Genomic DNA, 72,089 nt, shown 5'->3' on the forward strand with positions numbered 1-72,089 from the left:
GAAGCAAGCTTCTCGGAGTTGGAACATGTATTTTGATAAGGTGATCAAAATGTATGGCTTCGTTAAGAACGGAGAAGAGCCCTGCATCTATAAATGGGCAAATGGTCCAGTTGTGGTATTCTTTATTTTGTACGTGGATGACATTCTCTGAATCGAGAATGACATCCCCGCACTACAAAAAATAAAAGTTTGGTTGTCATCGTAGTTCTCCAAAAAAGATGCTTGGGTTATCCCAGTCCACGTACATAAATACTGTGCTGAAGAGGTTCAGCATGGAGAATTTCAAGAAGGGCTATCTACCGATAGACCATGAAATTTTTCTCTCTAAGAAGGATTGTCCGATAACTCCTGAAGAGAGAGAGTATATAAGTAGAGTCCCATATGCTTCGGTCGTGGGATCTATCATGTATGCCATGACATGTACAAGACCAGATGTGGCATACTCACTAGGAGTAGTGAGTAGATACCAATCTGATCCTGGAGAAAATCACTAAAAAGTAGTTAAAGCTATCCTTAAGTATTTGAAAAATACTAAGGATCAATGGTTGGTTTATGACGAGCCAGATCTGAAACTTGTGGGGTTCATAGACTCCAGCTTTCAATTTGACCATGATGACAGCAGAAGCGTGTTGGGTTATATCTTTACTCTGAATGATGGAGCCATCTGCTGGAAGAGTTTCAAGCAGCATCGGATGCCGTGAAAAAAGCTGTGTGGCTGAGACAATTCATCATCGAGCTCGGAGTAGCACCCTCCCTTGATGGTTCGGTCATATTCTACTACGATAGTACTGGTGCTATTGCTCAAGCAAAGGAACCCAAAGCACACCAGCGGACGAAGCACATTTTGCACTGCTTCCATCTGATCTGAGAGATCGTGGATCGAGGTGACATCGACCTTTAGAAGATCGATGGAAAGGAGAACCTGATCAATCCCTTCACTAAAGCCCTGGTGATAAAGGAGTTCGACAACCACAAGTTGAAGATGGGTATTAGATACTGTACCGAGTAGCTTTAGGACAAGTGGGAGTTGTTAGAAAATATATTCCAAAAGTCAATCGTCAGCCTGTTGACGGTTGAGCAACCTTGTATTGTAATTAATTTATTAATAAATAAAATATATTTTTGATATTTTCATCATAAATTTTTATCTTCTAATGAACTCTGTTGTTGTGATGAAATTCTTAGGACTATTTAGGTTCGATAAAGAGAGGATTTATCGATTAGTCCTTAAAACTGTTCACGATCAAATGATAGGCTGTTAATAAGGATGACAGCTTCTATCGAGCATAGGTCGCTGTAGGCCATATGGGTTGGTTGTCCTCTTAACCAAGGAGTGCGGAGATACTAGTATGGCATACAGGTGAGATGTAAGGATACATCATCATTGAACGTGACCAACTCTAGAGCATTCTGACAGAGTATTCTGCTGTCGAGAATATCTCTGATGGGATATAAGTATAAGTGTTTCTTAGACCTGAGATCGTCTCAGTGACTTGCAAGCAACTCATTGTGCTTTGATACTGGACTAACTGAATTTTTAATTCAGTGACGGAAGGCTTCTAGGCATAGTCAAGTACTTGCGAAGTCAGAATGTGATCAAGATGGGATTGACCACTCCAAGAGTTGGAGAAGAATGAGTCGTTGTATTTCAATTTAGCAAAACCTTGACCAGAATAATCCATCAGATGGATTTGATATTTTGAAATACAATGTGGACAATATGATCAGAGTTGACAGTTGAACTCTGAGGTGTCCTATGAGCATTTTGGTCAAGGAGATGAATTATATGGAAACTTTATCCGCATGGGTTCTAAAGATGTTGTTTTACACATTTGACCTATCCGACCGTCAGGTATCATTGCTAGATGATCACTTCGATTGGTATAAAAATTAGTTTCTGTACTATCAACTTATGTTCGGACCTATGAGGTCACACACATTAGAGTTCATGATCCGATCGGATGGTTGATTAATGATTAAGAATCGTTCTAGGGTTAAACGATCAATACGATTGACATTTAACCTAGTGCAAGTATTGCAAGAGGATCGATAGTAATTTGATTGCTAATTGATTTAATTTGATTAAACTAATAGATTAAGATTAAGTCTAATTGAATATGATTTAATTAGATTTGGTTTGAGCTTAATTGGATCAAGTCCAATTGATTTATTGGATAAGACAAGTGCAAGAAAAAATTAATCCTAGTTCAATTAGGACTTGGGTCAACCTAATTTCTAATTCGATTAAAAAATTAAATCTAATTTAAATCTAATTTAATCTAATTAAATTAGGTTCTTAATTGGGTTAAGACATATTTTAATTGGATTAATTTGATTTTGGTTTGATTTGATTTGAGAAACCAAATTTGAACAAGTCATAGATTGAACCCTAGTAAGATTAGGATTCTACCTTGCGCCACCTTAGCCCCCCACGCCCACTCTCTCTTATTTTGTGCGACAAAACCTTCTCTCCCAGGCCTTCACACACACCCAAAGCTTTCCACTCTTTTTTTCTTACATAGAATGTGGTTGTGGACCAAGTTAAAGTAGGAATTAGTTTGGATTTCAAATTCTATGAGATAGAATTTTAGGAAATCAAAACTCTTTTTTTATGGCACTGATTTTATCCAGATTTTTCTAAGATTTTTATGAATTTTTATGGCATATATTGTGCGCCCTTTGCTGGTGGTCTATGGCAGAAAAAGAAGGAGGGGGCACCCAAGAGTTGGGCACCCCTTGTCTTGCCTTGTTTGGATTTTCCTTGACTAGGTATTTGACCTAGACAAGGATTCTTTATATCTTTTGATTTAAGATAAATTTCTTGAAAAAATTTTCATGGATTATAGAGCATTGAGAGACCTTTGGGGTGTATGAAAATTAGGGAGAAAGAGTTTTGGAGCATGGCGATATACTAGACACAAAACTAAGTATTTGGGTTAGAGCAAAGAAAAGAAGAAGAGGGTCTTCTTCTAGGGTTGCTGAGTTCACCTCTTTTCTTCCTCCATCTATGAGTTTTCTAAGAGTGTCTCATATCTAAAACTCTTTCTCCTACTTCTCATCTTTGGAATAGTCCAAATCAAGAAGAAGGAGGCATCTGATCAACCATCGAAGAAGGATCAGCACAGTACTAGCATATTGTGCTGATTTTTTGGATCAAGATTTCTGATCGTGATTCGTGGGCTCGTGTGGATGACTCCTAGAGGTCAGATACATGTGTGGCTCGCAACATCATTCTCAAGCCTGGTTCAGCAAAGTTAGAACGTCTAACTTGCAAGGTAATAGATCTGATCTATTATATTTTACATACATTAGATGTAGTATAGAAATATGTTGATATGATCAACATGTAGTTCTTGCTCTTTATATTTTAATTTTTAATTTAATATCATATAATAATCATGTAATAAGATCTTAGATCTAGAGATTCTCTGATTTTATAAGATAAATTTTGATTTATTTTAGTCTTTCGTTGTCTGATCTTGAAAAAGTTTCAACATCTAACCCTGAATCCTAGATCTGGTTCTTTCAATAGGTTGGTTGTCCTCATAACCAAGGAGTATGGTAATATTGATTGACATATAGGTGAGATGTAGGAGTGCATCATCACTGAATAAGTAACTCACTTACAGAGCGCTCTGCTCTCATGGGCTGCTCGCAAAGAATATAGGTATATGTGTCCCTCCAATCTGAGATCACCACGATGACTTACAAATAACTCACCGTGCTTTGATATCGGATTATCTGAATTTTTAATTCAATGAGATTTGATGCCAGACTACCTGAGTTTTTTGACATAGTTAAGTACTTGTGGTAGTCAATGTGTGGATCAAGATGGGATTGATCCCTTCGCATTTCAGAAGTTGATGCATCATTGTATTTCAATTAAGTAAGATCTCGATTGGAGCAATCCATATGATAGGTTATAGAATTTGAAAAGAATTGAAATATAATGTGGATGACTAATTCAGGATTGATAGTTAAACCCTAGGTCATCCTGAGCATTCAGGATCAAAGAGGTGAATTATGTGGTAACCATATTTTATGGTTCTTGAGTGTTGCCTTGCAAATTTTTGACCTATCTAAATGTTGAAAATTATTACTAGATGGTAACTTTGATTAGTATAAAAAATAATTTTTTGTACTACTAACTTAGTGTTCGAACCTATAGAGTCACGCATAAAGTCAGACAAAGTCGGAAAGAATTGACCTAAGTCTATATGTTCAATTTGAAAGTATGAGACTTGATTGAATAAATAGATTAGCTTAATTAAAAATTAAGTTAGAGGTCATATGGGATTAAACAAATTGACTATATCTAGCTAGCAATGGATATGAGGTTCAGGTTTAATTCCGAGGATGATATGAGGTTCGGATTTAATTCTGAAGATGATAATGATTTGATCAATGATCCAAAAAAATTATGAGAGATTAAATTCAAGGGCTAATTATTTTTAGATTAGATCGGATTTAATTAGACTTGAATTGGATCAAAAATTCAAGTTAGACTTGGATCAAAATCCTAATTAGATTATGATTGACAGTCTTTTCGATTTTGATTCGAATCAGGTTCAAATTAGACTCAAATTGGATCTTGTTTGGATTAGATCCAAGGAGTCCAAAATACTTGGGTTTCTCTCTCATGGGAGCCGACCAAAGGAGGAAAGGGATTGATTTACTTTTGCCCCATATGGGAGCACACGATGAAGAGTTCATGCATGAAAATAAGTGGGCGCTATCCTTTATCCTTTCTTTATTACGTCTCCTAGTTGGATAAGGAAAGAGATCAAATTCAAATCAAATTTAAATTAAAACTTTGATCAAATTTAGGACATCAATCTATTTAAGGAGTGGACCTCAACCAACCGGTGGTTAAGCAATTTTTTGTGCGACAAAAAGGATACCACATGGTGAGATAAAGAGGAGAGGTGTGACACAAGAAAGGAGGCTCCTTTCTTGATGTGTTTTTTTGAGGCACTAAATATACCTTGGTGTGGGGGTTCACATCCAAGGTGTTCCCTTTCTGTGAGATTAGATCTCAACCATCTCTCACTTCCCTTCTAAAGATTGATATCCAAGAAGATCATCTCTTTTTTCTATGGAGCCTAATGTGTATGTGAAGTAGAGGGTCATACGTTTAGTCCTCGGAAGGCATTGGTTCGAGTTCTTTTAGAAATTTTGATCTCTGTTCTGCTATGAACAAGGTAATTTATAATTGTTATATAATCTTTAGGATAGAAAATTTTTTTAGATACACCCTAGTGATCCGATCAGGTCGGATAAATTTTTTCTTCAATTGGTATCAGAGCTAAATTGATATATGGATGCATAGATTAATTTTTCTAGTACGTATATATATGATATATAATCAAATTTTTATATTAAATATTAAATCTAAATTAGATCTATTATATAAAATTTATAGTCTAGTTTTGATCAAGATTTTAAGAACTAAATTAATGGTTGATTGAAGGTTATTATAAATCTATTATAACAGAATTTTCTTGATACAGATTTTTGCTGAAATAACAATCAAATTAAAATTTATTTTAAATCTATTTTTAATAAAATTTTTATAGTATTATTTTGGGTTAGAAGTTAGACTTAATCAAGATCTGAATTGAATCGATTTTGATAGATTTTCAGATCTAATTTTAAGTAAAATTCTGCATAACATCAAATTAGATCTAACCAAAATTTTATTTCCATATGTTCACGTGTGTATTTGAATTATTTTTATATATGATTTCAGATCTCAATTGAATATTTTATATACTGTATAAAAGTAGATTCAGATATGAAATTTATTTGTAGTATCATATGATAATGTGATCTAATTAGATTAGATGCATAATATATATGATATGATCATGTTCATATATGTGTATGCTTGGATTTTATTTATTGCATGGGTAGATGCAATTAATTTTTAAAAAAATAGATTTTTAATTTTAGTAGCCCAGTACTCAAATTGAGATGATCATCAGATCATTCGGTCATAAGAGGAAGTAGAGATTGAGTCTCTTTCTTGTCCATTCGACAGATTCTTTTATGACATATAGAGGTGTCACTGTGATCAAGTCTCATGAAGAAGGACAGTCAAAAAAATTTTAAAATTATTTTGATCATGAATATATTTAGATTAAATCTAAAATGATTCATAATTCATTATAATTTTAATGAAATAAATTCAAATATGAAAATTATTTTAAGATCTGAATTTCATGTTACATATGATGTAATCGGTAGTGATCTAAATATTGCTATGATACATGTGATGTATGTATGAGATTTACATCAAATTTATGTATGTTTAATTGTTAAATATAGATCCAAAAATTAGATTTTAAGATTTGAATATTTGAAACATATAGTATGCTTCACATGAAATCCTAGTAGGATAATTCTATGAACTGAAATACATATTTCACATACTTAATTTGAAATTAAGTAATCTAGATTTGAGAATTGAAGATCTTAAGACACATCATAAATCGATGGGTAATGAGTTAGTATGAATCAGATCTTCTAACTAAGTTAGATCTAAGGTTAGAAATAAATATGGACTAATTAGAAAAATTTATTAAATCTCATCAAGAGCTAAATGAGATTAGGTCAGAATTTTTCTAGATTAACCTCAATAGTTGTAACTTGATCAAATCCATATTTTTGACCATACCAAATAGATCAGATCATGGCTTAATGGTTTAACTCGAGTCTTTTGGTTAATCGAATCGAAACTAGTCAATCAATTAGTGTCTAAGATAAATTTGACAATATTACTTGGTAATATGATCGGTGGTTTTTAATTGACAGTCTGCTTATTTGATTATTTCGATGGTATTTAAGGCAAATCAAGACAGACCCTTTCATTGATCTTACTTATCTGACTAATTTGATAGATTATATTTTGATTAGGTCACTAATTGATTCGAGCTAACTCATGCCATTAAGATAAATCAGTCCGACTGATTAAAATATCTCTTGACCAAGCTTATTTTTAGTCCAATTCAGTGACTTGATGAAGTCAGTGGGAGGACTTTTGACTGCTGGTCAATCTCTTCTCTCATTCTCAAATCATTAAATTAGTTCGACTGATTTAGGTGCCCGTGGACCAGCTTGTCTTTGGTTCTCTTCATGACTTAGTGAAGTCAGTAGGAAGATTTAGACTCGTCAATCTAATGGATCAATTTGTTTAGTCTTTTTCATGACTTGATGAAGTCAGTGGGAGGATTTAAGATGCATCGATCAATACGTTCTCAAATCATTAATCAAATACTCTAAATTATTAGGTCCATAAAATGAGCTAGTTATAGAAAAAATTAGATCATAGCCTCCCATTAAGTTGGGTGATAAGAGATCCATTAGTTTGATAATCATTGAAGACCCAAAGGTCTGGTGCTTATTTGCTATTAGAATTATCATATAATATGATAACTCAATTGTGTCTCTCTGATGAGTGGTTAGATTGGCCAATCAAAGTCAGGCCTAATCATTTATTAGTTAGATAGGCTAAGCATGGTTATGTTAATGGTTGGACCTAACTAAGACTTTCAATAGAGGCCTTAGTCTACTGAAATAAAATTTGAGGCAAAATTAATTACTAAAAGTTGTTTGGAGAAATAATTAGTTAAGACCTATCCATAACCTATCCATAGATGCACATGGATTGGCCGGCCATACTCGGGCTCATGTGTAGTTTGTGTAGATTTTAATACCTACTAAGGAATTAAGGTAATTTTTTGAATTGAAGGTAGAGGCTATCAATCCGTATAAAATAATGAGAGAAACTTTAGACTAAAGTTCAAATCTTTAGGATTAAATAATTCATATACTAATAAGTCTTTTATTTTTCTTTTAGTGATGGCTAGTAATTTGTTGCTCCGCTCACTGTTGGATAGTGACAAGCTTATAGGATCAAATTTTGATAATTAATATCAAAAGTCAAGAATAATTTTTGAGCATGAAAGGATCCTATATATGATTATGGATCTAGTACCTAAAGTATTAGCTTTCAATGTTGATGGGATGGTTAGAGACACTTATTAGAAGTGGCTTAATGACTATACGACAGTTCATTGTATAATGAGGGCAACTATGAGTGATGAATTTAGTTGTAAATTTACTGGTGCTCAGCCAAATAAAATATTTCAAAAGTTGAACAAGTCCTTTGGCATACTTAAAGATTTATCCTCAACAGGGTATCGATCCTCTAAGAGAGAAAAAATATGTATGGTGCAGTGGTTTCGTGCTAGGACTTTTAAATCTAATAGAACTAACCAGTTTAAGGCAGACCAGAGTCTGGCAAAATGCTTCTTTTGCAAGAAGCTGGAGACTGGAAGAGGAATTGTCCTCTATGTTTAGTTTCTTTTGACTTGAACAGGCTTAGGAAGAAAAATTAGTAAAAGATTACTGGACAAGATATTTATATAATAATACCTTATAATTTCTCAGTCTGTGATGCTACTACCTACCTAGGTATTAGATATCGAATGTTCGATTCATATCTGTAAATCGTTGCAGGGACTTCAGGTTAGTAGAAAATTTGAAAAGAGCGAACGATTCCTAAATATTGAAAATGGAAAAGCTATTCTGATTCTAGTTATAGGAAAAGTTCTGCTTATTCTTAATTCAAATGTCATTATTTTAGATGATTATCATTATTGTCTATCTTTTCTTATGAATGTTATTTTCATATGCCTTTTGGCTAAGGATGGTTATAATTTTTCAATCAAAAAAAAATTTTATGATATTATTATGAATGATGTTACGATTATATGTGGATAATTAAAAGATGGTATTTATATTTTATTATAGTCTGTTAGTGTAATGTATATATCAAATAAATATTCTAGAATAGATAATGTCACAGATGCCTATCTTTGGCATTGTAGGCTCGATCATATAAATAAGAATAGGATAAACAGATCAACTAAAGAGAAAATTTTCAACATCAATGATTATGAATCATTGCTGACCTATTAGTTCTGTCTTCTTAAAAAAGATGATCAAGTCGCCTTTTACTGAAAAGGGTGAATGAGCCAATGATGTTCTAAGTCTAGTATATACTAATGTATATGGATCCATGAACATAAGTGTCAGAGAAGGGTACTACTACTTTATTATATTTATTGATGGCCTATCGAGGTATGGGTACGTCTATCTTGTAAAGTATAAATTTGAATCATTTGAAATGTTTAAATAATTTCATAGTAAAATAAAAAAATAAACTATGAAAAGTATTAGAACTCTTCGATCAGATCGATGAGGTAAATATTTTTCCAATAAATTTTTGACATATCTAGAAGAGAATAGAATTCTCTTGCAATGGGTACCTTTTGGGATAAGAAATCAGATCTTGTTAGATATGATTCGGTCCATGATGGAATTTATGAGTCTGTTGATCTATTTTTAGGATTATACCCTTGAGACTGCTTATTATGTTCGGAACAACGTTCCGAGCAAATCGATCATAAAAACTCCATATGAGATATAGACTGGACATAAACCGATACCTTCTTACCTTAGGGTTTGGGGTTGTTCGATTTATGTAAAATATTAACAGATCGATAAGCTTGAATCTCGATCTGATAAGTGCTTATTTATAAGGTACCCTAAGGAGTTTAAAATATACTATTTTTACCTTACTGAAGAACAAAAGGTATTCGTCAACAATGAGGCATTCTTTTTAGAAAAAAATTTCTTGACAAAGAAATTGATTTCACTAAGATTGAACTTGAGAAAGTTTGACATGTAGAAGAATCAACACAGACAAGTGAAATGTAGAATTAGATTTGATTAGATCAAATCCAGAGCCCATTATTGAGGCATCTTTAAGGAGATCAGATAAAGTACTGCGTCAGTCGGACAGATACTATAATTTTTTTATCTGAGATGGTGATCTTATTGATCTTGATAAGAACAACGAGGATTCGATCATCTACATAGATGCCATGCAGAGACCTAACTCAGAGAAATAGCTTGAAGCCATAAAATTCGAGATGGAGTCTATGGAGATCATTGGTGTATGGATACTAGTTGACCATCCGATGGGATAAAATTCATAGTGTAGATGAATTTTTAAAAGAAAAAGAGGCGCAGATGAGAAGGTGGAGATCTATAAAGTCCATTTAGTTATCAAGGAATATTGTCAATGTTATAGTATTAACTATAATAAGATATTTTCTTCTGTGGCAATACTCTCAGAGTTGGAACATATGTTTTGATAAGATCAGAACGTATGGCTTCGTTAAAAATGAAGAAGAACTCTGCATATATAAGTGAGCTATTAATTTTGTAGTCATCTTTCTTGTACTATATAGATGACATACTCTTGATAGAAAATGACATTCCTACTTTATAAAATATAAAGCTGTAGTTATCATCACAGCTCTCCATGAAGGATTTGGAAGAAGCATCCTACATCCTAGGGATGAAGATCTATAGAGATGGATCTAAGAGGCTGCTTGGATTATCCCAATCCACGTACATAGATGTCATACTAAAATGGTTCAGCATGGAGAATTTTAAGAAAGATCATCTTTCGATAGACCATGAAATTACTCTTTCTAAGAAGGATTATCCGACAACTTCTCAAGAGAGAGTGTATAAGTAGAGTCCTATATGCTTCGATAGTGGGATCTATCATATATATCATGACATGTACAAGATTGAATGTGGTATACTCACTAGAGGTAGTGAGTAGGTATCAGTCTAATCTAACTGAGAACTATTGGAAGGTTGTAGAGATAACCCTTAAGTATTTAAGAAATACTAAAAAGATCAATGGCTAATCTATGGAGATACTGACTTTTCTGGAAGTGAGCGAGCAAGAGCCAGTCAACAAGCCATAGCCAGTGGATTGGTCTCGGTGTGAAATTTGTAGGACATACTTTAGTTTCAGTCAAATCATGATGATGGCCAAAATGTGTCGAGTTATGTGTTTATCCTAAATGAAGGAGCGATATGCAGAAAAAGTTCTAGCCAATTCACTATAGTCGATTCTATTTGCGAGGCAGAGTACATTGCGACATTCGATGCTGCAAAGATAGCAGTTTGGTTGTAGAAAGTTTATTAGCGAGTTTGGAGTGGCATCTTCCATCCGTGGTCCAGTCCTTGTGTATTGACAGCACTGGAGCCATATCTCAAGCTAATGAATAGTAGTTTCACTAGAAAACCAAATACATTCTGCATCACTATCATCTTGTATGAGAGGTCATGGATGGAGGTGACGTCAATTTTCGAAAGATCGATGAAAAAGAAAACTTTGCCAACCCATTTGCAAAAGTCTTCAAAATCAAAGAGTTCATTGAACACAAATAGAAGATGGATATTAGATACTATATCGATTGGCTTTAGTCTAAGTAGGAGTTGTTAGAAAATATATTTTAAAATCAATCGTTAGATGATTGTACTCTTTATAATTTATATATAAATTATAAAATAATAAAAAAAATTTAGCATAATTCATCACAAGGTATATATCTTCATTATTAGAACTCTTGTATTGTGATAAAGTCCTTAGAACTATAAGATAATTGATAAAAGAGAATTTATCGAATAGTTCTTAAACATGTTCGCGATCAAATGATACGTCATTAAGGGACAATGATATTTATCAAGTGTAGATCATTGTGTGTCATATAGGTTGATTATCTTCATCATCAAGAAATATGGAGATACTGATATGGTATACAAATAAGATGTAGGAGTACAACATCATTGAATAAGTGATTCACTTGTGTAGTGCTATGCTGTCAAAGGCTGCTCGCAAAGAATATGGGTATAAATATCCCTCCAATCTAAGATTGTCTTAATGACTTGTAAGCAACTCACTGTACTTTAATGTCAAATTACTTGATTTCTAATTTAGTGATGAAAAGTTTCTGGACATAATCAAATACTTGTGGTAGTCGGTGTGTGGATCAAGATGGGATTGACCTCTCCACATTTCAGGAGTTGATGCATCACTATATTTTAATTAAGTGAGATCTCGATCGGGGCAATCCATGTGATAGGTCATGGGATTTGAAAAAGATTGAAATATAATATGAAAGACTAATCCAGGCTTGATAGTTAAATCCTAGGTCGTTCTGAGTATTCAAAGTCAAAGAGATGAATCATGCGATAACTATATTTTATGATTCTTGAGTGTTGCCTTGCAAACATTAGACCTATCCGGATATCGAAAATTATTGCTAGATCATAACTTCAATTAGTACAAAAAATAATTTTTTGTGCTACCAGCTTAGTGTTCGAACCTATGGAGTCATGCACAAAATTAGATAAAGTAGGAAAGAATTGACCTAAATCTATATGTTCAATTTGAAAGTACAAGACTTGATTGAATAAATATATTAGCTTAATTAAAAATTAAATTAGAGGTCATACGGGATTGTACAAGTTGATTATGTCTAGCTAGCACGGGACATGAGGTTCAGATTTAATTTTGTAGATGATAATAATCTGATCAATGATCCAAAAAATTTATGAGAGATTGAATTCAAAAACTAATTAATTTTAGATTAGATCTAATTTAATTAGGTTTGAATTAAGTTAAAAATTTAAGTTAGACTTGGATCAAAATTCTAATTAGATTAAAATTGATAGCCTCTTTGAGTTTGGTTCAAATTAGATTTGAATCATGTTCGAATTGGACTTAGATTGGACCCTATTTGGATTAGATCCAAAGAGTCCAAGATACCTAAATTTCTCTCTCATAGGAGCTGACCAAAGGAGGAAAGGGATTGATTTATTTCCATCCATATGGGAGTGGATGGTGAAGAGTTCATGTGTGAAAATAAGTGGGCACTATGTTTTATCCTTTCTTTATTACATCTCCTAGTTGGATAAGGAAAGAGACCAAATTTAAATCAGATTTGAATTAGGACTTTGATAAGATTTAGGACATTAATTTTTTTAAGGAGTGGACCTCAACCAACCGATGGTTAAGCAATTTTTTATGCGACAAAAAGGATACCACATGGTGAGATAGAGAGGAGAGGTGTGACACAAGAAAGGAGGGTCCCTTCTTGACATGTTTTTTTGAGGCACTAAATATACCTTGATGTGGGGGTTCACATCTAAGATGTTTCCTTCCTATGAGATTAGATCTTAGCCACCTCTTGCTTTCCTTCTAAAGATTGATACTCAAGAAGATCATCCCTCTTCCATGCAGAGTCTGGCGTACATGCGAAGTAGAGGATCTGTACGTTTAGACCTTACGAGGTATTGGAGTTAAGTTCACCTAGAAATTTTGATCCCTATTCCACTGTGAACAAGATAATCCATAATTGTTATATAATTCTTAGGATAGAAAAATATTTTTGATGTATCTTGACAATCCGATCAGATTGGATGAATTTTTTCTTCATGGGGTTCACTATAATCTTAAATATGTATAAGATACAGTATATAATGAATCAAAAATGCTTAACTTCATTAATAAATAATGTCAAATATATGAGTTTAGAAGATAAAATATAGAAAAATATCCAATCATATCATATATGTGACTAGCTTGTAAGATATTATTCTTTCAAGATATCCATAGCATTACTCCGTTATTCTCCAGTATGGGTTATGGCCTCCATGCCTGCATCGCTAACAAGAAGTTTGGTAATAGGTTTGCTTCCCCAAAGCATTGCCCTCTTGTTTTCGATTATCCAGAGTGTGCCCACTACGAGGGCCGGCCAGGTTTATAAGGGATTTATTTTTTTAAACACAGATGTTGCTTTTTTTATTTTTCACATTTTTTGAGAAAATTTTGATTTCTATTATCACTCAAATAGCAATGAAAATGTGTTTTTGTTCAGTAAGGAAGTCCTATATTTTGTGAAAATTTAAGATCACAAACTATTTTGAATAAAAGTTTTTATTAATTTATGATAAGAAATTTCAATAATAATGTATTCATCGATATATTTTTCATAATAAAAATGTGGCAATAATGAGACTTATGCATTTGAGAAGAGACAAGGGAAGAGAAAGCTAATTCTAAAACCAAACATGAAGTTTCATTAAATGTAAACATAAAAAATAACTCAAATATGAACCATACTTGGATGGTTCAAGTGTCTCTGTAGCTTGTGCAATTGAGGACTTTACCCAAATGATGCAAATATAATTTTTTTACTAAATGATGCAGGTTCGAACTTATTTACTAAACTAATATAAAAGCTAAAAGTACCATTTAGAATGGCATTTTCTTACTGAGAAAATGTCATTCCAAATGGCGCTTTATGCCCAATCAGCCCACCCCTCCGTAGTCTACATAAAATCTAAAAAATGAACCCAAAAAAAAATTGAAAGTACCATTTTGAATGGCGCTTCTGAAAGTGCCATTTCGAATGGCGCTTTTAGGTGTGCGCCACACCCCACGTGCCATGCCCCTTTTTGCCTAGCTAGATCAAATTTTGACTTCTAAAAAATTTAAAATTTCCTCCAAATGATCTGAAATCTTCCCTTATTCTTAAGGACAGGATGATAAGAGGTGGAAAAATATAATAAGTTTCAAAGATATTTGGAGATGCTTGGTGAATATAGGATAAAATAATCACAAAAATTTAGTAGATATTTTTTTTGTTGGAGTATGTTCTCTCAACTAGACCTGTCAACGGATTGGGTTTGAGTTAGAATCTGGATATCCAGACCCGAACCCGATCTTAGTTACTGGTACTAGATCTAGATCCAAATACCTGATAGGTCTGGCCTTGAAGTACCGGACCCAGACCCTAATGGATCTCGGATATTTAGACCTGATTTTGAGATCTGAAACTCCTCATCATAGGCGGTCCGAATGGCGGCAGAGATGATGCGAGGCAGAGGGAGGGCGTGTGGAACGGCAGAGCCACGAAAGGCAATAGCGGAGGGGGAGAGGTGGCCCGGATGGCCGTGGAGATTATGTGAGGCACAGATCTCGCAGGGGAAAGATGGCTCGGATCTCTTTCATCTACAGCCCTGGTGCTGGGGTCCGAACGCCGACGAGCATGGGTGTTCACGATGAAGGGGGTCTTGGCCTCACGGTGGAAATCAAGCATAGGGACGAAGATGGCATGGTCGTAGCCCTGACGGTAGTGGTCGGAGGATGGGGGCTCGAAGGTGGAGAGGATGCCGAAAGTGGGGGGTGGAGATGCAGATCTCAGGGAAACCGACCTCAGCCAAGGTAGTGGAGAGGGAGCACATGGCAGTGACGAGGAGGGTGATGAGGTTGAGATTGGCAATGGCCATGACCTTGTTGTCGACGATGAGGAGGGGCGAGTTTGGGTAGATCAGAAGCGAGGAGCTGGAGGAGGGAGTCGAGGGCTGATGTTGGTGTCGGGGACCTACCACCGGCAAGCAGATCGTGACAGAGAGGGAGAGGCACTATCAGGGTCCTTGAGGAGACTGAGAGAGAGGGAGAGAGAAAAACTGAGAGATAGAGAGAGGGTATTGGATGGGATATTAAATATTTTTAATATATATATTATATTATATTATCGAGTCTCGGGTCTATCAGATCTGGGTATTAAATATCTAGACCTTATCCGTTTACAGTATGATTTATCAGATCTGGATTCAGATCCGAGTAAATGGGTCCAATGCTAGTACCAGATCCAGACCCGTTGGATAAATACCCACGGGTCTCGGACCTGGATCCAGCTCGTTGATAGCTCTACTCTCAACTGATACCTTAACGTGATATATTTCTCATATACATATTATTTCAAGGGATGCAATTGAATTACTCGACATATTATTATTATTTGTATTTTGACTTATATGGCCCTTTAAATGTGACATTTCCTTCCCCTACCTTTCGAGACACCTGAAGACCTGCATCCATATCTAAAAATTCTATAGCATCTTAACACTTAAAATTAACAAGCAAAATATCTCAATTGACCGTAAGTACCTTCTATAGTATTGTAAGTACTATCTTAATTGGCTTACTCCGATGGTGGCGATAATGGTAATAATGACGGTGATGTTAGTGGTGCCTTGGATGGTTGCGGTGGTGATGGCGTCTTGGACGATCATTATGTCAGTTGGAACTCGGAACCTAAATTGGGACCATTTTTATGGATAGATAGTCTTAAAAAAGTGAATGATAGTCTTGAAAGATCAGTCGAGTCGACTTGAAGTCAGTCCAAGTCGACTCCTGAAGTCTTGACAGCTTGCTTTAGCTTAAATTCACAACACAATACTTAAATTAACTCACAGCTAGTGTACATATCTGTTTAAAATTTTTAAACCCAATTCATCCCCCTCCTCTTGGGTTGTTTAGTTGGACAACATATTTTTTTTTGTTGGAGTATGTCCCATCAACCGACATTTTAATGTGATATATTTTTCCCATACATTAGAAAAATGGAGCTAACTTGTCTAAGCTTATTTCTTACTATTTCAAAAAATATAATTAAATTACTTGATATATTATTATTATTATTTATATTTTAATTTATATGGTCCTTTTAGTGTGGCATTTTTTCCCCCAACCTTCCTAGGCATATCTGAAGACTTGTATCCATGTCTACAAACCATAACATCTGAACATTTGAAATTAAACAAACAAAATATTTACACTAATCTCTGATAGAAATAATAATTAATAATATAAGATAGAATAAAAATATCAAGTCTATAAAAAGAAATTTTATAGTTCTACAAGTTCAAAAAATACTAAGTCCCACAAGGACGTCGTAGTGCACGTAATTGCTTGGACCTTCTCAGGAAAGTCCTCAACAGTTTCTCCTACTCCTGTGTCACCTATGATGGCCCCTCTCTTATATTAGTAAACGTCTTATGATTATGTATATAAGGAATAACAGATACGGTCAGAGCATCTATAAGCTGAGTGACCCCCTCAACCCTCTCATCTGGATCCAAGGATTGGCCTTTAACAAAAGGATCATACTGATAGGAGACTGAAATAGTCTCCAACTACTCAGACCACTCAAATGAAGACTTATGATGCCAACTGAGACTCGGTGCTATCATCTAAGGCACGTAGGAAGATGAAGGCCCTGGCATCTATGGTCAGAAGGTGGTGGCATATGATGCCAACCTAGGATAGCGACGACGATCATGACCCTGCTCCTTACAAATGCTACAATAATTCTTACTTCTTATTTACCTATCATCCATTTCATTTCGAAGTCTTGTTGACTTCAGCCTGCCTTTCTACTTAGATCTCAAATGATGATGATCAAAATACATATGAACATATGTGTGCACCCCCAATAGTCCTCATGTGATAATAGATAAAACTCGCCACTCCAAGCATTTATGTATGCCGCAACTATCTATGCTTCATCCACAAATCCATTAAAATGCACAATAATTTCTCGACACACAATTAAAATATGTGAGCAAGGATATCTATAGATGCTCCACTTTCTACAAGAATATTTTTTTTTACTTAAAGTCACAATATGAAAATTACCTCCACCTCTTAATCCTGCCCTTGCTTTCTTCGTAAGCACTTCATATATGCCTCTTTGGAGCTTGAATGCTGTTACTCTGTGCTAATTAGCTTTAACTTGATCTTCAGCAATCTTAATTACAATATTAGAAGTAAAAAAATTATTTAAATTCTTCTGCACATATCTTAAGGTTTGGGCACATCTTGTATTAAAGTATTTCACAAGACGGTAAAATATCATTTGAACATAAGCTGTAATTGATATATTTCTAGCTCTTTATAAGATACTGTTAAAAATCTCTGACAAGTTTGTAGTTAAAATACCATAGTGCATCTCAGCATCATGCGCCAATATCCACTTCTCTTTTTCCAACTCAGACAGCCAATTCCAAGCCTCTACATTCATTATCCTGATCCTGCCCATGATAAATTCGAGCTTGCAAACTTGATGAGTGCTCCCTGCTTGTTATATTACTCTTTTAAGCTGTGTATTTTTAAATTAAGTGTTGAAATTACTGCAGACATATCTTAATAATACCGATGATAGGCAAGTGGTGGACTCTATCTAATAGGCTCATCTGCAATGGCATTTGATATATCTGGATGTCTGTCTGAAATTAGACATATTCTATTTCTACCTTGTGTGACATGTGTTCTGAGCCTTAAAAAAAATCAACTCCAACTAATAGTCATTTTCTCATCCACAATTGCATATGCTAAGAAAAAATATGATTCTCTGCATCAATTACTATTGCAATTAGCATCTTATTTTTAAACTTTCTATACAAGTGCCATCGATGCTGATCACAGGACGACAGTGCTTAAAACCCTGGATGGATGGTTAGAAAGTTCAAAAAATATAATTTAAAATTCGCATATTGAAATTTTCAATTGAGAAGAAATCCCATGAAATAATAGTGTCGGGGTTTGCATTTTGGAGTGCAGTCATATAATAGGATAATTTTGCATAAGATGGCTCCCATTCTCCATAAATATCAATCAATACCTTCTATTTTTTACACCATGCTTTTTTGTATGATATTGTATATTGAAACTGCTCATTAACGGTTGTCACAATAGCTTCAACATTAATATTTAGATCTTTTTCAACAATATCTTAGACTAGTGCACCAATCATCCTTTCACTTACATATTTATAATCTCAACTCAATCTCTTAAACAAATAAGTGTGAGAACCCTCATATCTTGTGATTTAAAAATATTCATGCTTTTTCAACGATGCAGTACGAAGCCTCCATTTACATTCTTATTCATTATCTGATGATCACGTCGTATAAACCATAACTTTGAATGTGATTGAATAACATTGTATGTCTGATGCTTCCAAATGTGATAAAGATCGACAGCTCTTTTTAGCTCATTTTTACTCTTAAATATCTGACCTATATAAAATTTAATCATCGAGGAGTTTCCAAACTGATAGTCAGAGTTCAATCTTCGACCAGCACTAACACCACCACATGATCTAAATTTAAGTTGCTAAAAAATTATGGAGGTTGATGCAAATGAGGTTCAGATTCTCCTACGGGCTGATCATCTTCATCACCATCTTTATCTTTATTTTTATTTTTATTATTGTTATTATCCTCATCAAGCTATTCTTCTTCAGCCTCATTCTCATCTGACTCAAAATTTCGACTATCAAAATTTATTCTAGTGCTGACCCAATCATTGTCCCTTATTTGAGTGTTGTATCCCGCAGCCACCATAGAAGATGTCACCATAGGAGAAGTCATCATGGGACTTTGAATAATTGGACAAATAGAGCCAACAGCATTAGAATGCTATTCTGCAAACATGGCCTCAACACTAACAGTTCGCACCATAAGACTTGAGAAATGGGAAGAAAGTCTAGGAGTATTATCTTCTTGGGTTAAAAGCTCATTAAAGTATCCAAACGTCAGTACCATCATTTGAGTAGTATTTTTATTAGTGGGTACATTTTTCTTTGCAATGTATGATTCAATATATCAGCATTCTAAAAATTTCAAAAGAAATATCAATATTTTTTGGACATCTTCATCGTTATCAATTAGAACTAAGATATACTTACTCTACATTAACTGTTTCGACATATTAGGAGATCTCCATCTCAATTTGATTTTATATTTTTTTCTATTGATAGGAATACTACTGTATAAATGGTCTAATAATTTTTGACGTGATAATGATGAAGATAACCTAACCATCTGGCTCGCAGGCTAAACCCGATTGTACTGCACGCCGACTATACTGCATGCCATCTTCACTATATTCTATTATGCCATCATAATATAATAGTAGACGAACTTGAGTACTAACCATTTTCTCAAAAAATTTTATGATAATATTAAAATTAAAATATTTAGTATTAATAATTATTTTAATAAAAAAATCTAGATTATCTTTGATTAATGTTGAGAAAATCATCAGCATTTAATGAGCAATTTTTTTATTTATTATGAGAAAGTACTTAATATTTAAAATGACTTATACGATAAATGCATCCTATCATCAACTAATAGGTATAGAAGGTCTTATCCCCTTAGTTCTCCTCACACGGCTGAAAATGTGTGAGGAGAACTAAAGAAAAATACTGTCCGAAATTTCTTTCGATCCCTATTATACATTATTTGATTATTGTAATTATCTATAAAATTAATTGTAATTCTTAAACTGTCCAAATTGGACAGTCAATTGACCAATATACATAATTCTCCTATTTGTATAAAAAAAATAAATGTGCGGACGTCTTAGAATATGTATATTAATCAAAAGATGGATTTATGATTATATGCAATGCAAAATTTTTAAAAACAAACGGGTGAGTAGAAAATTACTTTGATAATTTATTTATAAATTAATATTATTTAGATAAAATTACCTTCATTCTATATAATCCATCTATTGTTGAAGGCATAAATTTATAATTTATATAAAAAATTAAAATCATAAAAATTTTCATGATATCTTTGATGGCACTGGAGGAGGGGGTGGGACAGCGTGCTAGGGACCACCGAGAGAAGGAGGGAGGGGGGCAGGGAGGGACGCCAAGAACCACCGAGAGGAGGAGGGAGGGGGGGCGGAGAGGGACGCCAAGGACCACCGAGTAGAGGGAGGGGCATCTGGGACTACCGAGAGGAGGAGGGAGGGGGCGGGGAGGGGCATCGGAGACTGTCGAGAGGAGGGAGGGGCAGTGGTATGCTTGAGAGGAGGGAGGGGGGGGGGGGGGGCGGGCCGAGAGGAAGAGGGGGGTTCTTGCACTAGGGACTGAGAGGGAGAGAGAGGGGGGTTCTCACGTCAGGGATCGAGAGAGAGAGGGAGAGGGAGAGGGGGTTGGATGGGAAGAGGGCTTGGGGGGTCAGATGGGAAGAGGGGCAAGGGGGGTCGGGGATAGGATGGGAAGAGTGGGGGGTGTTGAGGGAAAGAAAGAAGCTCGTAAGGAGTGGGCGGGCGTCGGATTAGAAGCCAATAGGGAGCGGGGTGGGAAGTAGATGGCGTCGGATGAGAAGAAGAAGATAGATGGAATTTATTAAGAGTTTATTTAAAAATGTTATTTTAAATAATATTACCTATCATATATCTGAAAAAAAAAAATGATCAAACAAAAAATATTATTTAGACGATGTTTTAACCTTTTGCATCGTTCAAAGGTCCGACAACTTGATAAAAATATTTTAAATGTATATTGATACGGTAAAGTATTCTTGTGCAACCCATAAAGATGACCGTTCGGTGATGGGCGTGGCTGGAGACAAGGGGCGCGGCCAACGATATCTGACATTGATGGATGGGACGTGTCCGCGATGAGACCTGACACTCATATTTCTCATCTGAAAAGAGCTGCCTATCGCCTGTCTTTCTGCCAGAAAAAGGAAAAAGGCTGCTTATCCCTCGAGTTTTCAAGCTCCACCACGATGGCTCCTTCCCTTCCTATCTTCCCTCTCGTCTCCGCTTCAGCCCAGCATCTTTCTTTTGATTTTACTTCATCTCAACCGTCGGCCAATCAAATCGCATCATCATCGGAGGGAAAGATGCCAATCATCGGAGGGATAAGCAGCGGGTGGATGACACGCCACGCCCACCTCCTCCCTACTGTCCTCGCCGCCACCTCCCGCCGGTCTCTGCCGTCGCCTTCCTCTCTCTCATCACCGGCGTCGGCCTTCCCCTCCAATCTCCCTCCTGTGCTTTCCTTCCCACAGATCTCTCCGAAAAAGAGAGACGCCGACCTCCTTCTTGCTCTCCTCGCCGCCACCTCCCACCGGTCTCCGCGGTCGCCTTCCTCCCCATCGTCACTGGCGTCGGCCTTTCCCTCCGATCTCCCTCAGGTGCTTCTCTTCCTAGAGATCTCCGAAAAACGGAAAGAAATGAAAAGAAAACAAAAGGAAAAGGAAAAAAATCGATCAATCTATGCGGGAAAAGGTATTGCCTTTTAATTTTTCCACCTTTCCTTTGTTTTCATTGATTTTTGGTACGATTTGTGTTTCCTCTGCTTTTTCTGTTCTCCCGAATCTCAATCGGGAAGTTTAGACGACGGCTTGGGGTTTTTCCTGAGCTGAACCCAGAAAGTGGGATTGTTCCTCTTTCTAAGAATTTATCCAATTAGACAAGGGTAGAGGTAGAGAATATAACTTGTCTTTCTTTCATGCGAATCACATGCATTCTCGTCGTTCGGAGAAATGCCGAACTCTAATATTTGTTATGTGTCAAAGCTCCCCTCCACTTACCGCGAACCAAACGAGTCCTTAGGGTCGGTGGCTTGCTGGCTGCTCCGTCGAGCTGCCCCTGTTACGATGCCCTCGGTGGCCGTTGGATCTTTCACTGCTGATTTTGAGATCTGTGCAGATGGATGGATGATGGAGGTTGGAGTGGGTCGACTTCTGTGCGGCGGTGATCCAACGGTGGATTTGCGCGGAGGAAGGTGAATCCTTCTTTCACACGGAAGATACAACCCGAACCCTCTCTGTGTTTGTTTGTGGAGGCAATGATGATGAAAGCTATTCAGACCCTTCAGTGTTTTTTCCTTCTTTTTGGTAACCATTGCTTGGCAGCTTGGATGGTCTGCTCGTCTACAGAACCGCCGCTGCAATGATTCGTCTAAGAAATAGTGCTCTACTTGTTTGTTCCCAACCTTTTCATCTTCTAAGATAAGTATCCTGTGTGCGTTGCGGGAGAGACCCGCCGATCGAGCGGTCTTCCATTGAGGCGCGCTCAACATGACATGGTGAGGTCACATCAGGTGTGGATCCAAGACCACCAATTCGGCCAGCCGCGTGGGTAAAGCCTGCGAAGTGGGAGATATTCGTTCCTCGAGAAAAAACCTGAACATGATTTAACAGCCTGAAGAGCTAGGCCTAACCAACTCACAAATTCCGACTGACTAGCAGACCCAACCTCCATACAAAAGAGGCTCAACCTCCATACAAAAGACATACGAAGGGAAGGGGATCCTAAGGTAAGCAAACATGAGCACTCGAGAGAAGGGCAGGTCCGAAAGGGAGGAGGAAGGAGAACTCTCTCGTCTCTCTCTCTTACTCTCTTTTCTCTTTTCCATTCCCAAAGCTCCGGCTAACTTTAGCATCGGAGGGTCCCCGTCGGAGCACCCCCAGCAAGTGTGGACTTCCTTTCCAAGATCACAGATCTCGGGTGGCGTCCAGCTCCAGGCACATCAGCACGTCTCCGGAGCCTTGCTGCAACACTGTGTATTTCTCTATTCTGTTTTTTTCGAAAGTTTGTTATGTTTATGATTTTTCTATGATAGAGTCATGCAAATATGAAGTGACTTTCCTTAGAGACTTTTTTACTTTTTTTTTTTTTTTACACGGTTTTGTTACATTGATATCTAGCTATTCTTTTTTGTTCTTAAAAAAAAAAAGGTTCGATTTCACAGCCATGACGCCATCCAAAACCCTTTTTTCAGTCTACAGGTCTTTTCTCTGTGAAAGTTAAGATCAAAAGATGGTCGAAAGGCAATGTTATTTTGGAAATGATGCCATAGCAAATCTCAACAGGAATCCCAGGTAACTTATTTTAGACATTACGTTTGAATGCATTCATATCTTTGTCTTGTTCTCTCTTTTCTCGAGGCAATGATGATGAAACCTTGGAGTTGAATAGCGTGAGAAAGGCTTTGTTCATGCATCCACATGACAGTTTAGAAGGTGAAACTTAGCCTAGTGCAAGTATCACACCATGGATTTGGTATCATATTCATATTATCATGAGAATAGAACTCCATAAATGGAAAATTTTGGAGCCAAAGAATAATCTTTTTGATCAGAAATAGCCCAAACCCCACAAAATATCATGCCTCTACCAAGATTAAGCTCTCAAAACCTTAAGGGACCAATTCACACAGCCACAACTCGCACACAATTCCATGTGCTCGAGAAAAAACCCCAATCAGAACCTAAGAAACCCCTCAAATATCCCTCAGATGCTCTCCTTCCTTGCAGATCTCCGACAAAGAGAATGAAATGAAAAGAAAAGAAGCGAAAAGAAAAAAGCATGATCAGACTGTGGGAAAAGGTCTTACCTTTCAATTTTTCCATCTATCCTTTGTTTTTGTTGATTTTTCAATTGGTTTCCCCTGGTTTGCAGCAATGCTCGTTTACAATGGTGGTGGCCAGCTTGGATGGCTGCTGCTTTGCAGGCAACCACTGCTAGTCATTCATTGAGACAAGTGATGTGAGTGCAATATTTGACAGACAAAAAGTGAATCTGAGCCTCATCTTCTCCCCTTCTTTCATTTTTCGGAACTAAGCCCTTGTTCACTTTTCCACTCCTTTTCTAATGTTCACTGTTTTCAAATTTTTCAATGTTCAAAATATTTATCTGAAATGATTTGTAGTTTACTGGTTTCTGTTTCTTCTTTTTTTTTTGATGTCGAAGTTGGATCCTGACTCGACCCGACCCGTTTGCAGCCCCTATGTCATTTGTTGAGGTATGAAAGCTCCAGAGAGAAATAATTCTGGGTTGGTGACTTGGTGCTCCCTGGTGTTGTCCCCTCTTTGTTATAAGCTGAACTAAAATTCTATAGAGTGCCCTCTACGGTGATGGTTGTCTACCAGTTCATGAACTGGAGATCATTCGAACTCGGCTCTTAAACATACCTCTCTATGTGTATGTCTTGCTCTATCTTTTCTCTGGAGGCAGTGATGATGAAGCTCTTTTAGATTCCTCCCTTATTTTTCTTTTGTGACTATTGTGGGGTTGCTTGTATGGTCTGCCACTCCACAGACAACCTCTACAGCCATTTGTGGACAAAGAATGCAGAAGTGGGATGATGGATCAAGGGTAAATATGAGCCTCTCCTACTTCCCCCTATCCTTTTTATGTTCTGAGATCAGCACCCTATTTATTATTTTCGTGTTTTGAAATCATGCAAATCGGGAGTGATCTGTTGAAGTTCTTTTCCTTGAGGAATTTATAATGTTTTTGTAGGGTTTTGTAACAATGATATTTGTCTTCTTTATTTTTCTCAGAATTGTCACTACATTCCAATTGGCATCAAATCCTTTTTTTGAGTATACAAGTCTTTTACTTGCTAACAATTTAAGATAACAAAATGGTTGAAGAGAACCTTAGAAATCATGCCATAACAAATGTCGATGGGAAAGTAGTCTCTAAGGTACTATTCATGAAAGATACGATGTGGCAACAGGTGAAGTGAATATTTTAAAACAACATATAGAAAAGATAAAACTGGAAAAGAAACTTTAGCCTAATCTTATACACACACACACACACACACACACACATATACACACACACACATATATATATATATATATATATATATATATATATATATGTATATATATTGTTGGTGCAAAAATCCGCCTGCGCCGGAGAAGCTGGAGTCGAGGGAGTCGCGGTCGCCGTCGGGACCTGTAAAGGAAGTCTAAACCGGAGGTGGGGTTTCTCCGGCAAGACCCTCCGACGCTCAAGTCAGTTCTCTGCCTCAACAAGAATGGAGTGCTCGAATGAAAAATTTAGCAGAGTTTTTAGGTAAAAGCCTAGAGTTTATGGAATAACGTATCTGGGATCCCCCTTTTTATAAACGGAGGGCTCAACAGACTGATAGCGACGTTCATAACCGTCTCGTAGTGTGCCGCCCACCGTCAGGAGGAATTTATCCCGAGTAGTGGAGTAGACCCGTGGCCCTCACTGCAGCGCGCCACGTGGAGTCTGCTGCAGGGAGTGGAGCGGCGTCCGTTGTCGCGACTTGCCAGCGGATGGAAGAATCGCGCAGTATCCGTTACAGAAGGTGGAGCAGGATCGTGGGCATCATAGCGGTCTGTCCGGGGATAATGGAGCCGCGCGGGATCCGTCGCAGGAAGTGGAGCAGAGTCGTGGCCGTCATAGCGGTCTGTCAGGGGATGATGGAGCTGCGCGGAATCCGTCGTAGGAAGTGGAGCAGGATCGTGGTGGTTGCTGTGTTGCGCCAGAAAGTGCGGATTCGTCGGCTGAAGTTCGGCAGCGGTCGGAGCTGGTGATGGAGCCTGGCTCCCGTAGGAGCCCGGGCGGAGCCCTCCTTGTGATTGAAGTCGTGGGCGGAGCCCGGCTCCCGTAGGAGTCCGGGCGGAGTCCTCCTGCGATTAAAGTCAGGTGTGAAGTCCGGCTCCCGTAGGAGTCCGGACGGAGCTTACCGGTAGTTGAAGTTGGCGACGGAGCCCGACTCCCGCAGGAGTCCGGGCGGAGTCCTCCTTGAGGTCGGAGTCGTGGGCGGAGCCCGGCTCCCGTGGGAGTCCGGGCGGAGTCCCTCTTGCGGTTGAAGTTGTGGGCGGAGCCCGGCTCCCGTAGGAGTCCGGGCGGAGTCCCCTGCAATTAAAGTCAGGTGCGAAGTCCGACTCCCGTAGGAGTCCGGACGGAGCTTACCGACAGTTGAAATTGGCGACGGAGCCCGGCTTCCCAAGGAGTCCGGGCGGAGTCCTCCTTGAGGTCGGAGTCGTGGGCGGAGCCCGGCTTCCGTGGGAGTCCGGGCGGAGTCCTCCTTGAGGTCGGAGTCGTGGGCGGAGTCCGGCTCCCGTGGGAGTCCGGGCGGAGTCCCCATTGCGGTTGAAGTTGTGGGCAGAGCCCGACTCCCGTAGGAGTCTGGGCGGAGTCCCCCTTGCGGTTGAAGTTGTGGGCGGAGCCCGGCTCCCATAGGAGTTCGGGCGGAGTCCCCTGCAATTAAAGTCAGGTGCGAAGTCCGGCTCCCGTAGGAGTCCGGACGGGGCTTACCGGCAGTTGAAGTTGGCGACGGAGCCCGGCTCCCGTAGGAGTTCGGGCGGAGTCCTTGAGGTCGGAGTCGTGGGCGGAGCCCGACTCCCGTAGGAGTCCGGGCGGAGTCCTCTCGGAGTTGAAGTCGTGGGCGGAGCCCGGCTCCCGTGGGAGTCCGGGAGGAGTCCTCCTTGAGGTCGGAGTCGTGGGCGGAGCCCGGCTCCCGTGGGAGTCCGGGCGGAGTCCCCCTTGCGGTTGAAGTTGTGGGCGGAGCCCGGCTCCCGTAGGAGTCCAGGCGGAGTCCCCTGCAATTAAAGTCAGGTGCGAAGTCCGGCTCCCGTAGGAGTCCGGACGGAGCTTACCGGCAGTTGAAGTTGGCGACGGAGCCCGGCTTTTAGGAGTCCAGGCGGAGTCCTTGAGGTCGGAGTCATGGGCGGAGCCCGGCTCCCGTGGGAGTTCGGGCGGAGTCTTTGAGGTCGGAGTCGTGGGCGGAGCCCGGCTCCCGTGGGAGTTCGGGCGGAGTCCCCCTTGCGGTTGAAGTTGTGGGCGGAGCCCGGCTCCCGTAGGAGTCCGGGCGGAGTCCCCTGCAATTAAAGTCAGGTGCGAAGTCCGGCTCCCGTAGGAGTCCGGACGGGGCTTACCGGCAGTTGAAGTTGGTGACGGAGCCCGGCTCCCGTAGGAGTCCGGACGGAGTCCTCTTTGAGGTCGGAGTCGTGGGCGGAGTCCGGCTCCCGTTGGAGTCCGGGCGGAGTCCTCCTTGAGGTCGGAGTCGTGGGCGGAGCCCGGCTCCCGTGGGAGTCCGGGCGGAGTCCCCCTTGCGGTTGAAGTTGTGGGCGGAGCCCGGCTCCCGTAGGAGTCCGGGCGGAGTCCCCTGCAATTAAAGTCAGGTGCGAAGTCCGGCTCCCGTAGGAGTCCGGACGGGGCTTACCGGCAGTTGAAGTTGGCGACGGAGCCCGGCTCCCGTAGGAGTCCGGACGGAGTCCTCCTTGAGGTCGGAGTCGTGGGCGGAGCCCGGCTCTCGTAGGAGTCCGGACGGAGTCCTCCTTGAGGTCGGAGTCGTGGGCGGAGCCCGGCTCTCGTGGGAGTCCGGGCGGAGTCCCCCTTGCGGTTGAAGTTGTGGGCGGAGCCCGGCTCCCGTAGGAGTCCGGGCGGAGTCCTCTCGGAGTTGATCCTGCTGAGAACTCCGGCTGCGGGTATTTTATACCCAATATCAGTCCCCCTACTTCCGAGTTTGAATTTCGAATGAAGTACAGAGAGACTGGCATAGCCGAAGTTGTCCCTTCGAATCCTGCGCACGACCGCCCCCAGATATTTTGGCATTAAATGTGCGCGTGCTGGAGTCTTTTCGAATCGGGGCGATACGAAGGGACTCTTCGAAATTCCTGCCGGTACACTCGCCCAGGTACGGCGCCATAATGGCTTTGCCAATCCGTCAGCCGCTTTTAGCCGCCCGCCGGGGGAGTGGGACACGTGTCGGGCGCGGGCTGGCCTGGGGGATCGCGATCATTATGGCGCCGGATCCCAGGGTCTATTTAAACCCGTCCTTCCACCTTTAGGGGCCCTATTCCGTTCCAGAGTTCTAACAGTGTCTGCTTTCCCTTCGAGAGCCCTGTTTCAGTTGGTATCTTCTCGAGCCATAGGCGCCCTTCAAATCGTCTCTGTCTTCGTCCCTCTGGTCCCTCAGAGCGATCTAGGTTAGTTCCAGCACCTTCATCTTTCTTCCCGCCGCTTAGGGACCTCTTTTTTGCCATTATTTTTTGTATTCCTCCGAGTTAGTTTCCTGTGACCTCTCGCCCCTCATCCTGTCCGTCTTCTTTGGGATCTTTAGAGCCCTCATTCGAAGCTACTCGAAATGTCGTCCGGCTCTTCCGCTCCCTGCAGTTTCGGGAGTTCTTCCACCTCAAACCCCCAGGTCCCTTGCTCTGTAGACGAACCTGCGTCTGGGGCTGGGCTCCGTCCGGTTTTTGCACCGGGCGCCATTCCATGTTCCCTGACTCCGGAGGAACTCCTTCTGATAAGGATTCAGTATGGAGTTCCTCCGGAGTACGACCTGGAGTTGCCTAGCCCTTCTGATCGGGCTAGCACTCTTCCACCCGGTCGTTTTTGCCTGTATCAGGAGGCGTTTCGTGTCGGACTCCGGCTTCCGCTTCCATCCTTTGTTGTCGCCCTCTTCCGCTTCTTAGACATCTCCTTGGCTTCTGTGGCCCCGAATTCTTTTAGGTTTTTGATAGGATTTCTCTCCCTTTGCCACGTAGTCGAGGTCCAATCGTCCCTCCCTGTTTAGGCACTTCTATACTTTCAAGCGCCATCCTTTGGCGAAGGACTGGTGGTACTTCTCCCCCCAGTTCGGCAACAAGGGGTTGCTGAAAGGTGCCCCTTCTTCAATCCACAATTGGAAGGGGAAATACCTCTTCGTCCACTGCCCGACCCTGAGGCTGGGCCTGCCCCCTTGGGGCTCTCTGAGGGATTCTGTCCGTCGGGCCCCCAGCCTGGGGGAGGATGACCTCCAGGCTGCCCGGAAGCTTCTTGCCTATTCCGCTCCTTCCCTTTCCAATCTTCTGAGGGAGCAATTTCTGTTCAACATCGGCCTGAGCCCCCAGGATCCTACGAGTATTTCATCTTTTCCTTTATTTTCTTTTTTCCTGTCTTTCTTCTTTTTCTTTCTTTTTTTTACCTCTTCTTCTTTCTCTCTCTTTTTCTCCTCTCTTTCTTCTTTTCTTCTCTTTCTCTCTTTTTTTTTCGATTTCTGACTCTTGATTGATTGGTTTGCTTCTTTTTCTTCTTTTTTTTTTTATTTTAAGGAATGGACGTCGAAGCAGCGCGGATGCTTGCCAGGGGCCTCAGAGCCCATAAAAGAAAGGGTGTCGCGACCTCCGGATCGGCGAAGAGGGCCAGGGCGGAGGAGTCGAGCTTGGCCGCACCCGTCCAAGCGGCTCCAGCGATTGACATTCCCTCGGATGCCGAGGCAACGGCTCCCCGGACCTCCTCGAGGAGTCCGCCTACTGGGGCCCCCGTTTCGGGGGTCCGCTCCACGGAGGCGCCCGTAGCTGAGAGGGGGAAGAGAAGGAAGTCGGTGGCCCGCAGGGTGAGTAGCCGTCGAACTGCTGCTGACGAGTCCCTCTGCTCCGAAGAGGGGTCGGAGAATCCCTTTAATGACAGGGACTTGATCAGGCGGTTGATCGACGGCTGCATTCTGCCCGACGTCATCGAGAGGATCGACCGCACCGATCCTGAGCAGCGGGCCTGGGACTCTTTGGGGTCCTTCCTTGAGGTAAGCAAATCTTCATTTACCTGGCTATTCGGCCCTTGTTCTGATCCCCTAGCCGTCCTTGCAGATTGAGCACCAGCTCCTCGCCAATATCGAGGTGTTAAACCGTGCGAGGAGGGACATCGTCCAGGTGGAGGAGCGCTGCCGGGTCGAGGTTGCTCGCCTCCAAGAAAAGACGGCCGAAGTAGTCGCCCTCCAAGAGGCCCTGGAAAGAGAGAAACAAGCCCGGGAGGAGGAGAGGCAGACCTTGGAGGAGTCGGCGAGAAAGGCGGAGGCCGAGGTCGCCAACTTGGCCGAGCAGATTCCGGTCCTGGTCTCGGAGGCCAGAGTCCTTGCGGTAGAGGAATTCAAGACCTCCGCGGAGATGAGGGACCTGAACGTCCAATTCGGTCAGGAGGCGTTCATCAAGGGGTTCGAGCTCTGCCAAGAGAAGGTGGCCAGAAAATTTCTGGAGCTCGACCTCAGCTTCCTAGGCGAGGAGTCCGAAGACGAGGTCGGTCCCTCGCCAGCCACCACTGCTATCGCAGCCCCCTTGCCGGGGACGCCGAGTTCTCCAACCCCCGCCCCTGAGGTCTGAGACCTCCGACCTTGTATTTTTATTTCATCGCAATTTTTTTTCCCCTTTTTTTTTTTGTCTTCAAGAATTATCCAATTAATAAAGTTGAATTTTTAGTCACGGATGGCTTCTCCTCCCTCCCCTTCTTCTCTCTGCTTTTCTTCCTGCGATGAGTCGTGCTTTGACGCTTTTACCTTCCGATGGCAATGTCCTGCAGAAGCACTTCTCCTGCCCCCGGGGATCCCGCTGAAGTCGACGATCCAGCGGCTGAAGAAGGAAGTCCTTCACTTGACAAAGAAGTCAAAGAAGATGGAAGGCGAGCTTCGCAGATTGAGAGAAGGTCATTCTGAAGCCACCGCGGAAGCCACCCACTTTCGGAATCTCCACGTGAAGGGGATCATGGAGTATAGCCGTAAGAAGGCGGATTTCGCGAAGGAGCTCGCGGAATGCAAGAAGAGCGCCAGCGACCGAATTTGGACTCAGGCCACCAAGATTAGCGCCCTCAAGGTGGAACTGTCGGCCGCGATGGGGAAGATCGGCCAGCTGGGAGGAAGTTCGTCCCGGCTCTTGGCTCGGGCCGACGGCGACCAGGAGTGGTCGAAGGTCTCCGACCTTCAGCGGCAGCTTCAGGACGTCGAGGTGAGCCACGACATACATCGGGCCAGCTGGCGCAGGCAGGTGGAGGAATATAAAGGGAGACTCAGGGCGGCGACCGACGAAGTCGCCCGTCTCCAGAGGCTGTTGGCTAACAGGGCTCAGCTTACTTCCGTCCGGAATTTTGATGAGCTCCAGTCCCTAAGAGGAACCGTTGAAGGGATTTCTGTCGTCCTCGGGGAAAAGACAGCCGAGCTGCCACAACTGAAGATCCAACTGGCATACGAGCAGCGGGCCGTCGCGGAGGCGAAATCCGAGGTCTTGAGGAAGAGGCGTCGAGAGGCGGAGGCCGAGAGCTAGCGATTTCGTCGGGCGCTCCAGGACGTGCTGCAGAGAAGGGGGGAGCTAGAAGAAGAAATTGAGAATCTAAGGCAGTCCTGGATGAGGGGTGGAGCAGATTACTCTAGGTCGGAGGGAACAGAGCCTCCGTAGAGCTCTTTTCGTCCTTCTGTCTTTTCATGTATATACTTCCTTTTTTGTTGTTTTGCTTTTCTTTCTTTGGCCTTTCGGACTTTGTAGTGTGTATTTCGGAAATGGAATGAAAAGGGTGTTTTGTGTTACCTCGTCCGCGCGTTGTATTAAATTGTCGTCCGTCGAACTTTTCTTGTCGTTCGATTTGTCTGATGTTGACGTCGTTGGGAGACGCCCAGTCGTCGATGCGTTAGCTTGCCTCCCTCGTCGTACATGGCCGCAAGCCCGAGCTTGGCGGTTCGGACTCCGCATTACTTCGGGGACGTCGCTGTCTTCTTGACCTGTGTCGGGAGTCTTCTTAGAGGCCGGGGGTGTTTGGTAGGAACTCCCCGTCTTTGTTGAGACGAGGTTCTTTAGGTCTTTGGTGCGGTTCATCCTTCATCTGTTTCCGTCGTAGTTCGTCACCCTTCCTTTTCAATTTTCCTCTTCTCAGAGTGAGGGCCCTCCCCTCACTTTTTGCGGGGTTGCATAGGAGCGTGGAGGTGCCGCTGAGGGGCTTTTTCCCTTCATCCGATCTTGTTGGGCGGTCGGATTTCGTCACCATCAGGACGAGGTTCTCCTCCCGTTCCCGCGGGGGCACGTAAGGGCCATTGCCAGGGCGGGCGGAGTCTTCCTTGCTGCAGAAGTCGTGGGTGGAGCCCGGCTTCCGTGGGAGTCCGGGCCTTCGACCTTGCTCAAGTCAGGGCGAGGTTCTCCTCCCGTTCCCGACATGGCCGTGGGGGCGCGTTAGGGCGCTGTAAGGCCTCTCTCCCCATCCGGTCTAAAAGAACCGGGCCTTTGACTTTGCTTATGTCAGGACGAGGTCCTCCTCCTGTTCCTGACATGGCTGTGGGGGCGCATTAGGGCGCTGTAAGGCCTCTCCCCCCATTCGGTCTAAAAGAACTGGGCCTTTGACTTTGCTTATGTCAGGACGAGGTCCTCCTCCTGTTCCTGACATGGCTGTGGGGGCATATTAGGGCGCTGTAAGGCCTCTTCCTCCATCCGGTCTAAAAGAACCGGGCCTTTGACTTTGCTCATGTCAGGACGAGGTCCTCCTATTCCTGACATGGCTGTGGGGGCACATTAGGGCGCTGTAAGGCCTCTCCCCCCATCCGGTCTAAAAGAACCGGGCCTTTGACTTTACTCATGTCAGGACGAGGTCCTCCTCCTGTTCCTGACATGGCTGTGGGGGCACATTAGGGCACTGTAAGGCCTCTCCCCCCATCCGGTCTAAATGAACCGGGCCTTTGACTTTGCTCATGTCAGGACGAAGGCGCTGTAAGGCCTCTCCCCCAATCTGATCTCGCGATAATCGGACTTTCATTTTAGGTATGTTAGGACGAGGTTCTCCCCCCGTTTCTAACATAACTTTGTTTTAGGCGTTTGAAGGGGTTATATCCAGTCGTGACAAATCCATGCCAAATGGGAAGAGCACGTCAAGTAGAAAGGAATTTAGATTCAAGGTGAAATCGTAAGTGATACATTTATAGGTTTTTCGAGTTCTACGGTTGCGAGGGGTCTGCTCCTCCTTGAGGCCCTCCGGTGATGGAGTCGATGGTCCCGATGGGAGGCCGGTCTCCGGGTTGCTCCTCCCTTCTTGGTGGTTCAGGTTGCGGAAGGGCCCTTGGCCGATCTCCTCTACTCTCAGGCCTGCGTCGGATGAACCTGTCGAGTCGACCTCGTCGGATGAGCTCCTCGATCTCATCCCGGAGCTGGATGCATTTTTCCGTGTCGTGGCCGTGGTCGCGGTGGTAGAGACAGAACTTGTTGGGGTTGCGCTTCCCGGGGTGCGTGCGCATCCTCTCCGGTCTAGGGAGCTGCTCCCTGACCTCCATCAATACCTGGGCTTTCGAGACGTTGAGGGGGGCGTAGCTGCGGAATCTCCCCGGTGGGGAACCCCGCGATCCGGACTTCTCTGCCTGCGCACCTGGGGTGGAGTATGGGCACGCTTGTGCCCAGGAGGGGATCGAGAACGCGGCCGGGCTTCTCTTGGCCTTTTTTCGATTGCGGGCTTACTCGAGTCTCCCGCCTGCCGCTCCCTCGCTGTCTCTTCATCCTTCATTTTGAAGGCTTCTTCCGCTCGGGCGTATCCTTCAGCCCGAGCCAACAAATCAGCAAAATCCCTGGGGTACTTCTTCTCCAGAGAGAATAAAAGGTCATTCTTCTGAAGGCCACCCTTCAGAGCGGCCATTGCGACTGATTGGTCCAAGTTTCGGACCTCCAGCGCCGCGACGTTGAAACGGTTGATGTAGGCCCGAATGGACTCCCCTTCCCTCTGCTTGATATTGATGAGGGACTCCGAACCCTTCCGGGGGCGCCGGCTGCTGACAAAATGGGCCACAAATTGGTGGCTCATTTGATCGAAGGAAAAGATGGTATCCGGTTTCAAAGCTGAGTACCAGTTCCTCGCCGCTCCCTTCAAGGTGGATGGGAAGGCCCGGCATAGAATGGCGTCGGGAGCACCGTGAAGCAGCATCATCGTCCGGAAGGCCTCCAGATGATCAACCGGGTCCGAAGTCCCGTCGTAGCTTTCGAACTGGGGGAGCTTGAAGTTTGGCGGGATCGGTTCCTGCATGATCATTTGAGAGAAGAGAGGGTCAGTACAAATATCCTCACCATAAGTGGGGGGAGCATGGCGGAGTTCTTCGATCCGCCGGTTCATCTCCTGGAGCCTCCGGTCCAAGAAATCCTCCCGACTTCGAGTCTCGAGGGTCCTCTGGTAGAATGGGGGCAGGGATCTTCCAGGGGTGGAGTCGTGGTCCGATTGAGGGCTCTCCACCCTCGGGTTCGTTTTCCCAGGAAGGATGGGGCGGCTGGCCCAGGTGGCCCGCCTTGCCGCCGGATTCTGGTGTTCCGGGGACACCCTTTCTAGGCATACTGATGTCTGCGGCTGCTGCTGCTGCATAGCCTGCACAGCTTCTGTGAGGCCTCTGACCTGCTGTGCCAGCAGGTCAAACTGCTCCGCGCCGACCGCCGCCGCCGGAGGAGGTTGAGAAACAGGAGGGGAGGTCGGAGCCTGAGATCTGGCCGCGGAGGCCGTAGACCGTCGCGTGGACGCCTTGCGGGGAGGCATCAAGTAAGGATCCCGTGGGGGAAACAAGGAGTGGGTGCCGGAGGAGACGATCGGAGGCGGCTCCGTTGAGCGCTCCTTTAAGAACAAGGGTACTGCGAAGACACAAGGCCCCTTCCTCTAGCGTCAATCTTGTTGGTGCAAAAATCCGCCTGCGCCGGAGAAGCTGGAGTCGAGGGAGTCGCGGTCGCCGCTGGGACTTGCAAAGGAAGTCTAAACCGGAGGTAGGGTTGCTCCGGCAAGACCCTTCGACGCTCAAGTCAGTTCTCTGCCTCAACAAGAATGGAGTGCTCGAACGAAAAATTTAGCAGAGTTTTTAGGTAAAAACCTAGAGCTTATGGAATAACGTATCTGGGATCCCCCTTTTTATAGGCGGAGGGCTCAACAGACTGATAGCGACGTTCATAACCGTCTCGTAGTGGGCCGCCCACCGTCAGGAGGAATTTGTTGCGAGGAGTAGTGGAGTGGGCTCAACAGACTGATAGCGACGTTCATAACCGTCTTGTAGTGGGCCGCCCACCGTCAGGAGGAATTTGTTGCGAGGAGTAGTGGAGTAGACCCGTGGCCCTCACTGCAGCGCGCCACGTGGAGTCTGCTGCAGGGAGTGGAGCGGCGTCCGTTGTCGCGACTTGCCAGCGGATGGAAGAATCGCGCAGTATTCGTTACAGAAGGTGGAGCAGGATCGTGGGCATCATAGCGGTCTGCCCGGGGATAATGGAGCCACGCGGGATTCGTTGCAGGAAGTGGAGCAGAGTCGTGGCCGTCATAGCGGTCTGTCAGGGGATGATGGAGCTGCGTGGAATCCGTCGCAAGAAGTGGAGCAGGATCGTGGTGGTTGCTGTGTTGCGCCAGAAAGTGCGGATTCGTCGGCTGAAGTTCGACAGCGGTCGGAGCTGGTGACGGAGCCTGGCTCCCGTAGGAGCCCGAGCGGAGCCCTCCTTGTGATTGAAGTCGTGGGCGGAGCCCGGCTCCCGTAGGAGTCCGGGCGGAGTCCTCCTGCGATTAAAGTCAGGTGCGAAGTCCGGCTCCCGTAGGAGTCCGGACGGAGCTTACCGGCAGTTGAAGTTGGCGACGGAGCCCGGCTCCCGCAGGAGTCCGGGCGGAGTCCTCCTTGAGGTCGGAGTCGTGGGCGGAGCCCGGCTCCCGTGGGAGTCCGGGCAGAGTCCCCCTTGCGGTTGAAGTTGTGGGCGGAGTCCCCTGTAATTAAAGTCAGGTGCGAAGTCCGGCTCCCGTAGGAGTCCGGACGGAGCTTACCGGCAGTTGAAGTTGGCGACGGAGCCCGGCTCCCGTAGGAGTCCGGGCGGAGTCCTCCTTGAGGTCGAAGTCGTGGGCGGAGCCCGGCTCCCGTGGGAGTCCGGGCGGAGTCCTCCTTGAGGTCGGAGTCGTGGGCGGAGCTCGGCTCCCGTGGGAGTCCGGGCGGAGTCCCCCTTGCAGTTGAAGTTGTGGGCGGAGCCCGACTCCCGTAGGAGTCCGGGCGGAGTCCCCTGCAATTAAAGTCAGGTGCGAAGTCCGGCTCCCGTAGGAGTCCGGACGGAGCTTACCGGCAGTTGAAGTTGGCGACGGTGCCCGGCTCCCGTAGAAGTCCGGGCGGAGTCCTCCTTGAGGTCGGAGTCGTGGGCGGAGCCCGGCTCCCGTGGGAGTCCGGGCGGAGCCCGGCTCCCGTGGGAGTCCGGGCGGAGCCCGGCTCCCGTGGGAGTCCGGGCGGAGCCCGGCTCCCGTGGGAGTCCGGGCGGAGTCCTCCTTGAGGTTGGAGTCGTGGGTGGAGCCCGGCTCCCTTGGGAGTCCGGGCGGAGTCCCCCTTGCGGTTGAAGTTGTGGGCGGAGCCCGGCTCCCGTAGGAGTCCGGGCGGAGTCTTCTCGGAGTTGATCCTGCTGAAAACTCCGGCTGTGGGTATTTTATACCCAACATATATTAAACGGAGGCCTTTGCGTTGGCAGGGCCTCCATTGGACACGTGTGGTTCTGGGAAAAGGAAGAGGGAGCCACATGGAAAAAAAGCCATCGTCTAAGCTTTCTTGTTCGGCTGCTTCGTCTACTTCAAGCCTCCCACCTGATTGAGGGCCAAGGCGGTAGTGGGGCCGATGCCATTCGTCATGGTGCATGGCAAGGGATTCTTCCAAGAGACAAATGCGAGGGCAGACTTAAACGAGCGGTTCAATGAGGCAACGTCGAGTGATGCGTGGCTAGTGATGGAGGTGGCGCTTCTGCGGCGGTAATGGGAGGTGCTTCGTGGTGTGCGGTTGGTGGTGGACGTGGGTGGGGGATGGGCATGCTGGCAAAGGCGATCGCCAAGGCGTTGCCTGAGGTGATCGGAGGAGTATAGAAAAAGGGAGAAGCCAAAGAGGAGGTGATCGGATCGAGGCATTGGTGTAGCGAACGAGATCGAGCAAGCATTGGCCATGGTGGAGTACAAGAGGAGGGAGAAGCCGAAGAGGTGGTGATCGGATCGAGTTATTGGTCCGATAAAGGAGATCGAGCAAGCATCGGCCATGGCGAAGTACAGAAGGAGGGAAAGCCAAAGAGGAGATCGAGGCATTGGTCTGACAAAGGAGATCGAGCAAGCATCGGCCATGATGTAGGAATTGGGAGAAGAGAGTAAGTGTGGATATTTATACATAAAAGACACTCTGGAGCAGTCAAATTGAAGGAAAATTTTTTCGTTTAATGCATGAAGATTGGTGTTGAGTCATCCGGGTTTGATGGGAATGGATGGCTGGATGCTGATGGTCATGGGAAAGCACCAACCTAGTAGCTTCATTTATTATAATCTTTTTATAGGCGAACAAAATAATATCTGCGAGGAGAGCCGAGATGGGAACCGGGTCAAAGGAATCATTGATGATTATTAGTTGTTCGGGCATATTCCCTCTTCCCGATGGCACGATCAGCAAGCGCCAACTCTCTCTCAGTGGAACCAACGACATGCTCTTGCTCCTTACATCCTCTCACCCCTCTCTCTCTCAAACACATTCTTAGAAAAGGAGCAATAGCGGGGAAAAAGGATAATGGAATGAACATAGATATCTTGAGCTAGAGGAAGAAGGAAAAACACCATCATTCATTAGAAGGTATGTAGCCTCCACCTCCATCCATAGTTACGAAGGTACCTCTTGAGCTGGAGGTCTCTACAAATGAAAAGAGAAACAGGAGGAGATCACCGACGTGTTATGTGATTCTTCCACACACAGCTTAGATATATACACATATCCCATGCATCACATGGGGTTATAGGCTAGTTAAGCTGAATTTTGCAAACCCTAAACTTAATTGTGCAAACCCTAAACTTAATTGTTATGGTGCTGGTGCATCCTTCTTCTGTATTCAGTTCAACAAGTAGTCTGGAAATGGATAGCCAGGATTCTTAAGAAGCTCTTTGGGAAGAGGCCGTGTGCTCATTATAACATTATAAGATCAGTGCTTGAGATACTAGTATTTTGTTCCTATTCGGGCTCTGAACCTAATGCTTATTTGGGGATTTACTTTTATTTAATCATGATGTTGCTTTTTTTCTTTATCTTTCAAGAATTTTTTATTTCTGCTACCACTCAAATAGCAAAAAAAATATTTTTTTTGTACAGTAAAAGAAACCTAATTATTCATGAAAATTTCAGATCGCAAGTTATCTGGAACAAAAAGCATTTATTAATTCATGTCAAGCAATAGTATTATAGTACATAAAAACAACAAATTTCAACAACAAAGTATTCATCCATGTATTTTAATAGTAAAAATATGGCAATAATGCGATCTATATAGTTTTACAAAATAGAAATACTAAAACTAAGGAAAGAAAGCTAAATCTGATTAAATATGAAGTTTCATTAACCATGAATATTAAAAATAACTCAAATATGAACCATATTTAGATGGTTCTTGTGTCTATGTAGCATATGCAATTCATCAAAGATTGGGATGGTCGAGATCAGCAAGAATCTATCCGTAGGAGACGAGATGTGCGGTCAATGAGACCTGACATCGATGATGGGACGTGTTGGGTCTTCTAAGTTATAATTGTGTATTTGAAAAGAGCTGCCTTTCTCTTGATTCTGAAGCTCCACCTCTCCCAAATTAGGGAAAAAAAGACAAATGCAGGGACCTATTGGCACATTTCTTCTATTGCAATTTGTAAAGTCCATTCTTTTCTCAAATATAACTGTTGATATTGGTCAGTAATTGTTTGTGAAAAATTTGTTATTTCATATCAATGATAATTTTATGTTTTAAGTTAAAAAAGGCGTTTTCCTCTAAATGGTGAAAAAGGCTGACTATTAATAGAAATCTTCTTCTTGGCCTCTTCCTTTCTCCTTTCCCTCCCTGTGACATGCAGTTTTTGTTTTAATATTTCAGGCGTGGTTCTTTTCCATTGTACAGTGAGAGAGCTCTTTTTCGAGAGGTTAGATGTTTTCTTCTTTGTTTAGTTTACTCTGTTTATCATGTCTGTATGTTGGTTTGTGATATTATTTTCTAGTAAATTGCTCAATACATGTTTATACTGGACCAAAGAAAGAACATTCCTGAATATGCAAGTGGTAACTTGGATGGCCTGTCGATCAAGAGGCAACCAGTTGTAACAGGATTGTTCAATTGTACTTTATGGAAGCCACATGGCGTCACTCTTTTAGCAAACTCCACTTGGGTTACCCTCACAATGCTCCTTCCCTTTCTGCTTTCCCTCTTGTCCTTGCTAGCTCTTTTGCTTTTGCTCTATCTCAATCATCAGCCAATCAAACTCAATGGATCACCAATCTATCTTTCAGGACCGTAGTATCCATTCTCATCATTGGACGAAATGCCTAACTATACTAGTTTGTTGAGGTATGAAAGCTTGAAATAAATATAGGATCAGTGGCTCGGTTGGTGCCCCTCGAGGGGGTTCAAGTTGTATCTTTCAGGCAAAAAAGAGAGTTCGAAGTGCTTTGAGATCTATCTTCATGTCACAAAAAAAAAAGATCAATCATTCTTTCATGCGAAAGATACAACCCGAGCCCCCAGGCTGCCCCATGTTACGTTGCTCATGCCTTCACACCCATCTAGGGATGAAACCAGATGAGACACATATTGGATACCTGTATATCCACATCCATATTTGTTTTATTTGATGAATATAGATATGGATACAGATGTTAGTTGGATGCAACAAATTCATACCTATATGTCTTTTAGATGGATATGGTACAAATTGGATACGAAAAGTATGGATATAAATATGGATATAAGTTGGATAATTAAGACTTATGACTATAAAATCAATATTATTGCTAAGTGGATAATAAATCAAATTAATAGCATGTTAATGCGGTTATATATTTTTCGGGAAAGTTTATGAGTGTTATATAAAATTAAATAGGGTTATAGATATAATTGGATATTTGGATACAAATTTGATAGTTGTCTATTCATATCCATATCTGTTATTCTTTGATGGATATAGATACGGATATCAATCGGATGGCCTAATTGATATCCATATCCAAATAGAATTTATATCCATATCCAAATAGATTCGGATATGAAAACAGCTCTGGAAGGATATTATCCAATCCACTTTCACCCCTATGTCCAGGGGTTGTTGGATCATCCATTGCTTGCTTTGAGATCTTCATGGTGGGTGATCTGACGGTGGATTTATGCCAAGGTAGGGGAATCCTTATTTCATGTGAAAGATCAAACCCTAATCCTTCTGTCTGTGTGTAGGCAGTGATGATGAAAGCTCTTTAGACCCCTTGTGTATGTATGTATGTATGTATCTATGATGTATGTCGCGCGCGTGCGCAAGCTTGACTTGACTTCACTTTGATGAATCGTCACCATATTGGCCATTGTTTTCGCCCATGCAGCAATGCTCGTTTACAATGGTGGCAGTCTGCTTGGATGGTCTGCTGCTTTGCAGGCAACCACTGCAAGCAATTCATTCATAAAAGTGATGTGACTGCAATATTTGATGGACCAAGATTGACTCTGAGCCTCTGCTTCTCCCCTTCTTTCTCCTTTAGGAACTAAGCCCTTGCTTGCTTTTCCACTCCTTTTTCAGAATTTTCATTGTTTTTAATTTTTCAATGTTCAGATTATTTATCTGAAATGATTTGTAGCTTATTGGTTTCTGTTTCTTCTTTTTCTTGACGTTGAAGTTGGATCCTAACTCAACTCATTTGCAGCCCTTATGTCATTTGTTGAGGCATGAAAGCTCCAGGGAGAAATAAATGAGGGTTGGTGACTTGGTGCTCCCCTGAGTTGCCCCCTCGTTGTTGTAATATGAGCAAAAATTCTGTAGAGTGCCCTCCATGGTGATGGTCATCTCTCAGGTGATTCAACTGTGGATTCGTGTGGAGGAAGATGAATCCTTCTTTCGCACAAAAGATACAACCCGAACCCTCTTTGTGTTTGTGGAGGCAATGATGATGAAAGCTCTTCAGACCCCTCTGGTGTTTTTTTTTTTTTTTTTCACCTTTGTGGTAACCATTGCTTGGCAGCTTGGATGGTCTGTTGGTCTACAACAGACAACCGCTGCTGCAATGAGTCTTTTGAGAAATAGTGCAGGAGGAAAGATGGATCAAAGGTGAGTCTGAACCTCTACTTGCTTTTTCCCATCCTTTTCATCTTCTAATATAAGTATTGTGTTTATCTCTATTCTGTTTTTCTGAAATTTTGTTATGTTTATGATTTTTCGATGATAAAGTTATGCAAATATGAAGTAACTTCCTTTAGAGTTTTTTACATTTTTTTACAGGGTTTTTACTTTGATATTTAGCTTTTCTTTTCTGTTTTGAAAAAAGGTTCAATTTCACTGCCACCCAAAATGATCAGAAATTCCCTTTTTTCAGTATTCAAGTCTTTTCTCTGAAAATTAGGATCGAAGATGGTTGAAAGACTGTTATTTTGGAAATCATTTCATAGCAAATTGTTTTCCAGTTCCACAAGATTCTAACCTAAAACATAGAATGAAATAAATAAATAAATAAATAAAATAATTACTAACATGCCATGCTGATTTTGTGATGACAATTTATTAAAGCCACACCTACAGATTTTGATGTCCATAGCTACTGCTAACCGTTAGAAACACAGAATTTAGAGAACTATTTTGTTTTCTTTGATTCCCATTTGTAATGAGTGATATATACATCAAAAAGAAGTGAAGAAATTGTTTTTTTTTTTAACTAATTACAAGTTAAAATTACACCAGCCACCTCAATCAAACATTGGCTTCTCTGATTCAGAGCATAATTCCTATCCAACCTTTCAAAACAATTAGACCACCTCCTAACTTACAAAGCTAATGTTCAGAAAGTAAGGAAAAGGACATGTTAAACCATGAGCCTTGAGTCTCTGTCTCTGTCATTCTGTGGTGGCCGGTGCAAGCTATGATGAGACGCATTTGGACCTTGGAGTTGAATAGCATGAGAAAGGCCTTGTTCATGCATCCACATGACAATTCAGAAAGATGGAACTGAGCCTAGTGCAAGTCTCACATCATGGGCTTGGTATCATATTCATATTATCTTGAGATCAGAACTCCTTAAATTGAAAATTTTGGAGCCAAAGAAGAATCCTTTGGATCAAAAATCCCCCAAGCCCCACAAAATATCATGATTCTACCAAGATTTAACTCTCAAAACCTCAGGGGACCAACTCACACCGTCACAACTCGCACAAAATCCCATATGTTTGAGAAAAAACCCAATTGGAACCAAAGAAACCCCTCTGATCTTGCTCAGGTGCTCTCCTTTTCCACAGATGTCTGAAAAAGAGAATGAAATGAAAGGGGAAAAAAGATCAATCTATGTGGGAAAAGGTCTAACCTTTTAATTTTTCCATATTTCCTTTGTTTTTGTTGATTTTTCCTATGTTTTCCCCTGATTTTTCGTCTGAGTCACAATTGGGTGGGAGGCTTGGAGTGGCTGAATAGGGAAGCTTAGACAATGGCTAGGGTTTTGTGTTCGGTGTTTATAAATAAGAGTTTAAAGGGTATAAATATATTGTCAATCAATTTAAAAACAATTGTTAACTGTAGCTTATTTGTTGAGGTTTTGGGTTGGCCATCTAAAGACTTGGAGTTCAAATCCTTTCATTCTTCTATTATGTATATATTTTATAGGGTTAAAAGTGGAGAATCCAGAGGCAGTGATGATGAACCTACCAGCTATGTGATGGTAGAGCATATATGTATGTATGTATGTATGTATGTATAGAGAGAGAGAGAGAAAGAGGGAAAGGGAGAGAGCTCGACTTGGCTCCACTTGAGTGGATGTTCACCATATTGGCCATTGCTTTTCCCATGCAGCAATGCTCGTTTACAATGGTGGCAGGCAGCTTGGACGGTCTGCTGCTTTGCAGGCAACCAGCGGCAAGCCATGCATTGAGAAAAGTGATGTGACTGCAATATCTGACAGGCCAAAAGTTAATCTGAGCCTCTGCTCCTTCCTATCTTTCTTCTTTTAGAACTAAGCCCTTGTTCACGTATCCACTGCTTTTTCAGAATTTTCTTTTCTTTTTTTTTTTATGTTTCAATGTTCAAAATGTTTATCTGAATTGATTTGTAGTTTATTGGTTTCTATTTGTTTTCTTGACGTCAAAGTTGGATCCTGACTCAACCTGATCCATTTGTAGCCTTTATGTCATTTGTTGAGGTATGAAAGCTCCAGGGAGAAATGAATAAGGGTTGGTGACTTGGTGCTCCCCCAAGTTGGCGAGCCTCCATATTTCATGCACAAAGTGCAATTGGACCGCGCAAAATCCCATGGTGCATAACATGCCATGTTACCCTTTGTATTTCATCAATTTCTGATTGCACGCTATCCACTGTGCATATGCTCTGGGATTTGCTCCGATTCACTTCAATCTGGTGCATGCAATAATCTCTCCCCGAGTTGCCCCTTTCTTTGTTATAAGATGAACAAAAATTCTACAGAGTGCCTTCCACATGTCTGAACTCGGCGCTTAAATCCCATACCTCTCTCTATATCTGACTTGCTCTATCTTTTCTCTGGAGGCAATGATGATGAAGCTCTTGTAGATTCCTCCATTATTTTTCTTTTCTGACTATTGTGAGGTAGCTTGTATGGTCTGCCACTCCACAGACAGCCTCTACAGCCATTTGTGGATGAAGAATGCAGAAGTGGGTGATGGTATGAAAATGAATCTGAGCCTCTCCCCACTTGTCTCTGTCCTTTTTATGTTCTGAGATAGGTACCTTGTTTATTATTCTGTTCTTTATTTTTAAGATAATACTTGTGATATTTGTGATTTGAAATCATGCAAATCAGAAGTGTTCTGTTGAAGTTTTTTTGCTCAAGGAATTTATAATGTTTTTGTAGGGTTTTGTCACAATGATATTTGTCGTCTTTGTTTTTTTCAGAATTGTCACTATCATCCAGATGGCAACAAATCCTCTTTTTTGGGCATACAAGTCTTTTACTTGATTCATGCTTGTCTCAAGTTGAAGCTAGATACATGCTCAAGCTGCTTGATTCATTGGACAGCCTGTTTTCAGCCCAATATTTTGCTTAGCTAAGAGGCTCGATGAAGGGAACCAGGAAGAGTTGCTCGGTTGGTGCTCTGGTGCTACCAAGAGCTGCCCTCTTCCACAATATGACATGGCTGTTATTTAAGACCTCTCTGTTTTGGATGCATTCTTCTCTTTATCTTGCTGTGTCTTTTCTTTTGAGGCGATGAGGAATTCTCTTTTTGACTTCTCTCTCTGTTTTCCTTTTGTGACAGCGCGTCGCAGTTGGGATGGTCTATTTCTTCATGGACAACTGCTGCAGTCACTTGTTGAGAGGATTGCAGCAAAGGATGTGAGGATCCATGCAGGTGTTTGTTTAGTTCCACATCGATTGTGTCTAGGAGGTCATAGCAGGGCAAGGACATTAATTCATAACCTTCTGGCTAGATCATAGCAGGGCAAGGACATTAATTCATAACCTTCTGGCTAGATCATTTTGGGTGAGGTTTTTGGTCATTACAAAAGATGAATGATGGATCAAAGGCGAATCTGAGCCTCTCTATGTTTCTTCAGTTTTCAAAGAGAACGTCCCTTGTTTTGTAGTTCATTCATTTCCAACACTTGTTCGTCTATGATTCTTCTGTGTTTAAATCTTTCAAATTTGGAGTGATCTCTAGAAATGTTTCCTTTAGGTTTTTTTCATTTTTGCAGGTTTTCTTAAATTATTTATATCATTTTCTCCAATAAAGGTTAATTTTCATTACCATTCCAGTGACACCACATTCTCTATTTTCTTGGGTATAGGAATCTTCTGATTTGTGAAAATTTAAGATCACAAACTGGTTGAAAGATAAAATATTACAAATCTCGATAGTTGAAAAGAGAAATACATTTCAACCAGTAAATATTATAAACAAAAGATGAAATGACTGAAACAAGGAAATATATGTGATGTGTAATTAATCTGAATTTTTGTAAAACCTTAACTACTTACTTGGTAGTGCATTTGCCGGGGGGCCGTGTGATATTGTTATGAACAGAAATGAAGATTCTGATACACAGTTCTTGTCATACGTAGCAGAACAAGATTTTGGCACATGATTCTCATTCATATCTCCTCAGCTCTTTAGATAATCTCCCATATGATTCTTGGCAGATGAAGATTTTGGCACATGATTCTTGTGCATGTATCTCCATATCTTATCAGATGATCCTGCACGTGATTCATGGATAGGTCATACATCATGCATGATTCTTGGATATGTCATACAAAGCACTGAAGCAGTGAATCCTAGGATATGGAGGGGGCTACTGAGTTGAGAGAGAGCAAAGAAGGCTATGGAGAAGGATGGCTTGATACCATGAAGAAAATAAGACATTAGGGGTTTAAGTGTAATGTGGCGTTATACTATATTTTATACTATATTGTAGGGGTGCAAAGATAATCTCTAAAATACAAAGTTATGGTAAGTGAATCAATCATTAATCATCAACCTAGGAATTACTGCTATGTATAATTTGTTCAAGCATGTGAAGAAAGCATGTGTACTAAAATCTTCATATGATCTGTACGAGGTTTATCCAAAAGCTATAAAAATGCATATACAAGATTTATGTGCCAAAATTTTCGTCTGCCATATATGACCTGTCCAAGAATCATGTGCAAGGTTATTTGATGAGATATTTATGAGAATTATATGTCAGAATCTTTGATATGCTAGACAAAATCATATGCCAAAGTTCTATTTCCATTCATGACTTCATCACCATGCGTTCGTTTCCTTTCCTAGCATCTACTAGGCAATGGATGATAGCAAGCCAAAACATTGCATCTCGAAAGAGTTGCCTGCCTCTTGATTTTCAAACTATGAAAGTTGATTAAAAACTTATTAGGAATTGATAAGGGAAAGACTAATTACGATAAGGTAAGGAGGCCGGTGCTATTGCTGTTGACTGTCTCGGGTTGTTTAGTTGACAAGCTTTATTAAAATTGTTAAATGAAAAGACCCAAAATGAATGTGTTTTACAAAAACGAAAAAGGTTATTTTGGTTCTTGTCCTTACAACCCATCCTGATTGGTTCTTTTCAGTAAAACCTGTCTTGCCAAAATGACAAGATATAAAAATCTAAACAAATTGAGTTTTATGAAAGAGGGGTCTCCCCCTGTTGTTCTTAACCTGTTTCACTGAAAATCATGTTTTTTTGATACCTGTTTTAGCAAACTTCGTTGGCAACCATGGTGATCACCTTGATGGCCCTTATGGATATTTGTTTTGCTGAAAATGTGTTCTTCAACGGCCCTTCTGCTTCTCCCTAGGGCCCAAGGTGTATGTCTCCATGGAAATGTTAGATTGTACCTGTATTAGCACATCTAATATATATATATATATATATTGTTGTAGAACAATAAAATATATAATGAAAGGAGAAAACCACAATGAGAAAACAAGAGAGAGAGAGAGAGAGAGAGAAGAAATATTTTCACACGATAATAATTCTTCTCATTTCATTCCAAGCCCTTTTATAGATTTTTACTCCAAATTATAAAGGAAAATAATATTTCTCATTCATTTACAAAAAAAAAATATTTTTTATTCATTTACAAAGAAAATAATATTTCTCATTTGAAGGAAATAATATTTCTCATTTTAATTTCTAAGGACTCATTCATATGAGCTTCAACGACCATTTATAATATATTTCAATTTTTAAGGGGTCATCCATATGAGCTTCAACGACCATTTATAACACTCCTCCTTGGATGACTCATTCATGAAGAACATGTCTTATAAAAATCTTGCTGAGAAAAATTTTGTAGAAAAAAAAACTTAGCCAAAGAAAAAGAGTACAATATTCTCATAAATTATTTAGGACATACTGCCTCGTTAAAATTTTACCTGAAAAATCTAATAGGATAAAACCAAGATGAAGGAAAAAGAATACAGTACTCCCCCTGAAAATCAACTCCATAATCAACTTAGGTCTTTAAGCCATTGCATCTCAATTTTATAAATTAATTTTTTAAATGTCGTAGTTGGGAGTGCCTTAGTGAATAAGTTAGCTAAATTTTCACAAGAGCGAATTTGTTGCACATTAATCTCACCCTTTTTCTAAAGCTCATGAGTATAAAAGAACTTTGGTAAAATATGTTTAGTTCTATCTCCTTTAATAAATCCTTCTTTAACTTATGCAATACATGCAGCATTATCTTCATATATTATCGATAGGGTATTTTTTATAGAAGATAATCTATATGATTTTCAAATGTGTTGAATCATGGTTCTCAATCAAACACATTCACGACTTGTCTCATGGAGCGCAAGAATTTCTGAATAGTTAGATGAAGTTACAACCATTATTTGTTTTATAGATTTTCATGATATGGCACAGTCACCATGAGTAAAAACATATCTAGTCTGTGACTTACTATTATGAGGATTTGATAAATAACTAGCATCAGCATATCCTAATAATTGTTGCTCAAAATTTTATAGGTAAAGTAAACCCATGTCAACAGTACCCTATAAATAGCGCATGATATGTTTAATGCCATTCCAATGTCTTCGAGTAGGGGCAGAACTAAATCTTGCTAATAAATTTACTGCAGAGACAATATCATGCTAGGTATAATTAGCAAGATACATAAGTGTCTCAATTGTACTTAGATATGGTACTTTCAGGACCCAAAAATTCTTCTTCCTATTCTTTGGGTCGAAAAGGATTATTCTTCAAATCAAATGATCTCACAACCATAGGAGAACTAAATGGGTGTGCTTTATCCATGTAAAAGCACTTTGGAACCTTTTCAGTATATGTTGATTGATGTATGAAAATTCTATTTGATACATATTCTATTTGAAGGCCAAGACAATATTTTGTCTTACCCAAGTCTTTCATTTCAAATTCTTCTTTCAAATAAGTTACAATCTTTTAAACTTCTTCAGGAGTTTCGATGATATTCAAATCATCTACATACATAGCAATGATAACAAACTCAAAATTAAATTTCTTAATAAAAAAATATGGGCATATTGAATCATTAGAGTATCCCATTTTTAATAAATATTCACTGAGTCTACTGTATTACATTCTACCAGATTGTTTCAATCCGTACAAGGATTGTTGTAATTTGACTGAGTACATATTGCGAGAATTTAAATATTTTACTTCAGATATTTTAAATCCTTCAAGGATTTTCATGTACACATCACAATCTAATAATCCATACAAGTAAGCTGTGACTACATCTATAAGGTGCATATCAAGCTTTTCTTTTGTTGCTAAACTTATCAAAAACCTAAAAGTTATGACATCCATCATAGGAGCATATATCTCATCAAATTCAATTCTAGATTTTTGTGAGAAGCCTTGTGCAACTAATTGTACTTTATATCTCATGCTTTTGTTTAATTCATTTTGCTTTCTTGTGAACACCCATTTATAGCCAACTGGCTTAACGTTCTTTGGAGTTGAAAATACAGGTCCAAATATGTTACATTTGTCGAGCGAATTTAATTCTACTTGAATTGCTTTTTTTCATTTTATCCAATCATCCCATTGTTGGCATCCATTAATGCTTTCTGGCTCGTGATCATCACAAGCAATATTAGCTGCTATTGCATAAGCAAATACATTATCAATAACAATTTACTTTCAATCCCATATTTCATCTTTTGATGTATAGCTAATTGAAATCTCATTATTTTTTTGCACTTGGACTGTTTCGGGAGTCTCAATTGAAATTTTTTCATTTCTAAAAATTTGGTTATCCATAGAAGCTACATTATCAATAGTTTGTCTTGCTTCGAAAGTTTTATTTTTTTCATATACCACTTTATTTGTATTTCTTCTTCTTGAAATTTTATCTTTTGCACCAAGTGGTCTTCCATGCTTTAAGCATGTCGCAAGTTGTTTTGCAGCACTTCCATTCGAGCTAAAGTATTTTCAACTCGAATATGAGATTTGCAAATCCTTCTTGCATTGTAAATACATCAGGTAAATTATTTGCTATACTTTGTAAATGAAGAATCCTTTGAATTTCTAGTTCACACTAATTTGTTCTTGAATCAAGAAATGATAAGTTTGGTACATTCCATGATAACTTTCGTTGTGCTTCTGATACCTTTTTATCCTCCCTAATGATAGGAACACTGTTTCATTAAAATGACAATCTATAAATCGAGCAGTGAATTCATCATCCATCAGAGGTTCAAGATATCTAATGATAGATAGACTATCAAAACCAACATAAACTCCAAGTTTATATTGAGGTCCCATCTTAGATCTTTAGGGTAGAGTAATTGGAACATACACAGTACAACCAAAAATCCGTAAATGTGAAATATTTGGTTGTTGACCAACTATAAGTTATAGTAGAGAATATTTGTGGTAAGCAGTTGGTCTAATTCAAATCAGTGATGCAGCATATAAAATAGCATGTCTCCAAATAGGTACAGGCTACTTAGTTTTCATCAATATTGATCAAGCAATAAACTACAATCTTTTAATAAATAATTTTGCTAGACCATTTTGAGTATGCACATGAGCAACAGGATGCTCCATATTGATTTCAACCGACATGCAAAAGTCATCAAAGACTTTTGAAGTAAACTCAGCTGCATTATCTAATCAGATAGATTTTATAGAAAAATCAAGAAATTATGCTCGTAACCATATTATCAAAGCAAGTAATTTAGCAAATGCATTGTTTCAAGTAGATAACAATGAAATATGGGACCATCTTATGGAAGTATCAATTAGGACCATAAAATATCTAAATGGTTCACAAAGGGGATGACTTGGACCACATATGTCTTATGGAATCCTTTCCAGAAATGTAGGTGATTCAATTACTAGTTTTGTGAAGGAAGATTTATGTATCAATTTTCCAAGTGAACATGCAGAACAAAGGTAATCACTAATTAGAAGAATCTTCTGGTTCTTCAATGGATGTTCATTTGAGTTTTCAATAATTTTACACATCATCGTTGATCCAGGATGACTAAGTCGTTCGTACCAGAGAATAAACATTTCTTTCTTAGTGAACTTCTGGTTCAATAATATATTTGTTTCAATTGTACGAATAGTCGTGTAATATAATCCAGATGAAAGAATAGAAAATTTTTCTAACTCAAGTTTTCTGTTTGTATCATAAGAAATGATGCATAAAAATTCTTTACCATGTTTACTTTTTGTCTCAATATGATATCCATTCTAGTGGATGTCCTTAAAGCTCAATTATTTTTTTCTAGATTGTACTGAGTAAAGAGCTTCCTTAATTTCTAACTTTGTACCACCTGACAGTATTATATTTGCTCTTCTGGAGCCTTCAATTATATTAAAAGTATCAGAAATTATACTTACATTTTCATTTGTAAAGGTTAATTATGAAAAGTATTTTTGGTCCCGAAGTATAGAGTGAGTTGTAGCACTATCAGCTATGCACAATTCTTCCACATTTATTTTCAAATTTAATCTAAAAAATAAATAACATATTAATTTTATAAAATAGTTTATTTATTAATTTTAAAATATAAATACATAAACAAAATAATTTTATTGAAATAAAAAAATACAATGAAAGTTATTCTTTAACTATTTCTCCATCAATGGTCATGTGATCAATTTTTCATTCAAAATGTGCAAAAAAATCAAAGACATCAAAAGGAGGTACTTTTGGATTGCCATCATCATTATTAAACAAATCTGTAAAGTTTGTCTCAAGCTTCTTTTCCTTCTCTTTTATGGAAGCTTGATATAGATCTACCAGATACTTTGGCATACGATAGATATGAGTGACCCTTCATTTCACATCTATAGCAAATATTTTCTCTCAACTGTATCTTTTTTTTTTATCAGAGTTTGTACCTATTTTTTGATTCTACCACCTCGAGTAGCTTGCCCCAGTATTTTTGAAACCACTACAACCACGACCACAGCCATGACCACGACCACGGCCATGCCCATGACCTCGTCCATGCCCATGCTCATTATTTTGGGATGACATAGCATTCACTTTAGGAAATGATGTAGAGCCGATCGGATGAGACTCATGATTCTTTAATAATAATTCATTATTCTACTCTGCTATCAGAAGGCATGAAATCAATTCAGAATATTTTTTAAATCTGCATTCTCGATACTAATGCTGCAGGAGCAGATTTAAGGCATGAAAGATAGAAAATATTTTTTTCAATATATCCTCATTTGTTACATTCTCCCCACACAGTTTTAACAATGAGCTGATTCAAAATAGAGCAGAATTATATTCAGACATAGTTTTAAAATCTTGCAACCTCAGGTGCATCCAATCATACCATGCCTTTAGAAGAATGACTATCTTTTGGTGGTCGTATCTTTCCTTCAAGTTATTCCACAATACTAGTGGATCTTTCACAATAAGATATTCAATCTTTAAACCTTCATCAATATGATGCCGAAGGAAAATTAAAGATTTTGCGAGATCTCCTTCAACTTGGAGACGCCTTGCACCACTAGATTGGAAAGCTTTTCATGCTGATAACGTATTATATAACAATAAAATATATAATGAAAGGAGAGAGACATAATGAGAGAACAAGAGAGAGAGAAGAAATCTTTTCACATGGTAATAATCCTTCTCATTTCATTCCAAGCCCTTTTATAGAATTTTAATCCAAATTACAAAGGAAAATAATATTTCTCATTCCAATTTTTAAGAGCTCATCCATATGAGCTTCAACGATCATTTATAATATATATATATATATATATATATATATATATATATATATATATATATTAAAATGGAGGCATCTGCGTTGCAGTGTCTCCGTCCACCACGTATATTTAAAAATGCATGCCTTCAATCACCATGTCTTCAAAGAGAGCATTGTTTTTTTATTTTGCTTCACCTTCCATTCTTCCCATAAGATAGGATCTGATCTCACAAGACAGAGAGAGAGATGGGGCTCAAAATCGGTGTACTTGCACCGACCGATTAGTGGCTGGAAGATAGATATGGATCCGAAGAGGAACCAAGCGATGCCAAAGATGAGGCAAGCTATGGAGAAGGCGAAGGAGGAGGTGAGGCGACGGAAATGAGAGGACCAGGGAGGGAAGAGGGACCATGAGTAGAGGACCTTGGCATACCCGCAGTAGTGATGATGATAGAATTGGGCAGACATGTGGCATCAACATAGAGCCTTTGTCTGCCATATTGCATGAAAAATACGGACTCCATGGAGAGAGAGAAAGGGAGGGTCTCTAGGCCTTCTTCTCATGGGGAGCACGGCAATGGCTGTGGCGGCGGCGGAGAGGAAGGAGCAGAGCTCGTGGGAGGAGGCACTGTGGAAGATGTTCCCTCCCGGAGCTCCACTGCCCGACCAGGAGCAACTTGACTACTCGATCGCTGTTGCGTACAATGGCCCCACCGTCTCTTATGAGGTTCTCAAGATTGAGCCTTTGGACCTCAGGGGCGCATCTTTTGGTGGCTTTGCGGGCAACTTTTCGATGCTTCCTAGGGGCCCCACATTCAACCGCCTCCTGATCGGGGAGCCATAAGGTAGCCCGATGGAGAGTGTGCGATCATCCTTTATCATTCGGTCCCAATGAGGGAAAAATATAGCAGAACACCTCAGCCATCATCTAAGCTTCACTATTTGGCTACTCCAAAGCTTGCCACCTGATTGGGACTCTTGAGGATGGAAAAAAATAAAGAAAAAATAGGAGAAAACCCCAGCCATCGTCTACGCTTCCCTATTCGCTTCTTTTTCTTTCATTTCATTATCTTTTTCAAAGATCTGTGGGAAAGGAGAGCACTTAAGAGAGATTAGAAGGGTTTCTTATGTTTTGATTGGGTTTTTTCTCTAGTATATGGGATTCTGTGTAAGTTGTGGCGGTGTAAGTTGTCTCCTTGAGGTTTTGAGAGCTTAATCCTGGAAGAAGCATGATATTTTGTAGGGTTGGAGATTTTTGATCGCTAATATGGATTAAAGAAATGGAGGTGGGAGAGGATCAAGGAATGTTTTGCAATAAAGGGTCAATAGGGGAGAGGAGGTGGCTTAGATATCAATAAGAAGTTTAGAGGAGATCAGGTTAGAATTGAGAAGGAAAATTCCAAAAGTTTTTAAAAGCTTTTGAGGAGGTTATCTCACCGTATGGTGCTTCATCAGTTCATGGATCTTTAAGCATATTCCAATTTTTTTTTAAAAAAAAATTGATATATATTGAATGAAATAAGTATTGGAAATATAATTCATACAAACTTGCATGCTCAGAAGAATGAACGGATGGACTGATTTACTCATTTAGGATTTAGGCAGGTTGGATGAAGTGAGAATGCACCTTTGAAGGTTTTGCAATCATATAATACTGTGTTGTGGAAAGAAAAGCTTCACATGATAACTATTGCCGTTGTTGCCCCAAAAAGAAATGCATTATGTTCGATTTAGTTCTATGCAATGCTAGGTGGGCACAATAGAATAGTAGGAGCAGGATTAATAGAGGATAGTGAGTTGAAGTTATTTAAATAGGTGGAAGATATGTTGCTGAGCCCACAGCCTACCAAATTAAGAGAGGCCTCCTATTCAAAGCAGAAATCTTTGAGGATAGCTCAGATATTGGTACATTAGAAGAATAGTAGGAGTAGAATTAATGGAGGATGGGTGAGTCGAAGTTGTTTGAAATAGGTGGAAGATATATAGCTAAGCCCATAACCTGCTAAATTAAGAGGAGCCTCCTATTCAAAGCTGAAAGGTGAGAAAGGAGAATAAAAAGAGCAGTGAAAACTTAGAGGGAAGTATCAATTGTGGATCTGATGCTTCCTTGCTTTGAAGACTTTATTTTTGGCATGAAAAAATTAATGGAACAGGATTACAAATGCAGCCTCAAATTTATAGGTTAAGGCTTGGATAGATTGATAATTCTTTTTTCGTTTCGCTTCTTTCTTTTTGGGAAATCCATAGGGGAAAGAGAGTACCTAAGGGAGATCAGAGGGCTTCTTAAATTTCAATTGGGATTTTTTCTTGAGATTGTGTGATTTGTGGTGGTGTGAGTTGTTCCCTTCATGTTTTGAGTAATTAATCTTGGTAGAAGCATGGTATTTTATGGGGTTTGGAAATTTTCCTTACTTCTGCATTGGGATTAAGAAAAATAGATATAATAAAATAATTATGCATACTAAAATAGATAAATATATTATATTTAAAAGTATAGATATTTTAAATAGATAACATGCATAAATCATAGATATTTTTAGAAGAGATATAATAAAATAGATAAATAAAATTAAATATTATTTTAAAAAAATTACATTCCATGCATCGCATGGGGTTATAAGCTAGTATTAATATAATATGGATGAAGTTTTTGTTCTTATTATCTTAGTTAATATAAATTGATATATAGAAGATATCGACCAATGTGATATTATCTCATATTAAAAATTCTTATATGTGCTGCAAACAAAATGAACTTTAGGCTGCTTGGACATGGTTTGCTACATAAAAGGGCTGTTCAAGCTCTATTAGTGTTTACGTTTGTGTTTTTACCTTATTACAACTTGAATGAACTTTCTTCCAAGTCAAACCTTAGCATCTACTTATCTTTGTGAGCCCAAGGTGTTTGAAGCATCTACTAAAATGAGGCATTAGGTTGCATTCACACGCTAGTGCCATGTCAAATGGATGAGAGATCAGTGCTTCATGGTTTATAACATGCATCATGCCATATTATTATTATTATTAGTATTATGAATTTCTCAACAAGTTAACTAGAACTAGGATAAGATCTTTGCTTTGTTTGTTGCATTTATGAAACTGGTTTTTAGATTTTGGGAATTTCCTGGAATGACTTCTTTCTTCTTATTATTCTTTTGGGCAGCATTGGGCTCAAGAATAAATCAGGCTGGCAAGTTGTTCTACATGCCGATTATTAGCATCTACTTATGGGTTTTCTATAAACTCTGAAGAGTTCTAATATTCTATAAACTCTGTTTACAGCTTTATTCAGACCCTCCCAAATTAAATTGCTTGTAATTTTAATTGTATATCAATGGCTATCAAGGAAGGTTTGACCCTTAAACTCGAAAAATTTAATGGCCATGAGTTCTTGAGGTGGCAAGAACAACTTGAGGCCTGATTAATCACATTAGGTCTCATAACTACCATAAGAAAAAAGGCCTCCATATGATGCATCCTCTTTCTCATCTAGGTCAAGATTTTCTACCAGATCATCTGATTCCTCAGATACCTCTAAAATCGATAAATCACCTGAAGAAATTGAGTTTCATTGTAGGTTTAGGATTCTAAATTATCTATCAGATGTCTTATATGAAATCTAGAAAAAATATAAAACTATGAAGAAATTATGGATTGCCCTAGAAGATGCATATAGTAGAGACAATAAGGGGGCCATGAGATTTACTATTAGTGACTTTACTAACTTTAACATGGTAGATAATGTCCGTATTAATGACCAAATCCATCATTTCAAAATTTGATCCAAGAGATTCATGGAGGGGGCTCGACACTAGATGAGAACTATCAAGTCTCTTGTCTAATTGACAAGCTCCTATCTGTTAGATATATATCCTAGAAGCCAATGTGACTGACACATTATGATAAGTCTAGGATATAATTTTATATTTAATATATTGATTTGATCAATAAAAGGATAAGTTTAATTTTTATTTAAGAGTGATGTGTCCTTAAATCATCCATGAAATTAATACTTCGATACATATTCTCAAGGTATTGAGAATTAGAGGTATATATAATTAATTCCTAAATACTTTCGGTCATAGTATCATCATGAGGATGGTGATTGATTTGGATAGATCAATACATAAATTGCTTTCTTCTGGATAGAGGAGTTTCTTATCTATTGTTTAGAGATACTGAGCAATGAGTGCGGATAGTTGTTAGAGAACAACTAGTACTGAGTGTGACTATGCGAAAGATAATTTGGATTTCTACTCAATTGTCAGTGATTATCTCGATGCTGTAGTTTTGTAAATGATCCTTTAATCTGCGATGGTATGACTGCTATAGTGAGGCTGCTAGAGTTTGACTGATATATAAATATGACCTCATGAAGATCTTGTAGTAGATGTTGGCGATAGTTAATCTACTATAAGAGTAGGATGCGCATCTAGATGGAATCTATCAATCTTAATAGAGAAGAGTAGTTCTATAAGATTTGAGAGACTAAGTCTAAGAGTCTATGGTCACAACAGTATGATTGACGAAAAAAAATTTTCATGAGGATCACAATTGGACTTGAGCTAATCGAATCTATCATATGACTGATGATGAGGTTTGACGATTTATCCATGATCTATCATCTAGTCGGGACTCATGATAGAGGGACTGAATTATATGTGAACTCTCCTTGAGATTCTTTTTCGATTCTACTGGATTGCTATTACATACTGCTAGATATCATTGGTAGATTGTGAGAGCTCATTAGGATTGTTCAGAATCGACAATCTTTGATGAGTTAGAGTGAAATCGTTTGACTCATTGAAAAGAGTTTCAATGATACTATGATAGAAATTATGATATATCTCACTACCAGATAGAATTGAACATATAGAGTCACACAATAAAAGAATTAGACCTAAAATAAGCAATTGATCTTGTGAAGTCTCAATTGGATTTAAAAAAATCCTATGGGGTTCAAGGTAACCTTGCTAGCATATGGTTGAACTCAATTTTTTTTTACACTTAAATTACTTATTTTGATAAGATTAATTTAAGTTAATTATCTACTAATAATCTTAATGAATTAGATTCATTGAGCTCTAATTGTTGGGTGCCTAGGGTTTTGGATCATATACATTAAGGGTTCAAATCTTTAATCAATTTTCTTGATTGTTTACATTAGGGCGTTACTTGATTTGATCAAGTTGGACATACCCACTTAAAAGAGGACGTGTAGGACTAGCATGGGGCATCTCTTAGTCTCCATGTACCATGTGAAAAATGGGTGAAAGGGCTCCAACAGTTGGCTCCTAATGGATCTCCTAAAGGGAGTCAAATATCTAAGGCTACAAAGATTCCTAATGCAAATAGAACTTGTATTAAGGGGCTATTTGATTTTGAATTGGATTCAAACTTTTTATCTATTTAAAAGAAGCCTTCTCTAAGGCCCTTAACATTAGATTTCCAACAGCTCCCATGCCTCCTAAGATCCCCCCATGCCTCCCTCTCTTTTCCCTTCTAGTTTCAACACTTAAAAGGGTTGGGCATCCTCCATCTCCACGTTCAAGAGGAGCTTGGGCATCCCACTTAGTGGCTGATTTTTAGATCTTGATTGCTTCATAATCAAGAAAAAAAATAAAAAAAAAAGATCAAGAAAAGAATCAAAGAATTGATCGAGATCCAGACTTCGTTCAGATTCGCAGGGTGATTGTTCTTAGAGAAAAAAGATCAACACCAAAGAGGACTTTCAGACTGATTCTAAATAGAGACCCATAGAGGTCGGACACTTGTATGGCTAAAGAAGAACCTACTCTTTTTTAGATTCAGATTTGAAGAAAAAATTATGAAACAGATATGTGATTCGATCACATATTTAATTTCAACATAAAATTCAGTATGTGTTCAATTTCAGCATATGAAGTAGATCCTTGTATTGTATATTTTATGCATGCATAATTTAGATTAAAAGATATTTTAATCTTCTATTGCACTATATTGTTTAGAAAAAAATTTTTGAAACACATATGCATTCCCTGACACAAAATTCCAACACTATCATCATGGATAAATTTTGGATGTGATCTTAGAAGAATCCAAGACAACCTTAATCTTAGATTAATAATTTAAGCTATTACAATAAAAGACCAATACCAAATGAAAAAATTGAACGAAAATCAATTCAAAACCAAGGTAAACCTGACCGAATCTTAAAACCTAGAGTAAAAATCTAAGTGTCGGAACTATTGTGGCTGGAACCAGACCTTTAAACCTAAAAACTTCAAAACCAAGGGTAAAAGAAAAAGATGTAGATTCCAGAACCAACCTAAATCTAATTCTCAAACCATAGGAATCAAGAAACTTGTTGATGGGAGGTTCTGTTTTATTTATAGCTGAGATAACCACCTTGCATATCAATGCTTCTATCGGATGAAGAAAAATATTGTGACCCAAAAGAAGAATTAACCTCAATCCAAATCTATAGTTAATATGGTAGAAAGTGAACAATCCACCTTTAGGTTAGTATCCTTCATCTCTTTAGTTAACTTTACCTATAAAATCATTGATTGGTGGTTAGACTCTAGTGCCAATATCCATATTTGCACTAATAGAGTATTTTTTTTTTTTTATCAGGACTCCAATGGAGGAAGTATGATCATGAAAATAAGAACAGCTATCAATATTTTGGACAAAAAAAATATCAACCTAAGGTTTACATCAGGAAAAAGCATTACTCTTCAAGACGTGCAGTATATTCCTGACATCAGAAGAAATCTTATCAGTGGATCCTTATAAGTACAATTAGAATATAAAATTATATTAGAGTTTAATAAGATTATAATTTCTAAAGGTGATATATTTATCAGGAAAGGATCTGTATCTGAAAGATTATTCAAACTCAATGTAATTTCTTTTTCAGTTAACAAATTTTTTTCTTCAAATTCTTCTCAATCAATCTAATTAAATTTTGAATGTTGTGATATTTGATATGGTAGCCTAGGACATGTGAATTTCAAATCCATTCAAAAGATATTTAATTTTAATTTTATTTTTCTAAATTCAAGATTGATCATAAATCTAAGTGTGAGATTTGTGCTCAATCCAAGTAAACTAGAAAACCTTTCGAATCGATCCTTTATCGAGATATTCAACTTCTTGAACTAATTCATAGTGATGTTAGTGATTTTTGTAGAATTCCAACTCATGAAGATAGTCATTATTTTGTGATCTTTATAGACGACTTCTCCAAATATTGTTAGTCTTATCTCTTGAAGACCAAGGATGACATCTTTAATAAGTTTAAGGCTTTCAAAGCTAAGGCTAAAAATCAAATTGAAAAGAAGATCAAAATCTTAAGGTCTGATTATAGAGGAGAGTACACTTCGAATGAATTTGCTATATTCTGTGAAAGATATGGTATAATTCATAAAGTTACTATTTCCTACTCTCCTCAATCTAGTGGTGTTGCTAAATAGAAGAATAGAACTCTTTTGGACGTGGTTAATACCATGATTGTTAGCTCTGGTGCTCTGAAAAACTTATGGAGAGCAACTCTTTTAACTTCTATTTTCATTCTTAATAGAATTCCATCAAAGGATAAAAATAAGACTCCTTATGAGTATTCGAAGGGACATATATCAAAGTTGAGTTACTTCCGAGTATGGGAGTGCTTGGCTAAGGTTGTTATTCCTAAATCTAAAAGAAATAAAATGGATCTCTAAAACTATTGATTCTATCTTTGTTGGTTATTCTCTTAATAGTAATACCTATCGTTTCCTTGTTATTTATTCTGATTTTATTGATACGACTGTTAATACTATAATCGAATCTAGAGATACAATTTTCTTTAAAAATATATTTCTTTTTAAGACTCAAATCTTTAAATCTATACTAGATTATAACTCTTATTCGTTATCTAGTTCATCATCAATCTTTACTCCTTTGATCCTTAGTGATCCTACTTCAAATCAATTTGATCTTCCTTCTGAGCCCAAAAAGAGCAAAAGAATTAGAATCGAAAAGAATATGGATGAAGATTTATTTACCTTCTTAGTTAAGGATATACCTATCTTATACCAAGAAGCTATAAGATCTCCTAATGCTTTATTCTGAAAAGAGATAATCAATAATGAGGTTGAATCAATTATTGAAAATAATACTTGAATTCTCACTGATCTACCTTTCAAAATGAAATCTTTAGATCATAAATAGATCTTTAAAAAGAAACTTAGGGTTGATGGATCATCGGTGAAAAAGTATAAGGCATGACTTGTAATCTAAAGATTTGGACAAAAAATTCGTATTAATTTTTTTGATACTTATGTGCCTATTGCTAGTATTACCACTATCAATGTCCTTTTTGCTCTTGCTTCCATTTATAATCATTTTGTGTATCAAATGGATGTGAAAACTGTCTTTCTTCATGAAGATCTTGAAGAAAAAATTTATAAGATTCAATCTGAGGGCTTTATAGTGTTTGATCAAGAGCATAAAATATACAAGCTTACTAAATCTTTATATGGATTAAAGCAAGCACCTAAGCAATGGCACGAAAAGTTTAATAGTACTATTCTTTCTTATAATTTTCAAATTAATGAATCTAACAACTGTCTCTATCATAAAAAATTTGATGATCGATGTGTCCTTTGTCTTTATGTTGATGATATTTTGATTCAATCTTCTGATCTTGATTTAACAAATGATGTCAAAAAAAATTTTTCCCATCACTTTGACATGAAAGATCTAAGTGAAGCTGATCTAATCCTTATAATGAAGATCTTTTGATCTTCTGATTCTATATCTTTATCTCAATCTTATTGTACCCAATTGTTGATTGATAAATTTGGTTACTCTATTTATTTATCTATTTCTACTTCCTTTGATCATTCTATTCAACTTTTGAAGAACTTTGATCAACCTATAAATCAAGAAAGATATGCTCAAATTATTAGATCTCTAATATATCTCTTTAATCGAACTAGACTTGATATTGCTCATGTTGTTCTAAAACTTAGTTGATATACAAGTAATCCCAGTAGAATTCATTATATTGCTCTTGAAAGAATTTTTAGGTATCTTAAAGGTACCATTTCATATTATCTTAAATTTGTTGGTTATCCAGCTGCATTGAGGGGTATAGTGATGCCAATTGAATTTCTGACTCATCTGATATTGAATGTACCTCTGACTATATATTCCTTCTTGATGGTACTGTCATTTTTTGAAATCTGACAAGCAAACTATTCTAACCAGAAGTACAATAAAATTTGAACTCATTAGTCTTGATTCTGCCTACTTCGAAGTCGAATAGCTTAAAAATCTTTTATCTAAAATTTTTTTAATTTTATCTCCTATTCCTCCTATTTCAATCTGTTGTGATTCTAGAGCTGCAATAGATTTATGCAAAAAGAAACTTATAAATTCAAAGATAAGTAGATATATAAAAATAAGATAGAAGTCTATAAGAAAATAAGAGACTCATGGCATTATTTCTTTATCTTATATAAAAACTAACAATAATCTTGCAGATTGCCACAGTAAAGCCTTAATAGAACTAAGGTCCTAGAGTTATCAAGGGCAATGGGACTTAGCCTATAATGAGCATTCCAATAGTGAAAATCCAATGTATGTAATCGAAGATCCCTTGAAGAAGATTCAATATGATAATAGCAAGTTGATTGGTTGGCTAAGAAGTATATACTTTATATATGTATAGGAGTCTTTACTCCATCCGATCTCTATGATGATTGATGCTCTTATATAGATGTTAAGAAAGAGCATAGCATTAAATGAGTTTTGAAGAGGTAATCTCCTTGAGATATAACTCTACACACATATCTCTAGAGGGCTCACTTATATGAGAGCTTCCATATACGACCACGGCTAGGGGACATGGGCAAACCCTAGATGCTCTCACAAATAATAAGATATTTGCGCACGGCCAATAATATATAATCCTGCGATAGATCTTTTTGTACTATATGTGTAATACTGGAAGCCTAGATTAAAGGAACATAGTTCAAAATTTGGTTCACCCTGATTCCTTCGGATGAAAACTATCTACACTAAGTGAGGTTAAAATAATTCACCCATTACATAATATAAATTCTTTGCAATAAAATTTTATTTATATTGATATTAAATAATCAGTATTATCTATTTCAAAATTTTGGATTTTGAGGATGATTATTAGGGAGTTGGAGGGAAGACTCAAAATTTTTCTCCCCTCCAAAGGATCTTAAAGTTTTCTCATGAGTTTAGTCCCACATTGAAAAGGAATAATTGTTTCTTGATGCTTATCTATCTTCTTTCCTTGTCTACCTTTGCTTGGATCGAGGAGGGAATTGAATTTTACACCACACATGTGCTCACCGCCCGGCCTAGCTCAGTTGGCATGCATGCGAAAATATGATGCGATGTGGCATGGCATGCATAGGTGATGGTATGACTATTTTATTTTTATTTTTAATTTTTTATCTTTTTATCCGATCATTTTTTATCATGGACAATCGACCAAAGCATCTTTTGTTCACATCTTTTCATAATCTGTATAAGACTACGAGTTCAAATTGAAGTGAATTTTAGTGCAGGGGTAAAACGGTAATTTTAATTTTTTTTTAAAATTACTATTTTACAGTAAAAATTATTAATTAATCTAATTAATTAACATGTATAAATTCTATATAAAGATCTAAATATGATATATATATAGCATGCATTTAAATTTAAAATTCAAATTTCTACAGTAAATATTTTACTGTTATGTGTTCAGAACACATTATCTTTGTGTGGGTAGTCGATCGTCGCAATCTGATCACCGTCGGGAGGATCTGATCATCGTAATGCAGCCATACAGTATGTCTGACCTTTATGGATCATCCATACGAAGCTCTTGATCTGATCGGCTCCTCATGAATGCTAGTTCGTGGCTGAGCCCTTTTGACGGTCGATGTTGATTGAACTCCTTCGATCTTGATCTGTCGACTCCTCGGATGCTCTGGATCATCAGCAGATGTACTTGAAAGATTGATGAAGCTCTACCTAAAATTTGGTGGGCTCACGACACTCGTAGCTCACTTTCTCACTTCTCGAATCCTAGGCAGAAATCCTAGGGTACTCTCAGAAAAGCCTGTGCCTCTTTCTGTTTCTTTTCTTTTCTCTTCTTTTCCTTTCTTTTCTCACGCACAAGACTTTTATCACACCCCTTTTTCTCTCTAATCAGATTAGCATACGCCCTATCTTTTCTTCCTTTTAAAAAGAGAGCAAAACACGTCTTTGTAGCATTTTCTCCACGTGAGAGGATAAAGATAAGTGGTTGCTCATTTGAATTCAAATTGAATTTGAATTCAAATGCCAACCAACTCATTCTTATCCACTCTATGCATGAGAAGAGAGGGGCATGGACATATTTGTGTGTGGAGACTTTACACGAGAAACCTTTTCTTGTGTGGAAGAAGGGGCACACAAAATAAAGGGTGGGCGCAGGGATTTGTTATCCATTCAAATTTAAACATCTTTTGAATTTGAATGGCCAACCAATCTCATCCTTATCCATTCAAAATGGCACACAAAGAAGGGGCGTGGGATGGCTTCTGTGTGGGAGAAAATTCACGAGAACTCATTTCTCATGAATTCAAATGGGCGCATGTGAAGTGAGGTGGCGCAGGGAGATTAGTCAAGGTGGTTTGTAATCCAATTGAACCAACCTTATTTAAAATAGGTTAGACATAATTAGACTAAATTAAATCCAACATAATTAGGTTTAATTAGACTTAATAAAATTTTAATCAAATCAAGAATTGACTAAGCCCAACCCCTGATCAGATCAGGGACCAAACCACCTTGGCGATTAGGTCAACACTTAACCTAATCGGATCAAACCCAACTGAATCCAATTCAATTGGACTTAATCCAAAAATAATTACTCAATCAAATTGAGTTAATTAATAATCAAATCACTAATTAAACCTCTCATAAATACTGAGTCCAAATTCGATGGACAATCGAACATCAGAGTCCATCGATATGAAATCCTGATCAAAAAGTCTCAAACCAATGGGACTTTTGACCTCGGTACCCAAAATATGTGGAACTCGTGATTAGAGAATCCTGATTCTCGATCATAAAGTTTTAGACATGTAGGACTCAAAGTCTACGAGCATTAAGACTCTTCATCAGCCATCAGATCAGATAGGAACCTCTAATGTGTGTGACCCCACAGGTTCGAACCTAAGTCGGTAGCATAGGAACCAATTCCTGTACTAATCGAAGTGACCATCTAGCAATGGTACCCGATGTTCGGATAGGTCGAATAGTCGCAATCGCAATACTCAGAACCTACGTGAATATGGTTATTGTATAATTCATCCTTTTGACCCCTGTGTTTAGGATGACTCAGGGTAAAACTGTCAACTCTGATTAGATCATCCGAATCGTGCTCAACTCAAACAGTCCTGTGACTCCTCACTAGGACTACCTTGGTCAAGATTTTGCTAAATTGAAACACGACTGTACACAGCTCCTGAACTGGAGTGGTCAATCCCATCTTGACACACGCACCGACAAGTCAAGTACTTGACTACACCCAGCAGCCTTCCGTCATTGAATTAGAAATTCAGATAGTCCAGTGCCTAAGTGCAGTGAGTTGCTTGCAAGTCATCGTGGCGGTCTCAGGTCGGAGAGACAGTTATACTCATATCCCATCAGAGCAAATCTTGACAGCAGAAAAAGCTCCAGAGTCGGTCACGTTCAGTGCAGATGTACCCTTACATCTCACCTGTATGCCATACTAGTGTCTCCACACTCTTTGGTTAAGAGAACAACCAACCCATATGGCACACAATAACCTATGCTTGATAAACGTTGTCGTCCTTGGTAACAACATATCATTTGGTCACGAACAGGTTTAAGGACTAAACGACAAATCCTCTTTTGTCGAGTCTAATTAGTTCTAAGGACTTCACCACAACATAGGAGTTTATTAGAAGATGAAATAATTTGTGATGAAAAATACTAAAATAATTTTTATTTATTTATAATTCATATACTAATACAAGAATGAGCACAACCATCAACAGACTGACGATTGGCTTTGGGATACTATTCCCAACAATCTCCCACTTGGCCTAAAGCCAATCGGTGCAGTATCTAATATCCATCTTCGACTTGAAGTCGTTGAACTCCTTCACCGCAATGGCTTTAGTGAATGGATCGGCTAGGTTCTCCATTCCGTCGATCTTCTGATGGTCGACGTCACCTCGATCCATAATTTTTTGGATGAGATGGTAGCGACGCAAAATATGCTTCGTCCGTTGGTGTGCGTTCGGTTCCTTCACCTGAGCAATTGCTCCAGAGCTGTCACAGTAGAGCAGAATTGGACCAATAAGGGAAGGTGCTACTCCGAGCTCGATGATAAATTTTCTCAGCCACACCGCTTCTTTGGCAGCATCTGATGCAGCAACATACTCTGCCTCGCAAACTGAATCAGTCATTGTGTGCTGCTTGAAACTCTTCCAGCAGACAGCCCCACTATTAAGGGTAAAAATAAATCCTGACACACTCTTGCTGTCATCGTGATCAGACTAGAAACTAGAGTCGGTAAACTCTATAAGTCTCAAGTCCGATTCACCATAAACAAGCCACTGGTCCTTAGTATTTCTTAAATACTTCAGGATGGTTTTAACAACCTTCCAGTGATTCTCCCCTGGATCAGATTGGTATCTACTCACTACCCCTAGTGAGTATGTCACATCTGATCGTGTACATGTCATGGCGTACATGATAAATTTCACTATCGAAGCATATAAAATTCTATCCATACGCTCTCTCTCTTGAGGTGTTGTCGGATAATTCCTCTTCGAGAGAGAAATTCTATGGCCTATCGGTAGATAGCCTTTCTTGAAATTCTCCATGCTGAACCTCTTCAGCATAGTATCAATGTACGTGGACTGGGATAAGCCAAGCAACCTTTTAGATCTATCCTTATAGATCCTCATCCCTAGGATGTAGGAAGCTTCTCCCAGATCCTTCATGGAGAACTGTGACAACAGCTAAATCTTTATTCCCTGTAATGCAGGGACATCATTTCCGATTAAGAGAATGTCATCCATATACAATACAAAAAATATCACTACTGGACCATTAGCCCACTTATAAATGCAGGGCTCTTCTCCGTTCTTAACAAAACCATACGTCTTGATCGTCCTATCAAAATGTATGTTCCAACTCCGAGATGCCTGCTTAAGTCCATAAATGGACCTCTGTAGCCTGCACACCTTAGACTCATCTGTGGATGTGAACCTTTCAGGTTGTATCATAGACACCTCTTCGTCCAGCTCTCCGTTTAAGAAAGCTGTCTTCACATCCATCTGTCAGATTTCATAGTCCAGATGGGCAGCTATCGCAAGCATAATCCGAATGGATTTGAGCATTGCCACAGGAGAAAATGTCTCGTAATAATCTATACCATAACGTTGACGATATCTCTTGGCAACCAGACGAGCTTTATAGGTCTTCACTTTTCCGTCTGCACCTCTCTTCCTCTTGAAGACCCACTTACACCCTATGGGTTTTACTCCTTCGGGTGGGTCAACCAATGTCCACACATCGTTGACCTTCATGGACTCCATTTTGGATTTCATGGCCTCTAGCCATTTCTTAGAGTTAGGTCTCTGTATTGCATCCATGTAGGTGATCGGATCCTCATCGTTTTCATCAAGTTCGACAGGATTGCCATCCCGGATCAAGAAACCATAGTATCTGTCCGGTTGACGTGGTACTTTACCAGACCGCCTTAAGGGTGCAGGAACAATGGGCTCCGAATTTGATCTAATCAAATTCGGTTCAGGTTCAGCTACTTGTGTCGATTTTTTCACCTGTCGAACTTCCTCAAGTTCGACCTTAGAGGCAACAGTCCCTTCACCAAGGAACTCCTTTTTCAAAAAGATTGCCTTAAGACTGACAAACACCTTATGCTCATCAGCTAGGTAGAAATAATACCCTTTGGTCTCCATTGGGTACCCTATGAAATAACACTTGTCAGATCTAGGTCAAAGCTTGTCCGTAATTAAACGTTTAACATAAGCCGGACACCCCCAAATCCTAAGGTGCGAGAGTACTGGCTTACGTCCTATCCATATCTCATATGGCGTTTTGGTTACAGACTTATTCGGAATCCTATTTAGAAGATAATAAGTCGATTCGAGCGCATATCCCTAAAGGGAGATCGATAGACCAGCAAACCCCATCATAAATAGAACCATGTCCAACAAGGTCCAATTCCTCCTTTCAGACACACCATTATGCTGTGGTGTTTCAGGAGGAGTCCACTGAGAAAGAATCCCATTCTCCCTAAGATATGTCAGAAACTCATTGGAAAGGTATTCACCTCCTCGATCAGATCGAAGAGTTTTAATACCTTTTCAGTTTATTTTTCTATCTCATTTTGGAATAGTTTGAACATTTCAAATGATTCTGACTTATGCTTCATTAAGTAGACATACCCATACCTCGATAGGTCATCTGTGAAAGTTATGAAGTAGAAATATCCACCTTTTGCACTTGAGCTCATGGGTCTACATACATCAGAATGTATCAGACCCAAGAGTTCACTGGCTCGCTCACCTTTTTCAATAAAAGGTGATTTGGTCATCTTCCTAAGAAGACAGGACTCATAGGTTGGAAGTGATTCACAATCACCAACTTTAAGAATTCTTTCTTGAGCCAATCTGTTTATCTTGTTCTTATTGATATGACCTAGCCTACAGTGCCAAAGATAGACTTCTGACACATTATTCATTCTAGGGCATTTATCGGAGGTTTGAACCATATTAACAGGCTGTGATAGTAAGTAAATTTCATTATTTAGTTGTCCTACAAATATTATAACACCATTCAAAATGATATTGCAAATATTTTTTTTTATTAAAAATTCATAACTGTACATGGCCAAAAGGCCTACAGAAATAATATTTAATAAAAAATTTGGATAATAGTGACATTCACTCAGAATTACATTACGAGAATTGATTACAAAGTTCATGATTCCTAAAGCTAAAACTGGAACTTTACTTCCATCTCCAACGTTCAGGAACCTCTCGCCTTCATCAAATCTCCTACTGATCTGCAGACCCTGCATCGAATTACAGATATGATAAGGGCTTCCGGTATCCAATACCCAGGCAGTAGTATCACAAATGGAAAAGTTACAAGGTGTTATCATATAATTACCTTGCCTCTTCTTCGGCCTGTTTGGGTCCAGAGAGGCAATGTATAGAGGACAGTTCCTCTTCCAGTGTCCTTGCTTCTTGCAAAAGAAGCACTCCGTCTAGCTCTGGTCGGGCTTGCACTTCTTGGTCTAACCCTGTGCAGACATCCCAGCATGCGGCTGCACCTTCTTATTATTCTTCTTCTTGTTCTTCTTCCCTTTCTCAAAGTATCGACATCCAGAAGAAGACCCTCCCACAATATTCACCGACTCCTTATGGAGCTGGTGGTCCTTCTCAAAGTTCTGCAGCAACCCCAACAAGCCGTGGTAGTTCACTGCAGGCTTTGTCATCCGAAAATGAGTAAAAAAAGGAAGGAAGGACTTGGGCAAAGAATTAAGGATCGCATCCTTACTGAGCTGCTCGTGCAAGGGAAAGTCCAGTTTACTTAGGCGCTCAATCATTTCGATCATGTACAGTTCATGATCAGTGACTGAGGCCCCATCCCTCATCCGAGCATTGAAAATGGCATAACTAGTTTTGTGCCTTTCAACATCGTTAGGCGTGCCAAAGAAGTCGTTCAACATTTGAAGCATCTCCTGCGGCTGGACGTTCTCTAACCTACGGCTGAACTCATCATTCATTGCCACCAGCATTATGCACCGAACGATGGTGCGGTCGTTGAGCCACTTCTGGTAAGTATCTCAGACCACCCCTTTAGCATTCGGGGCTGGCTCCTCAGGTGTCGGATCCGTTACCACATAAAGGATCCGTTCATGCTCAAGGATGATTTTCAATTTTTGATACCAGCTATCGAAATTAGGTCCCATAAGCTTGTCATTATCTAATAATGACCGGAGCGACAGGGTAGTGGCCATAGCTGCATAAAAGAAAATCAGACCTTTATTAGTATATAAATTATTAATACTAAAGACTTGAACTTTAGTCTAAAGTTTCTCCCAGTATTTTTACAAACTGGTAGCCTCAACCTCCAATTTGAGGAATTACTTTAATTCCTTAGTGGGTACTAAAATTCACACAGACTACACACGAGCCCAACTTTGGTTGGTCAACCTATGTGCATCTATGGGTAGGTTCATAACCAGTTATTTCTCTAAACAATTTTTAGTAATTAATTTTGCTCCAGAACCTAATCAGTAGGCTTTGGCCTCCACTAAAAAAATCTGGTTAGGTCCAACCATTAATATAATTAGATTTGGTGAATCGGACCAATAAATGATCAGGCCCGACTTTGGCCGGCCAACCTGACCACCATCAAAAAGACTCAACCAAATTATCATATTATGAATGATAATTCTATTAGTCAATAAGCACCAGGCCTTTAGACCTCTAATGATTATTAAACTAATGGACTCATTATCACTCACTTAATGGGAGGCTATGACTTAGTTATCACTATAACTTAATCATTTTAGAGACCTAATAATTTTTGAAAATTTTTATTAAAGGATAGAAGAGAAAAAATTAACCAGTCAATTTCAATCATCTCACTGATTTCACCAAGTCAGATTAAAAAAGATTTAATTAAAGTCGGCATTAGGAGCACCTAAATCAGTCACACTGATTTATCTAGTGATATGGGTGAGTCCTGATCACCAAGTGATCTAATCAAAACCTAACTCACCAGGTTGGCCAGGTAAGTGAGATCAGTGGTGAGGATATGCCATTAACTCGTCAGAGATCGAATCAATGCGAGTAGCTCCCACTTAAAAATCACTGGTCAGACTGCCGAACTTATCTTAGATATCAACTGATTCATTAGTTTTAATTTGATCAACTTAGTAAATAGGGTTCCACCGTGTAGCCATGAATTAAGTCCATCTTGGTCTAGTTAAAGATATGGATCCATTCAACTACAACTATTGGAGTTGAGTCTAGAGTGTTCTTGACCTAATTTAATTCAACTTTTGATTAGATTTGACCAATTACTCTAATTTAGTCTATTTCTTTAAGCTAACCTCAGGTCTAACCCAATTATGGATCTAATCCATCTAACCCATTGACCCACAAGTTTATGCAATTGTCTTAGGTCTTAATTCACAATTCTAGACCAACTTGACAACACTTAATTCTTTTAATTAAGTATTTGGGCTGATGGGTCAGGGTTTGACTTTTCGAAAATAATTTTTAAATTTGAAAGGTTTTATTTTCTGTTCACCAAATATGTTGACTCATTTTACAAATAGATCAGCACATTTCATAAACAGCAATCCTATTGTTAATTATATAACAGAAAATAACTCAATCAAAATAAATCATGAATATTCTTTTAGATCTAATCTAACATATTCATGATAAATTTTACAATTGAACCTTTACAATTAAGTCATTTTGCTGCTTCATCTGTATGAGATATAATTGCAGCGGCACCCCTACCGCCATAGGAGAACCCCATCGAATAGGAGGAGAGGGCCTTTAAATCCTACTTTTCTCCTATGACCGGATGACCATGGCAACCAACCCAATTAGACTACTTGCTACTTGGATCAAGTATATCTAAATATACCAATTTCAAAATTTAAATTTTAAATTTCAAATTTTGAATTTTAAATTTCAAATAAATTTCAAATTTTAAATTTTTAAATTTAAAATTTTAAATTTTAAATTTTGAATTTAAAATTTTAAACAAATTTTAAATTTTTAAATTTTAAATTTTAAATTTTAAATTTTAAAATTTAAATTTCAAAATTTGAATTTTAAATTTTTGAATTTTGAATTTCGAACAACTTTCAAAATTCAAATTTTAAATTTTGAATTTCAAATTTTAAATTTAAACTTTTAGATTATAACTTAATCTATGCATGTAAATTTATATCATATTTTAGAATCTCGCTCTGATACCATTTGAAGTAAATTTTAGTGTAGGGATAAAATGATAATTTTAAATTTTTTTTAAAATTATTATTTTACAGCAAAAATTATTAATTAATCTAATTAATTAATATGTATAAATTCTACACAAGGATTTAAATATGATATATATATATAGCATGCATTTAAATTTGAAATTCAAATTTTTACAGTAAATATTTTACTGTTACGTGTTTAGAACATATTATCTTTGTGCGGGTAGTCGATCGTCACAATCTGATCACCGTCGGGTAGGTCTGATCGTCACAACGTAGCCACACAGTGTATCTGACCTCTGCGGATTATCCACATGAAGCTTGCAGTCTGATCGGCTCCTCACGAATGCTAGTTCGTGATTGAGTTATTTTGACAGCCGATGTTGATCGAACTCCTTTGATCTTGATCTACCGACTCCTCGGATGCTCTAGATCGTTAGCAGATGCACTTGAGAGGTTGATGAAGCTCTCCCTGAATCTGGTGGGCTCACGACACTCGTAGCTCACTTTCTCACTTCCCGAACTCTAGGCAGAAATCCTAGGGTACTCTTAGAAAAGCCTGCTCCTCTTTCTGTTTCTTTTCTTTTCATTTCTTTTCCTTTTTTTTCTCACGCACAAGACTTTTCTCACACCCTTTTTTCTCTCTAATCAGATTAGCGCATGCCCTATCTTCTCTTCCTTTTAAAAAGAGAGCAAAACACGTCTTTGCAGCATTTTCTCCGCGTGAGAGGATAAAGATAAGTGGTTGCTCATTTGAATTCAAATCGAATTTGAATTCAAATGCCAACCAACTCATTCTTATCCACTCTATGCGTGAGAAGAGAGGGGCGTGGGCATATTTGTGCATGGAGACTTTATACGAGAAACCTTTTCTCGTGTAGAAGAAGGGGCGCACAAAATAAAGGGTGGGCACAGAGATTTGTTATCCATTCAAATTCAAACATCTTTTGAATTTGAATGGCCAACCAATCTCATCCTTATCCATTCAAAATGGTGCACAAAGAAGGGGCATGGGATGGCTTCTGTGTGGGAGAAAATTCATGAGAACTCATTTCTCGTGAATTCAAATGGACGCATGTGAAGTGAGGTGGCGCAAGGAGATTAGTCAAGGTGGTTTGTAATCCAATTGAACCAACCTTATTTAAAATAGGTTAGACACAATTAGACTAAATTAAATCTAACATAATTAGGCTTAATTAGGCTCAATAAAATCTTAATCAAATCAGAAATTGACTAAGTCCAACCCCTGATCAGATCAGGGACCAAACCACCTTGGCGATTAGGTCAACACTTAACCTAA

The 72,089-nt window shown here is 39.6% G+C and overlaps 1 protein-coding gene across 50 annotated transcripts; it reads left to right on the forward strand.

Annotated features, from left to right (window-relative positions):
• The first annotated feature begins 21,128 nt into the window (after positions 1–21,128).
• On the forward strand, positions 21,129–44,701 carry LOC105049634 (uncharacterized). Of its 50 annotated transcripts, none has more exons than XR_012142783.1 (10): positions 21,136–21,820; positions 22,244–22,319; positions 22,450–23,100; positions 23,319–23,418; positions 23,854–23,926; positions 23,999–24,085; positions 24,290–24,694; positions 38,947–38,992; positions 40,755–41,155; positions 43,955–44,701. XR_012142783.1 is itself a non-coding variant. In XM_073260929.1 (3 exons), exons 1-3 carry the CDS (start codon positions 21,205–21,207, stop codon positions 44,372–44,374), a joined length of 720 nt encoding a protein of 239 aa, XP_073117030.1. In that variant the 5' UTR covers positions 21,138–21,204; the 3' UTR covers positions 44,375–44,701. The 50 variants fall into 50 exon arrangements, 4 of the variants coding, with proteins under 4 accessions (XP_073117030.1, XP_029121797.1, XP_019707913.1 ...); XR_012142786.1 differs by having other exon boundaries at positions 24,322–24,694; XR_012142806.1 differs by having other exon boundaries at positions 24,638–24,694.
• The last annotated feature ends 27,388 nt before the right edge of the window (positions 44,702–72,089 follow it).

This window comes from Elaeis guineensis, chromosome 7 (genome assembly GCF_000442705.2).
Source record: "Elaeis guineensis isolate ETL-2024a chromosome 7, EG11, whole genome shotgun sequence".
NCBI classification, from domain to species: domain Eukaryota; kingdom Viridiplantae; phylum Streptophyta; class Magnoliopsida; order Arecales; family Arecaceae; genus Elaeis; species Elaeis guineensis.

What these genes read in the sequence shown, in the direction of transcription:
- LOC105049634 (XM_029265963.2), top strand. Translation starts at nt 21,205, where the DNA reads ATGAGACCTGACACTCATATTTCTCATCTGAAAAGAGCTGCCTATCGC. An exon ending in ATCAATCTATGCGGGAAAAG is followed by an intron (nt 21,821 to 43,954) that starts GTATTGCCTTTT and finishes TGTTTTTTTCAG; the next exon opens with AATTGTCACTATCATCCAGA.